Source organism: Phocoena sinus, chromosome 10 (assembly GCF_008692025.1).
Source record: "Phocoena sinus isolate mPhoSin1 chromosome 10, mPhoSin1.pri, whole genome shotgun sequence".
NCBI lineage: Eukaryota > Metazoa > Chordata > Mammalia > Artiodactyla > Phocoenidae > Phocoena > Phocoena sinus.
In genome coordinates, this window is record NC_045772.1 from 98,513,549 (window position 1) to 98,585,453 (window position 71,905).

At 46.3% G+C, this 71,905-nt stretch overlaps 2 protein-coding genes across 2 annotated transcripts in view; both read left to right on the plus strand.

Annotated features, from left to right (window-relative positions):
- Window positions 1–15,495: 15,495 nt before the first annotated feature.
- FGF6 (fibroblast growth factor 6) lies at window positions 15,496–26,339 on the plus strand. The gene is made up of 3 exons (XM_032646609.1): window positions 15,496–15,885; window positions 16,845–16,948; window positions 26,091–26,339. Exons 1-3 carry the CDS (start codon window positions 15,540–15,542, stop codon window positions 26,265–26,267), a joined length of 627 nt encoding a protein of 208 aa, XP_032502500.1. The 5' UTR covers window positions 15,496–15,539; the 3' UTR covers window positions 26,268–26,339.
- A 42,936-nt stretch (window positions 26,340–69,275) lies between these two features.
- The window catches only part of FGF23 (fibroblast growth factor 23), a 7,791-nt gene continuing 5,161 nt past the window's right edge, over window positions 69,276–71,905 (plus strand). The window contains exon 1 of the mRNA XM_032646989.1: window positions 69,276–69,471. Within this exon, the coding sequence (XP_032502880.1) occupies window positions 69,276–69,471 (196 nt within the window). The remainder of the gene's footprint in view (window positions 69,472–71,905) is intronic.

The window sequence follows — 71,905 nt, forward strand, 5'->3', positions numbered from 1 at the left end:
AAATCATAATAAGGCCACAGACACCCCAAAACACACCACCAGACGTGAACCTGCCCACTAGAGAGACAAGATCCAGCCTCATCCAGCACAACACAGGCACTAGTCCCCTCCACCAGGAAGCCTACACAACCCACTGAAACAACCTTAGCCACTGGAGACAGACATCAAAAACAACGGGAACTACGAAAGTGCAGCCTGCAAAAAGGAGACCCCAAACACAGTAAGATAAGCAAAATGAGAAGACAGAAAAACACACAGCAGATGAAGGAGCAAGATAAAAACCCACCAGACCTAACAAATGAAGAGGAAATAGGCAATCTACCTGAAAAAGAATTCAGAATAATGATAGTAAGGATGATCCGAAATCTTGGAAGTAGAATGGACAAAATGCAAGAAACAGTTAACAAGGACCTACAAGAACTAAAGATGAAACAAGCAACGATGAACAATGCAATAAATGAAATTAAAATCACTCTAGATAGGATCAATAGCAGAATAACTGAGGCAGAAGAACGGATAAGTGACCTGGAAGATAAAGTAGTGGAAATAACTACTGCAGAGCAGAATAAAGAAAAAAGAATGAAAAGAACTGAGGACAGTCTCAGAGACCTCTGGGACAACATGAAACGCACCAACATTCGAATTATAGGGGTTCCAGAAGAAGAAGAAAGAAAGAAAGGGACTGAGAAAATATTTGAAGAGATTATAGTTGAAAACTTCCCTAATATGGGAAAGGAAATAGTTAATCAAGTCCAGGAAGCACAGAGGGTCCCATACAGGATAAATACAAGGAGAAACACGCCAAGACACATATTAATCAAACTGTCAAAAATTAAATACAAAGAAAGCATATTAAAAGCAGCAAGGGAAAAACAACAAATAACACACAAGGGAATCCCCATAAGGTTAACAGCTGATCTCTCAGCAGAAACCCTACAAGCCAGAAGGGAGTGGCAGGACATACTGAAAGTGCTGAAGGAGAATAGCCTGCAACCAAGACTACTCTACCCAGCAAGGATCTCATTCACATTTGATGGAGAAATTAAAACCTTTACAGACAAGCAAAAGCTGAGAGAGTTCAGCACCACCAAACCAGCTTTACAACAAATGCTAAAGGAACTTCTCTAGACACGAAACACAAGAGAAGGAAATGACCTATAGTAGCGAACCCAAAACAATATATAAAATGGAAATAGGAACATACATATCGATAATTACCTTAAATGTAAATGGACTAAATGCTCCCACCAAAAGACACAGATTGGCTGAATGGATACAAAAACAAGACCCTTATATATGCTGTCTACAAGAGACCCACTTCAGAACTAGAGACACATACAGACTGAAAGTAAGGGGATGGAAAAAGATATTCCATGCAAATGGAAACCAAAAGAAAGCTGGAGTAGCAATTCTCATATCAGACAAAATAGACTTTAAAATAAGGACTATTAAAAGGGACAAAGAAGGACACTACATAATGATCAAGGGATCGATCCAAGAAGAAGATATAACAATTGTAAATATTTATGCACCCAACATAGGAGCACCTCAATACATAAGGCAAATACTAACAACCATAAAAGGGGAGATCGACAGTAACACATTCATAGTAGGGGACTTTAACACCCCACTTTCACCCATGGACAGATCATCCAAAATGAAAATAAATAAGGAAACACAAGCTTTAAATGATACATTAAACAAGATGGACTTAATTGATATTTATAGGACACTCCATCCAAAAACAACAGAATACACATTTTTCTCAAGTGCTCATGGAACATTCTCCAGGATAGATCATATCTTGGGTCACAAATCAAGCCTTGGTAAATTTAAGAAAACTGAAATTGTATCAAGTATCTTTTCCGACCACAACGCCATGAGACTAGATATCAATTACAGGAAAAGATCTTTAAAAAATACAAACACATGGAAGCTAAACAATACACTACTTAATAATGAAGTGATCACTGAAGAAATCAAAGAGGAAATAAAAAAATACCTAGAAACAAATGACAATGGAGACACAACGACCCAAAACCTATGGGATGCAGCAAAAGCAGTTCTAAGGGGGAAGTTTATAGCAATACAAGCCCACCTTAAGAAGCAGGAAACATCTCGAATAAACAACCTAACCTTGCACCTCAAGCAATTAGAGAAAGAAGAACAAAAAAACCCCAAAGCTAGCAGAAGGAAAGAAATCATAAAAATCAGATCAGAAATAAATGAAAAAGAAATGAAGGAAACAATAGCAAAGATCAATAAAACTAAAAGCTGGTTCTTTGAGAAGATAAACAAAATAGATAAACCACTAGCCAGACTCATCAAGAAAAAAAGGGAGAAGACTCAAATCAATAGAATTAGAAATGAAAAAGGAGAAGTAACAACTGACACTGCAGAAATAAAAAAAATCATGAGAGATTACTACAAGCAACTCTATGCCAATAAAATGGACAATCTGGAAGAAATGGACAAATTCTTAGAAATGCACAACCTGCCAAGACTGAATCAGGAAGAAATAGAAAATATGAACAGACCAATCACAAGCACTGAAATTGAAACTGTGATTAAAAACCTTCCAACAAACAAAAGCCCAGGACCAGATGGCTTCACAGGTGAATTCTATCAAACGTTTAGAGAAGAGCTAACACCTATCCTTCTCAAACTCTTCCAAAATATAGCAGAGGGAGGAACACTCCCAAATTCCTTCTACGAAGCCACCATCACCTTGATACCAAAACCAGACAAGGATGTCACAAAGAAAGAAAACTACAGGCCAATATCACTGATGAACATAGATGCAAAAATCCTCAACAAAATACTAGCAAACAGAATCCAACAGCACATTAAAAGGATCATACACCATGATCAAGTGGGGTTTATTCCAGGAATGCAAGGATTCTTCAATATACGCAAATCTATCAATGTGATAAACCATATTAACAAATTGAAGGAGAAAAACCATATGATCATCTCAATAGATGCAGAGAAAGCTTTCGACAAAATTCAACACCCATTTATGATAAAAACCCTCCAGAAAGTAGGCATAGAGGGAACTTTCCTAAACATAATAAAAGCCATATATGACAAGCCCACAGCAAACATCATCCTCAATGGTGAAAAACTGAAAGCATTTCCACTAAGATCAGGAACAAGACAAGGTTGCCCACTCTCACCACTCTTATTCAACATAGTTTTGGAAGTTTTAGCCACAGCAATCAGAGAAGAAAAGGAAATAAAAGGAATCCAAATCGGAAAAGAAGAAGTAAAGCTGTCACTGTTTGCAGATGACATGATACTATACATAGAGAATCCTAAAGATGCTACCAGAAAACTACTAGAGCTAATCAATGAATTTGGTAAAGTAGCAGGATACAAAATTAATGCACAGAAATCTCTGGCATTCCTATATACTAATGATGAAAAATCTGAAAGTGAAATCAAGAAAACACTCCCATTTACCATTGCAACAAAAAGAATAAAACATCTAGGAATAAACCTACCTAAGGATACGAAAGACCTGTATGCAGAAAATTATAAGACACTGATGAAAGAAATTAAAGATGATACAAACAGATGGAGAGATATACCATGTTCTTGGATGGGAAGAATCAACATTGTGAAAATGACTCTACTACCCAAAGCAATCTACAGATTCAATGCAATCCCTATCAAACTACCACTGGCATTTTTCACAGAACTAGAACAAAAAATTTCGCAATTTGTATGGAAACACAAAAGACCCCGAATAGCCAAAGCAATCTTGAGAACGAAAAAAGGAGCTGGAGGAATAAGGCTCCCTGACTTCAGACTATATTACAAAGCAACAGTAATCAAGACAGTATGGTACTGGCACAAAAACAGAAAGATAGATCAGTGGTACAGGATAGAAAGCCCAGAGATAAACCCATGCACATATGGACACCTTATCTTTGATAAAGGAGGCAGGAATGTACAGTGGAGAAAGGACAGCCTCTTCAATAAATGGTGCTGGGAAAACTGGACAGGTACATGTAAAAGTATGAGATTAGATCACTCCCTAACACCATACACAAAAATAAGCTCAAAATGGATTAAAGACCTAAATGTAAGGCCAGAAACTATCAAACTCTTAGAAGAAAACATAGGAAGAACACTCTATGACATAAATCACAGCAAGATCCTTTCTGACCCACCTCCTAGAGTAATGGAAATAAAAACAAAAATAAACAAATGGGACCTAATGAAACTTCAAAGCTTTTGCACAGCAAAGGAAACCATAACCAAGACCAAAAGACAACCCTCAGAATGGGAGAAAACATTTGCAAATGAAGCAACTGACAAAGGATTAATCTCCAAAATTTACAAGCAGCTCATGCAGCTCAATAACAAAAAAACAAACAACCCCATCCAAAAATGGGCAGAAGACCTAAATAGACATTTCTCCAAAGAAGATATACAGAATGCCAACAAACACATGAAAGAATGCTCAACATCATTAATCATTAGAGAAATGCAAATCAAAACTACAATGAGATATCATCTCACACCAGTCAGAATGGCCATCATCAAAAAATCTAGAAACAATAAATGCTGGAGAGGGTGTGGAGAAAAGGGGACACTCTTGCACTGCTGGTGGGAATGTGAATTGGTTCAGCCACTGTGGAGAACAGTATGGAGGTTCCTTAAAAAACTACAGATAGAATTACCATATGACCCAGCAATCCCACTACTTGGCATATACCCTGAGAAAACCAAAATTCAAAAAGAGTCATGTACCAAAATGTTCATTGCAGCTCTATTTACAATAGCCAGGACATGGAAACAACCTAAGCGCCCATCATCGGATGAATGGATAAAGAAGATGTGGCACATATACACAATGGAATATTACTCAGCCTTAAAAAGAAATGAAATTGAGCTATTTGTAATGAGATGGATAGACCTAGAGTCTGTCATACAGAGTGAAGTAAGTCAGAAAGAAAAAGACAAATACCGTATGCTAACACATATATATGGAATTTAAGGGAAAAAAATGTCATGAAGAACCTAGGGGTAAGATAGGAATAAAGACGCAGACCTACTGGAGAACGGACTTGAGGGTATGGGGAGGGGGAGGGGTGAGTTTTGATAGGGCGAGAGAGAGTCATGGACATATACACACTAACAAACGTAGTAAGGTAGATAGCTGGGGGGAAGCAGCCGCAAGGCACAGGGATATTAGCTCGGTGCTTTGTGACAGCTTGGAAGGGTGGGATGGGGAGAGTGGGAGGGAGGGAGACGCAAGAGGGAAGACATATGGGAACATATGTATATGTATAGCTGATTCACTTTGTTATAAAGCAGAAACTAACACACCATTGTAAAGCAATTATACCCCAATAAAGATGTTTAAAAAAAAAATAAAAAATAAAAAATAAAAAAAAATTACATTGTCCATTTCTGAAAAAAAAAACAGTTGAAATTTTATAGCGATTACACTGAATCTATCACTTAGGGAAGAATTGCCATTTTAATAACACTGAGTGTTATGATCCATGGTCGTGGAATGTCTATCCATTTATTTAGATCTTTAATTTCTTCCAGCAGTGTTTTGCCTTTTCAGTGTACAAGTCTTGAATGTCATTCGTTAAATGTATTCCTCAGTACTGTATTCTTTTTGGTGGTGTTGTTGTGAACGGAATTATTTTCTTAGTTTCATTTGCAGGCTGTTCATTGTTAGTACATAGAAATACAATTGATTATAATACATAAACTTATGGAACTCGCTTATTAGTTTTAATACTGTTTTGTGTGGTTTTTTTTAACTTCTTTAGATTTTCTACCTACAACATAATGATACAATGTCATCGGCAAATACAAATACAGTTTTACTAGCTCCTTTTCAATCTCAGCACCTGTTACTTTTTCTTGCCAGGTTGCACTGGTTAGAACCTCCAACGGCAATTTTTTTTTTTTTTTTTTTTGCAGTACATGGGCCTCTCACTGTTGTGGCCTCTTCTGTTGCGGAGCACAGGCTCCGGACGCGCAGGCTCAGCGGCCACGGCTCACGGGCCCAGCCGCTCCGCGGCATGTGGGATCTTCCCGGACCGGGGCACAAACCCCTGTCCCCTGCATCGGCAGGCGGACTCTCAACCACTGCGCCACCAGGGAAGCCCCTGCAATGGCAATATTGAATGGAAGTGAGAGAGAAAACATGTTTGCCTTGTTCCTGATATTAGGGTGAAAGCATTCAGTCTTTCACCATTAAGTGTAAGGTTAGCACAGGTTTTTCATAGATACCCTTTATCAAGCTGAGGAAGTTCCAATTTATCCTTGGTAGTTCTGAGAACTCAAAAGCTGAGGTCATTGATTTGAGATCTTTCTTCTTTTCTAATATAGGCACTTAGTGCTATAAATTTTCCTCTAAATACTATTTTAATGGAATGCCACACATTTTGGCAAGTTGTATTACCATTTTCATTCAGTTCAAAACACTTTTAAATTTCCCTTTAGATTTCTTCTTTTACCCATGGATTGTTTAGAATTGTGTTATTTCGTTTTTAAAACATTTGGGGATTTTCCAGATATTTTCTGTTACTGATTTCTAATTTCATTGTTGTCAGAGGACATACTTTATATGACTTGGATCCTACCATCACTTGTTTTCTGGCCCATACCCTAATCTATCTTGATAAATGTACTATGTGCCCTTGAAAATAACAGTATTCTGCTGTTTTGGGATGGAGAGTTTTATAAATGTCAACTAGGTCAGGTTGGTTGATAGGGCTGTTCACGTCTTCTCCATCCTTACTTATTTTCAGTCCCCTTGTTCTGTGAATTGTTGCAAGACAGTATTGAAATATTTGAATGTAATTGTGGATTTGTCTATTTCTTGCTGCAGTTAAATCAGTTTTTGCTTCATGTTTCCTGAAATTCTAATGTCAGGTGCATAATAATTTATGGCTCTTATGTCCTCTTAATTAATTGCCTTTTTTCCATTTTGAAATGATCTTCTTTATTTTTATGCTATTTTTTGATATGAAATCTACTATGACTGACATTAACATAGACATTCCAGCTTTATTTTGATTTATTTTTAATGTATTTGTATATTTATAGTGGGTTTTTCCTAGGCAGCATCCTTTGAGTCATGCTTTTTTTATCCAATGTGACAATCTCTACCCACTAACTGATGTACTTAAACTTTTTGCATTTAATGTGATCATTGATACAGTTATGTTTAAATCTAACATATTGCTATTTGTTTTCTTTGCTCTTTCATTTTTTCTTCTGCCTTCTTTTGAGTTAACTGAGTATTTTTTAGGATTCCATTTTAACTCATTTGTTAGCTTATTAGCTGTAACTCTTTGTTATTTTTTTTTAGGGTGTATAGGGTACATTTTTGACTTACACCCTACCTTCAAGTGATATTATCCTACATCACGTACAGCATAAGAACCTTACTGCATTTCTCTCCTCCTGGACTTTCTACTATAGTTGCCATACATTTTATGCAATGTACATTCTACATATATAATAAACTCAAAGATAAAGATAGTTGATGGATTAAACACAAATAATAACGATAATCCATCAACTATCTTTTAAAGAGATTTAAATAACATATTTAAAAATCTTGTGTTTTTGCCAACATATTCACCATTCTGGCGCTCTTCATTCCTTTATGTAGACCCATACTTTCACCTAGTACCATTTTTCTTCTCCCAGGAGGACTTCCTTTAACATTTCTTGCAGTATGGGTCTGCTAGCTATAAGTTCTTTCAGCTTTTGTTAGCTGAAAATGATGTTATTTTTCCTTTTCAAAAAAAAAGATGTTTTGCTGACAATAGAGTTCTAGATTGACAGTGTTTTCAGTATTTTAAAGATATTGGTCCACTGTCTTCTCATTTGTCATATTTCCTATGGGGGGAAAAAAAACCTGCTGTCATCCTTCCCTTTGTTTCCTGTATATAATATGTGTTTTTTCTTTGGCTGCTTTTAAGATTTTCTGTTTGTCACTGGTTTTCAGTAATTTGATTATGATTGCCTTATAGTTTCTTTATATTTCTTGTGCTTGGGGTTTATTGAGCGTCTTGAAACTGGGACTTTAGAGTTTCCCTCAAATTCAGAAAAATCTCAGCCATTATTTCCTCAAATATTTTTTGTCCCTTCCCGTTCATCAGAGACTCCAACTCCACATATATTAGGATGCCTGAATGATGTTCTGTACAGTTTAAAAATTACCTTTTCTCTCTATGATTCATTTTGCATAGTTTCTATTATTATGGCTTTGATTTTACTAACCTTTTCTTCTGCAATGTCTAATCTGTCATTGATCCCATCCAGTGCAGTTTTCATCTTAGGCATTGTGGTTTTCATCTCTAGAAGTTCAGTTGGGGTCTTTTTTATATCGTCTGTGTCTCTATTTAACATTGTTTATTTTTTCCTTTAGCATTTGGAATTATAATAAATATTATAAAATAGAACTATATAAAATAGAATTATAATAACTATTTCAGTGTGCTTATCTGATAATGCTAGCATCTGTGTCAGTTCTGCATTAGTTTCTACTTTAAAATTTTTTCTCCTTACTATGACTCTCATACTGCCCTGCTCCTTTGTATGACTGGTAATTTTTTATTGTACGCCAGACATTTGAACTTTGTCCTGTTGGGGTCGGATATTCTTGTATTTTTATGAATATTCTTGAGTTTTTCCGGGAGTGAATTTAAGTTACTTGGAAACAGATTGATCCTTTGGGATTTTTCTTTTAATATTTGTTTGGTATTAGAGCAGCATTTGGTCTGAGGATAACCATCTCCCACTATTAAGGTGAGACCCTTGTGAGTACTCAAACCCATGTCCTGTGAATTATTGTATATTTCCCTCTGTCTGGTGGGAACAGGCGCTGTCTCCAGTCCTATGTGAACTCCAGCTACTGTGCTGTCTAATTCTTTGGGGGGAGTCTTTCCCCAGCCTCGGGTGGCTTATACGTGCACTAATCAGAGCTCTGCTGATCACACAAGGGGGCTGTCCTCTGCATGTCTCTGAGTTCTCCATGCATTCCCTCTTCTCTGGAATTCTGCCCTGAAAACTCTCTTTGCCTCGGTCCCCTCAGTCAGCTTCCCCTCCTCAATTCACGGTGTCTACCAGGCTCCACCTAGGTTTCTCCTCCCTGTGCCATGCCCGAAAACTCTCTTAAGAGAGTAAGTGGGGCAAGTGTAGGATTCACCTTGCCAACTTCTAATTTCTCAGGAATCACTGTTTTTTCTTGCCTGATGTCTAATATCTGGAAGACTGTTGTTTGACTAATCTTTTCCAGTTTTTAAATTGTTTGGATCAGGAGGGTAAATCCAGCTCCTGTTATTGCCTCTTGGCCCGAGTAGAAGTCTTGACAATGTTGGGGAGAGTCCAGAGTCTTACCCTAGATCCCATTTATCTCCACTGCTAAGGTGTGGCTCTTCTGTGCTCTCTACTGAGAAAATCTAGTGCTCTCCACTCTGACTGGTCTGAACACAAACAGCCCAGTGTGAGTGTTGGAAATCATTCCGCTTACAGCTGTCTGGCAGGGCTTTTCCTGGTTTCATGGAGTTTCACCCTATACTTGTGTGGCTTAGTATTCATCAGTAGACTTAAGGGAGGGTGCATACGAATTTCTGGAGCTCTTTCTCTACATACTTTCTCTTCTTTGGTACGTGGTCCTGCAAATTCTGCCTGCCTCATCCTCCCCAAACTCTGGTCTCTGTATCCTCAGCTCAGGGGCCTTTAGGCTCTGCTTAGGTTCTTTCCTGCTCTGTGACCTAGAAGGTGCCTCCAAGCAGAAAGAAAAGGTGATCCTAGGGCCCATCTCATTTGTTTCCTTCCTTTCAGAGGTCACGGTCCTGGGCTGCCTGTCACCAGTATCTAAAAATTTGTTTCATCTATTTTTCCAACTTTCGCTTATGGGAGCACAAGGCCAGTACAAGTTTCTCCATCACAGTGGAAGCCGATGTCACCAGTGTAACTGTTTTTTTATGACAGAAGGCAAATCGTAATATCAAAAGTGGTTTTTCAAATTAATATGCCCCACCAAAATTCTGATCACACCTCCACAGAGGGCTTGGAACTTGTTTGAGAATCACTCATCTAGTGAAATCCACAGATTCAAAGCCTTTAATTCAATACCATTTATTCAAATATTTCATGAACCTTATTATGTGGCAGGTACTGTGCTAGGTTCTGAACATACAGAGACGAATAAGGCTCCATTGCTGCAGCCAAGACTTCACTATCAGAACGATTACCTAGTCAGATTATTATGGTATAAGCTGGTAGAGGTCGTGATAGAGAAACATGCAAAACATTAATGAAGGGGGGATGGGGGGAGGGGAGACAGAGGTACCAAGTCCAGCTTAGGGACAGGTGGAAAGTTGTCAGGGATTGCTTCCGGAGGTGACATTTCAGCTGAGTCTTTAAAGATGCGAAGCAATTTGCCAGGCAAAGAGAAGACAGCTTGAGCAAAGACACGGAAGCAGAAGCAGCACAAAGTGTGCCCAAGAGCCAGGGGCCATTCCAGCAAAAATTCCCAAAGAGGGAGAGGCAGAGGATGGAGCAAGAGAGGCCAGCAGAGGTCAGGACATGCAGGGCCTGTCCTGCCACACTGGGGAGCCTGCCACCGAGGGCTGAGTCTTTTACATAACTCTGTACGGTGGCTGGCAGGATGCACCCCTGCCTCAGCCCGCAGTAGGTATTATTCGATGATGATCATGAAAAGCAAATCTGAGAAACCTCAAAACTCGGAGCCAAGCCAAGATCCCTTACGTTCCCAGGTTCCAGAAAGTTATCTGACTCCTCTGCCCCTTTGCAAATTCAGCTGAGCTGTTTGGCCCTGGTGGTCAACCAACCCTGAGGTTCTGCCTCCTTGGCAGTTGGCTCACACTCTAGGCTTGTATATGAGGCTGGAGAATAGTCAGGGGGGGAGGGGAGAGGGTGGGGGGAGGGAGAGCGGGTGAGACCCAGAGAGAAGAAAGAGAGAGAGAGGGAGACTGGGAGACACAGTAGGATGGATTTCAGACTGAAGGGGGTCGATCAGGAAGCACTTGAACCCACGGTGGTGATTTCTGGGGTGGAGAGGATGACATGGCCCCTCCCAGCAGACTCTGCAAATCCTTGGACAACCAGGCCACAAGGTTGAGCATCCAGCCTCACCCCTCCCCAGCAGAGGACGGCTGGGAGAGGAGCAAGGTCTCTAGTCTGAACTTATGCATCTAGACCACGGGTGGGCTGGCCCCAGCAGAAGTCTATTTGCCTGAGCTTTGAGGGGCCTCCTGAGAAAGAACGCATCCTGGAGGAAAAGGGAGCCCAACCTATGGGCTTGACCCATAACGAAGACTGGTCCTCTGCAGGCAAGGAGTCTGAATATAAAATCCCAAAGAGGAAATCCCCAGGGCACAAGTAGTTCTGGTCAGACGTTCCTCTGACAAGCATCACTATAGGAAGGGACAGAGATACTCGTCCTGGTTTTGAAACAGAACATAAAGCAGCACTGGCTCCTTGAGGGCTTGGGGTCCTCAGCTTTGGAAGGAAAAGAAATACCCATCAGCGGCCCAGCAGGAGGTAGAAGGCTGGTGGATGGGGCTCCTGGCAGATGCCCTGTGGTTGTCCCAGACAGTGCTCACCCACATGCGTGAGGCGTGCTCTGGACTTCTAGAAATAACTTGGGGCCACTTATAGTGGGGTGAAGCTCCACCTAAGCTGGTAGGGGTCAGAACTAGGGAAACTTGGATTAGACTTCTAATGGGGTCCCACTTACGTGAGTGAGACCTGGGGAGAGCTGAGTTCCATTAGGAAAGTGAAAAGTAGGGACCAGCTAGCAAGGTAAGACCTGACCGCTCCCACAGAAGTCCAACCTGGGGACCTTTGTTCTGGAAACTTTTTCTCTTGAATCTTCCCGCTTGTAGCAAGTGTCACGGGCCCTAAATGTCAGCTTTGGACAGGGTTCTTCCTAGTCTCTCCCCTCCGCCCGTGGCCATCTCAGACCCATCAAGATCCCTGATCAGACGCTACCTCTGAACACCAGGTGTGGGTGCATGGGTGTTTGAGCAAGAGAGAGGGAGAGAGCAAGTGAGGCGGCAGCCCCATCGCCCAGGCAGCTCTGAAAGACCAAGGTTAAAGACAGGAAGATGCTAAACACAGCTATTTTCTTGTCTACCTGATAATTTTCTGTAATTTCCGAACTACTTTCTGTCATTCCAAAAAGGCAAATGTTGGGACTTCCCTGGAGGTCCAGTGGTTAAGACTCCACGCCTCCACGGCAGGGGGCGCGGGTTCGATCCCTGGTTGGGGAACTAAGATCCTGCATGCGTGTGGTGCGGCCAAAAAGTAATAATAAAATAAAAAAGAAAGAAAGAAAGAAAAAGGTAAATGTTACTTCTTCTAAATTAAATGTACAAATAAGCAGCACTTTCCACAAGTTTCTGTGCTTTCCCTGTGGTCACTCCTGAGGTGTTTGAAGTTCTTTATGTAATAACCAGGAGGCGTAGAAGGCATCCTGCCTGGTTGTGACAGAAGCCGTTCGGCTGGGCAGGTCAAACTTGACCAATGTCTACCGCGTGGTACCCCACTTGGGGACAAGGACATGTTGTGGAAGGAGACGGACATTAGCATTTTTCCCCGCTCACCTCCACCAACTCTCAGCTCATCCAGAGAGAGTGACTGACAGCCCCAAAGGCTGCTGGACAGCTATGTGAAAGAGGGGTCCACAGAGAGGCCTCCTCCACCTGTTACTCTTTTCTCTATCACTTCACATCCATAGGGGTCCCTAAGCCCCGGGAGAAGGGTCAGGTGCAAATCTGGTAAACCAAGAAGCCCTAGCAGTTGTCAACTTAATTAGTCTTCAGGAAAAATCTATGGCTATATGAGCACAGTGGAGTTGCTATGGAGACAGACCCAGGAGGCGCATTTAGAACGGGGCCTCATCACATCACCTGATAAAAATAAGACCCAGGATTTTTAATAGAACGAATTACTTAAGTTTTATATTTAACAGGGGACAATACCAAGGCTATTACTGGTTTTCAGAATATTTTAGGAATCCGAGCTGCCTGCTTCTGCATATGTTGGCAGCCATCACGGTATATGCTCGGGTGGCCAGCATTTAGGAACTAGAAGGCCACGTGTCTCTCCCATCCTTGAGGTGAGAGATGGTCCTTCTCACTTTGGGCTTGTCCTCCTTTAACTGGGTGAGTGATTTTCAATGTGTTTCTGAGAAAAGACTGTAGTGTGCTCTGCATTAGCCCTTTTGCATGTTTTGTTGCTAATATATAATAACCCTATGTAGTAATGGTCTCGTTTTGCAGGTGAACAAACGAGGCTCAGAGAGGTTCAAAATTTTTCCAAGGTCACACAGCTAACAAGTGATGGAGTTGGCATTCAGATCCAGGCGTCCCCCATTCTGAAGCCCTTTGTTTTATAAGATGCCAACCACGATCTCTGCCCGAAGAATCTAAATGAATCTAAAGAGAGTCACTATTTTTGTTGATATTTGACACGGACCTTGTCATGGTTTAATCTCTCCTCCAAAGTGGTCCCACGGTGGATGGGTTCCAAGAAGAAATCCGCAGAGATTCTGACCCCCTGCTGTTGAGCACCTCTCCAATCATCCAAGGCAAGTGTTCATTTCAGACTAACTTCTCACCATCCAACAGGCTGCCGGGCTGCCTCTTCCTTAAGTCAGAACACCAGCATCATGAACACAAGATCCCAAAGTGAACACGGGTAAGGGAGTGTCTCCACTGCTCTTGCATGCAAGAAAATGTAAACGTATGAAATCTAGCTGGAAATCCAGCATGACGGTTCTTTTTTTGACAGTTTTGCCTTTGGATTATTCAAGACCCTCCTACTTTGCAGAGAGATGCTTTCTTTTTAATTATGTTTTGGTTTTTTTTTTTACTAGTTTTCTAACGAAGGCCTACCTATGCCCATAGGGTGCCAGTCTTTCCTTGTTGTGGGAAAGATGGTGCTGGTGATGATAAAGCTGGGTGTGAGGTAATGCAGGTGACAGGGAGGGGAAAGGTGGTAGGGGGGCTAGGGGCCCAATGGTTGAGGGCTATGCTAAGCAGAGGTTCGTATATTCCCTCCCCAACTCCCCACATTTTAGCAGCTGAAGGTAATGAGAGAAATCCCCTGGGCTTCAAGGGATCTGGGCAAAACTGACATGCAAGGCTTGGTGGAAATCCTAAGCAAGACATCAATCCAATGGACCAGGCAGAGGGGCAGAAGGCAGGTAGACTCCACAGACTGGAGGCCGGGACCCAGGCCAGGGCAGGAGCTTGGAATCAGAGGGGAGGGAGTGGGGTCTCAGGGCAGGCCCTGAGCAGTGTACCTCATCCTAGGAGCTTCCCCAGGCTGCCCACAGCCTCCAGCACGGATGCTAGGCGAAGCATCTGTGCTATTGAAATAATTCCGTGAGTACCCTCGGCATGTAATGAGCTCAGTAGGCTCCGTGCAAATCTAACTTCTCCATCAGTCCATCACGCAGAGGTTAAAAGCACAGGCTTGGGACTCAGGCCGACTTTATACGTTCTGGCTTTGCCACTTACTAGCTCTGGTTACTCAGCACCTAAGCTCAGTCACTTAAGCTCTCCCCACCTCAGCTTCCTCATCTGTAAAATGGGAATGAATGACATCAGTCAGATGCCAAGGGTGAGCCCAGATAGGGAAATGGCCAGTGGCCATGGCAAGGGCCAGACGCAACTTCCACCCTGTTGGCTGGGTGAATTCCATGACCGGGACGGAGAGCAGAAGACCGACCCTAGCCTTGCCTCCCTCCGCGATCCTCAGGACCCTTGGATACCGCACCCCCATCTCTGTCCTCTCTTGCTAAAGGGGTTCAGCCTTTCAGCATCCCCCCAGGCTCTATGGCCCTCAACCGTGAGCTCTTTCCATGAATAGGGTAATGCGTGTGCCCCGGTCATTGCCTGCCACCGAGACTGCCCCATCCCTGTCTTTACCCTTTGCCCTCTAAATAAGGAAGCCAGCGCTGCCAGGCCAAGAACTTCTGCCCAATTTGGGTCTTGGGTGGCCTCTGGCCTCCCTCTTCCCCGGGGCGCCTGGCCAACTCCTCCCTCCCCTCAGAGATGCTCACTGCTCACTTCATTCCTGCTTCATAGTTGGAATGACAGTGGCTCCCAGCATCCCTGGGTGCCGGGGGTCTGGGGAGGCCGCCAGGCCCAGCAGCAGGTTAGGGTTACAGCCCTGGATAAGCGAGCCAGGCCAGCTGACGTCAGGGTGATGAAGGGCGGCGGGGCAGGCCAGGCTGCTGAACTATAAAGATGGGTCAAATCAAGCAGAATCAACTGGGGTCGGAGTGAGCGGGCCAGCTAGACCGCGTCCCCACGCCATGGTCCGCACCGGCCGCGGCTCAGCCTGGGTCCCTCTGCTCCCGACCCGAGTGCCCAGAGCAGGCTTTCGTTTCATGTCAGCAGCCTTCAACTGCCTTCCAAAAATAAGCCCCTGCCGCCATGCCGAGGGGAGAAAAACAAGAAGGGCGGTATTTTTAGGGCCATTAATTCTGACCACGTGCCTGAGAGGCAAGGTGGATGGCCCTGGGACAGAGGCAGCTCATCACTATGTCCCGGGGAGCAGGACGTCTGCAGGGCACGCTACGGGCTCTCATCTTCCTCGGCGTCCTCGTGGGCATGGTGGTGCCCTCTCCTGCGGGCTCCCGCGCCAACGGCACGCTGCTGGCTTCGAGGGGCTGGGGCACCCTGCTGTCCAGGTCTCGGGCTGGGCTGGCTGGAGAGATTGCCGGCGTGAACTGGGAAAGCGGCTATTTGGTGGGGATCAAGCGGCAGCGGAGGCTCTACTGCAACGTGGGCATCGGCTTCCACCTCCAGGTGCCCCCCGATGGCCGGATCAGTGGCACCCACGAGGAGAACCCCTACAGTGAGTGCCAGTTGCAACCAGTTGGGAAGCTGGGGGCTGGGGCTCAAGCAGGGATAAAGGATGGAGGGGCCTCGCTCTGGTGCCTGGAGTCCTGTTATGAAGGGGGAAGCGTTATTCTTATGGATGCCCATAAGCTTAGCCACCGCCCCTGACTCACTTTGACCCTGCCTCGGTGCAGGCTTAAGTGTGCTGAGGTCCAAGCATCCTGGTGTCTTCTGCCATCACCCCACAGAGCCCCTGAGGCACTATTCCTTCAGCATTACGGGCCCAGCCATGGCCTTGTAGGACCACAGGGAACCCCCAACCTGGGGGAGCCATGACACAAGGGTTGGCGGAACCGGTGAGGATGCTTGGACCAAATTAGACACGTGCTGCTTTTTATTTAGCTTTTCTCTTCGAGAGGAAAGGCAAGTTGTTTGCAAAATTTCCAGCTGAAGCACATCCTTTTTTTATTTCAACTTGCCCCCTCTCTCCTACAAGTTGATGGGTTGCTGCCTAGATGGGCTCTCCCCAGGAGGGGATAGGGCTGCAGGATCCAGTGTTTGCAAGATGTTTTTTGTTTGCAAGATTAGATGGGCTATTTGAATTAGATGGGCTAATCAGAATTCACTTCCTTTTGAATTAGATGGGCTAATCAGAATTCACTTCCTTTACCCACGTCAAGGATGTGGTGTGATTAAGCCCAGATTCAAAGCTGACTTTAGGTAGGTGCCTAAGTGGCCACTGTGGACTCTAACTCTGACGTCAGAACTTTCCCCTGCAGAACTGGATTTGTAGCAGGACTGGCCGAGCCTGGCAGCCGATCTCCTAAAGTGAGATCAAGGGTGGAGGTGATGGAGGGTCTGACTTTCTAGAAGCAGGGGGATGGGCCTAGATGCCCTTGGAGGGTCACCTTTAGGTTGGCGTCCTGCTCTGATTTGCACGAGCCTGGGGTAATGCAGCTCCCGTTTCTTTGTCAGGCCTGCTGGAGATTTCCACAGTGGAGCGAGGCGTGGTGAGTCTCTTTGGGGTGAAAAGCGCCCTCTTCGTTGCCATGAACAGTAAAGGAAGATTATACACCACGGTGAGTTCATCAGGCCAGGGGAAGCTTCAGGCTGCACGAGGCCTGAGGATTACACAATTGAAGAAAATAATGCAAAATCTTGAAGAGGGGCGTCAATATTTATCTAGAATGGGTCGGGGGGTTGCTGTGGAAGGAGCTGGTGCGAGTGAAGGGCTCATACCTTCTTAGCTGCACGGTGAGTCAGCCTGTGCGCTGGACCATGTCTTCCCTGATCTCACCCACCGCCCCTGACTCACTTTGACCCTGCCTCGGTGCAGGCTTAAATGTGCTGAGGTCACTTAAGACAGAAACCGTAGCTCAGAGGGCTTCTGGGTCCGAGGGAAACCCACGTTCTGTCATAAAGCTGTTTGTCCAGGCTTACGGTCAGGCCCTGAGCAGGAGAGGCCCAGAAAAGCAGGCCTGTCTTTCAGCCTGGGCACGCCGTTCCCGTGGCTCACCCTCCGAGGCCCCCAGCCTGGAGCACAGCAGGAGGGAAAGACACGAAGCTCTTTTCCTCGCCTTCATCAGTGCGTGGACATTTTACTTTAAGGTTTTAAGTCCTCTGGTCTCTGATCCCAAGAGCTGGAGAAGCATCCTCCCCTAGGGGATATAAGACTCTCTTGGCTGGCCCCAGATCCCATTCCCTGCCTTCTCCCATCACAGGGCATCCCTGGCGGGGTGTGTGTGTGTGTGTGTGTGTGTGTGTGTGTGTGTGTGTGTGCGTCAATGCTAGCACTTTGGTTAACCTCACCAACTTCCATATTTACCGAAATCTCTGATCTCTCTGAGCCCCTCGTTCCTGGGTCTCTCAGCCCATAATTTGGCATATTGCAAAATATGGGCTGGGAAAGCGTCCCTACGAAGGCAAAGAAACTGGGTGTTCTTTCGGCAGAAATAAGGTTAGAAAGGAAGACCTCTGAGCCGCGGTCAAGGAACAGCAGAGTGGCTATTTATGGGGAGGGTTTGGAGGGCTGTTCTACCTTTGCGTGGGGACAGACAGGATCTGAATGTGAACAGGGGCATCTGGGATCGGTGCTGGGGTCCGGGGAGGCTGTCCCAACAGACCAGGGCTGTGAAATACCCAAACGGGGTGCTCGGGTGACCTCGGCCTGTGATCTGCAGTGCTAACACCTCTCCATTTGGGCTCGTTTATGTGGAGACAAGACGTGCATTAGAATCAGTGGGCCTCTGAAGGCAAGCGCTGGAGGGTAGGCAGGCTGGAGCTGGAACTAGGGTCCTGGTCTGTACCGCCAAATGCTCTCCTCCTGCTGGCCTGCAGGCATCACCTGCCGAGCCCGGAGGCAGGTTTGCACACAGCCCGGATCCACCTGAGACCCGGGAGAGCCAGGGTCCCATCTGCAAAGTGAGGATAAAGGTCAGATGCACCTCTGGGGGTGCTGGGGGATAGTGTGCTCAGAAAGCATCCCCAGGGCGCCTGACAAACAGTAGGTGCTCAATACAGGGGAGTCATTTATATTGTCTAAACACTGCCATGGGCTCTGCAGCCCTCTTTCCTAGAGGCGGGTCTTGTGGGAGGACCATTTGCATCCACGTCACCTTGGTAACTTGTTAAATGTCCAGATTTCTGGGAGCCTTCCTCAGAGATGCTTAGTCAGTAGGGCTGGAATGGGGGCCTGCAAATCGGTTTGTTTTTATTTTTTAAGTTTCCCAGGTATTTCTGAGGTGCAGGCAGGCTAGGGACCACCAGGCTACCTGGCCTTCCGAGGGCAAGGAATCCTCCCTGCCCCAGGCTTACACTAGTGCTGAGGGCTGCTGGGAGATGAAGCAGCCATGAGATTGGGATTCTCAGACGCCCTTTTCACCGCTCTCTGCGTGTGTGATGGAGAGGACGAAGCAGCTGGAACCGAGGAGGCCCTGGTGGAGTCAGTGCCCGCTCTGTGCGGTGGGTCGCCCCAAAGAGCCCCTTCCCTGCAGCCGGCGTAGTGCCTGGAATCCCACTCGTTGCAGAGCCAGGAACAGAGGCTGTGGGCTCTAGGGTTCTACGCAAGGTGAATCTTTTGGAAGGAAGCACAAATTACATCAACCCTTATCTCTGCCACCTTCATTAACAAGCTATTTAGTATTTTTTTCTCCTTATTCTGAAAGAAATTGAACTGTGAGCTGGGGAAAGGGTGCAAAGAGAAGGTCAGTGCATCCACCTCCCACTTGAAACCTGGGGTCCCCGTAGGAGAAGCTGGGGAGACTGGGAACAGGGGACGTCACAGCAAGAGTGCTGCAGGTGGATAGAACGTTCAAGGAGCACGAGGAAGGGGGCGACTCTGAAGTGTGGGCGGACCCCTGATGTCGGTGACGCCCCTGACCCCTCACTCCTGGGCAGATGACTTCAAAGGGGGTCCGCAGGGCTCACTAAAGGGGAGGAGTCCCGGAAAACGGGGGCTTCCATAGGAGAAGCCCCGCCCACGGTCTACACCCCAATCTCCCCCCCCCACACACACACACACCCGGGAGCATCTGGCCCAAAGGCACCTTCTTGGAGGCGGAGATTGCCCTCCCTGGCGCCCCGAGTCCAGGCACCACTCCCTGCTACGCCCCCCAGGGGCCATTATCACAGTCTAAAATCCAAAGCCAGCTGATCCAAAGAGCTGGAAAAACTCCCACTGGGTGATGATTTCATTCGCACTATTTCCCTGTAAGCCCCAAGAGCTGCCTCCCCTCCCTGGGGCTCAGCTGCTATGTCCCCTCAGTGGGGTTTCTCCTCGGGGGAGGGGAACCATGCTGGGGGGAAGGAGGGGGCAGCAGGGGCAAGGTAGGAAAATAAGAGCCAGGAAAACCCACCTAGGTGCCTCCCGCAGGTCTCATCCCTTGGAAAGAGGGGTGCAGGGCCTGTGGCAGTGTTTCGACAGTGTAAGTAGCTCCCCTGTATTGAGCACCTCCTGTTTGTCAGACGCCCTGGGGATGCTTTCTGAGCACACTATCCCCCAGCACCCCTGGGAGGTGCATCTGACCTTTATCCTCACTTCGCAGATGTGACCGTGGGTCTCCGGGGTCTCAGGTGAATCAGGGCTGTGTGCAAACCTGCTTCCAGGTTTAGCAGGTGATGCCCGTAGGCCGGCAGCAGAAGCGCACCTGGTGTGCAGACTAGGAGCCGGGTTCCAGCTCCTGCCCGCCCACCCTCCAGCTACTGTCTTACTTCGGGCAAAGTCTGTGACCCTCTCTGAGACCAGATCTCTCTCTGCTCTCTCTGATGTGGACCGAGGCAGGAATCAGTGAGTTCCAGTCTCCTTGATCTTTTTAAAATTTAAAAGATAAAAATCAAAGATCTCCACCTGGCAGTGGTTCTGTAAGAATCCCTGTGCTTTAGAATCAGTTATGCTTCTGAGCGATTTTGGTTTTACTAATTATAACTGTGTCTCCATCCTTTTCATCAATAGTACTGTGACAACTGGCAAAGCACAGCATTTGTTTCATCCACAGAGGCCGTTGACTGTTACCTAGGACGTTGCAATTGGGGAGGGGAGAACCAAGTCTTTGCCTTCCCTCGCTCAGTTAGCTGCACCCTCCCCTAGAGGAGAACGCATTCCTGAGGGGATGAGGCAAAGGGTCCCTGGTGTTAGACTATGTGGAAGGGCTGGGAGATGGGACCCCTGAGCAGGGAGGGGCTGGTGCTACAGCGAGGGGCCCGGGGGACCCTGCAGACAGTCTCACAAACAGCTTTGTCTGCAGCCCGCCTGCTACCCAGAGCGATACAGGAATGAGAAGCCATGACAGGCCTGGTGGAGACATCTTCAAACACTTCCAAATTGCCGGTGCAATTGTGTGTTAGGAACGGGGATTAGAACAGACAGATGTCTTCAGAGCCGGAACATGTTATTTCTCCATTTCAGCTAAGGACCAAAAAAGTAGCAGTCAGGGACTGCAGGAGGAAAGGGTCTTAGGACAAGGAGTTTTCTGGTTTTTTCTCACCACCCACCTCCTTATCCTTCCGCACCCCTCCCCAGCTCCCATGCACACACGCAGCCAGGAGTAACGGGGGCAAGTGACCCAGGGCAGGCCTAGAAGGAAGAACTTTAAAGATAAAAAGACACTTTCATTAGTCCGGGTGACCTACTGACCAAAGACAAGATGGGATGGATGTCTGGTCCACCGCAGACTCTAAGGGGCATTTCCGCCAGAGGTAACTCACGCCAAGAGACACCCCTGTATGTACCCCCCTGCAAAACGCCCTTCTCCACTGCGAGAGCTAAATGCTTTAGAGTTTGGGTCCTCATAAGTCTGATTAGACCTGTGTGGAATTTAAGATATTGTCATGCTGGAGCTTGGGACCCGGCAGCCCCAGGCAATGTGATCTGGGGGAATTATTTTCATTTGTTCAAGTAGTCATATACGGTAGCTGCTTTTATTAACATGTCGTTCACTTGGCTTTTCTCAGCAGAGCTCAGGAGCCAACGTTCCTGAGTCATGAGACTCAGCGCAGGGCCACGAATGGAGAGATGAATCGAGGGGCTGGTCCTGATGCCAGCTCGAGCATCCGTGTGGGCAGTGGAGCATCGGGCTGCAGGGAGCAGTTCAGGGCCGTGGTCTCGGCCTCGCCCCCAGCTGCGTGGCCACCTGAACACCAAGGATGGGGTCGAGAGGGGTGCGGGGAGGAGCGGGCAAGGGCGAGGTAGAGAGGCTTCCAAAGCAAACTTCACCCATTTCTCCTTTCTCACTTCAGATGGACACAGAATTCGGGGGAAGGCTAGGGACGTGAGGTAGGCTAGGGGAAAGAAACAGAGGTCAGAAACTTTTTGAAAATTTGGGGTTGGGGGTTGAATAATCAAAATCTGATGATCAGAGAACAAAGCACAGTGCATATTGCAACCACTGTCTTGCACATTTAAACGAATGTGTTTTAGGAGACTCAGACCTTAGCAAAGGCTGGATTCTTCAACTGGACACATTCTAGATCAGAGGATCGGGGCAAATGCCCTGAGTTTCTGGCCCCAATCGCTCAATTCCTCCCCCTCCCCCACCCCCACTCCCCCCAGGTCCTTCACCCCAAGATCTGCATTCCTCTCTAGAGTTTGCAAACCACGCGCGAAACCTCTCCCTTGACCACCATCCAGATCAGAAATGAAGTCTCCTGGAAACTGGTGGGCAGGGTGCTCTCCAGGGTCATAAACAGTTAGAACAGAGGGGAGGGAAGCAGGGGATGGACAGGGGGAAGGACAGGACCCGGGGGAGAGAACGGACCAGTCTCTGATGCAAAGGTTCTCTCACTCCATCTTCTGGCCCATCTTCTATCCTGAATTCCCTTCCCATTTTCAGTAGTCTACTAACATGACGAGGTAATACATGGACGTGGTTTAAGGGGGAAAACGTGCAGAAGAATATACCACGGAAATGAAGTCTCCCTCTCACTGTTGTCTTGAAGCCAGCCAGACGCTCCCCAGAGCAGCCACCGTTGCCAGGCCCTGTGTACCTACCGTCCCAGGAAGTCCCAATGTCCCTGTGTATGTTCTCACACTGGCCTCAGTTTTTAAAACCACACGAACTGGGGCAGACTGTCCACACATTGTGAATCTTGCTTCTTCACTGAACAATATGCCTTGGAGACCGTTTCAAATCCGTGCACAAGGAGGTTCCATTTTTTATGGCTGAGAGTATTCCATTGGGTGGCCCTCCCATCACTGAGCTAACCACTGCCCTCCTGGTAGACACTTAGGTTGTTTTTGGTCTCTCACTATTACAAATGATGCCACGGTACGTGACTTTTGTACGTGAGTGGGAGTGAACCAGTAAGATAAATTCCTAGAAGTGGAATTACTATCCAAAGCTGTAGTTATTATTTTATTCTAATAAATATTGTAAAATTTCTCTCTATAGAGGTTATAACAATATACACACCAACAGACAACAAATGAGAATTCCTAGTCCCCTTGCCCTCATCAATGAAAGCCCATTGTCAAACAGTGTTCTTTTTGCAACCTGACAATTAAAAATGTGATCACACAGTTATGGTTGATGTGTCTCTGTTAGGCACATGTTCTTATGTTTAAATGCTATTTGTATTTCCTTTTCTGTGAACTGTCTGTTCATAAACGTCCAGTTTTCAGTGAGTTCAGGGATCTGGATACAGTAGCAAAATTCAATCTATTGCAAAATATATTACAAAATATAATGCATTGTAAATATTTTTTAATCCGGTTTGCTATTTATATTTTTATTTTGTTTAAGGTGATTATTTTTTTCCAAGCAGAAGTCTAATTTATTCATCTTGGTTTTTAAAATGCCTTCTAATTTTTTGTGTCCTACTTAGAAAGACCTTTCTGACTTATGTTAAGGTTCTCTTCTCTTTCTCTCTCTTATTTATTTATTTACTTACTTACTTTTTGCTGTGCCCACGCATCTTGTGGTGTCTCAGTCTCCCCACCAGAGATTGAACCCGGGCCTCGGCAATGAAAGCCTGGAATCCTAACCACTAGGCCGCCAGGGAGCTCCCCTTAAGGTTCTCTTTCTAACATTTAAATCTTTGTTCCTTTTGGAATTGATTTTAGGGTTAGGAATAACATCACACATCAAACTTCATTATTGTTACTATTATTATGATATTAAAGATAGCATCCAGTTCTTCCAGCACCGCGTTTTCGCCAGTGATTGGAAATGCCACTTGTATTTTATGTTCATTTCAGATCCACCTTTATTTTATGTTCCTGTTTGGATTTACTCCTGGACTGCATTTTGTTAGTTGATCCACACCAGACTATTAATCCATGTAGCATTACTTCTACTCAACTTTTACCATTGATCCCAACTTTATTTTTCCCTTGTGCTGTTGCTCCAGAGTTTTGCCCATCGACAACCTTAGGTCCTGTGGCTGCCCCGACCCCCCATGTCCAGAGAGGCCCCAGGGGTGCAGGGCCGGAGCCCAGTCAGCTCGGTGCCCTCCTCCCCCCGGCTCACCTCCTACTGCCACTCAGGCAATAAATGCAGGACTTAGAAGCTAAAGTGTCCTGCAGCCCACAGCAAGTTTTACAGGAATGATGATCCCGGGTAAGACAAAGTCTTTTAGTGCTTTTAATTTAAACTAACTCATGAATCAATTAGAGAAGCATCACCATGGCAATACAAATTGTTTTTTATTTTACTGTGTGCCAGGCATTATACCAAGGGCTCTCCATGCATTATTTCAATGAGTGCTCCCTCCTGTGCTAGGACGGAATTATTCTCGCTGTTCCCATTCTGCAGATGAGGAAGCTGAGGCTTAGGAGGTAAAATCATTTGCCAAGTTCACACAGCTATGTAAGAGGTGAATCGTCACATATGCTCTTTGCCCATTTTGATGAGTTTTTTTTTTTCCTACTTTGGGACAATCCTTTCTTCATTCTACAAGTGTTTTTGAGCACCCATAACAAGGGAGATGAAAACTTGTGAAAACAGAACTTCCTGGCATGGTCTTCAGAAGCCAGTTGATATGGCTGGTGGAAGCTCGCAGGGTCATCTCCAGCAAATTAACATCACAGGAAGGTGCTCTGTACACAGTGACCCAGGGGCGTGAGAGGGAAAGGGGGGATGCGTTCATTCAGCTGGGGCAGAAGGGACCAGCGACTGGTACTACCCGACGTGTTTCCTAAACAACGCCGCCTGTCCCTTGCCAGCTCTCGCCGCATCAAAGAGAAGCCACCCCTGCAGGGGCATCCATGGGTGGCTGTGCCGTTCCAATTAGACCATCATTCGTTCAGCATCACATGCTCAACAGGACACAGTCCTCGTCTCAGGGAGCCGGGAGTCCCCTGGGATGGTACACTGTTTTCCGTGCTGCCGGACTGGTCCACTCGGAGCCCTGAGGAGCTGGGTCATCCTCCTCCGTTCATAACAGGAAGAGGCTCTCGTCCACCCTACGGCTGACAAGGCCAGGTGCTCATAGTATAATTCCTTTTAAGAAGGTCAGGCGATACCCCTAGCACAGCCGCTTAGCCACGGAGTGGGTTTTTTATAGCCGATGGCCTCAGTCGGCAGGAAGGAGTCGGGTGTTATGCTCAGCTCTGTTTCGGTTTCATTCTACATTTCTTTAATGACTAGATCCCAGGCCTCCTGGCTCCCAGGGAGCGACCCCCATCGGAAGCCCAGAAACCCCTCCAGTCAGGGGCAGTGACCCGAGTGGGCTTGGGAGGAAGTGGCTCTCTTTTCTAGGAATAAAGGAAGACTTGGGTGATTTATTGGGGCTGAACTTGTTGATGTGTGACAGGAAGCCTGGCCCTCATTTTCTGAACAGGTGGTCCTCACGCAACACGCTCTGGAGGGGGTGATTCACCACCGGCCCCCGACTCCTTGGCACTGCTGGTCACAGAGGGAACCAGTTTCCTTCCCCCATAAAAGTTGCTGCTTCTCGCCATCTCTGTCCCTGCCCTTCCCTGGCGACCTGTGGACGGCTAGGAGGCACTGGGCGTATTGTTCAGTGAAGAAGCAAGATTCAAGTTGTGTGCATAGTTTGCTCCAGTTCGTGTGGTTTTAAAAACTGAGGCCAGTGCCCCCCATCCTGGGCTCAAAGTCAAAACCGAGAATGGGCCCCTTTAAGGGGCAGCAAATTGGACCTTAAACTGGGAGAGACAGGGTGAGGGAACACAAGTGGAGAGACAGTTACCATATTAAACAGATGTGCTGGGAAGGACTTAGGAAGCCATCCATCTCGCCCTCCACTCACCGGGCCCGCCCCCCCCACCAAATGCTCCGCAACCATATGGTGTGCAGAAAAGGGAATCAGGCTGGGAGGGGAGGCGCCTGCCCCGAGGTCACACAACTAGAGCCACCAGGAAAACCCCAGCTCTCTATCCTGCTGCACTAGGTCCTCTCGCAGTGGACTTGAGAAAACAGCTTCTTTTATCCTTCCCTGGTCCTTTCTCTGAATAAACCATCATCCCTGTTCTTGGGAGAAAGTGTCCGGGACTGGCAGTCAGGAGAACCCTCAGCCCCCCTGTGACACAGGCTGTCCACCCCCATCCTCGGGCCTGGGCTTCCTCATCGTGAAGGAGGGGAGGGGAGGGGAGGGGGGACCACGAGAGCTAAGGCTCCCCTGTTCTCAGCTTCCATGTTACTGCTCACCCAGGATGGCCCAGAGCTCCTGGAGGCTGTCTGACATGGGAAAGCGAGGGACCCGCCGCAGACGTGCCTGCTGGGCCTCATTCATCACTGATGCTCTGCCGTTTGTCCATTTCTTTCACAGCCCAGCTTCCAAGAGGAGTGCAAATTCAGAGAGACCCTCCTGCCCAACAATTACAACGCCTATGAGTCAGACCTGTACCGAGGCACCTACATCGCACTGAGCAAACACGGACGGGTGAAGCGGGGCAGCAAGGTGTCCCCGATCATGACCGTCACTCACTTCCTCCCCAGGATATAAGGACCCTGAAGGAAGGCTCACAGGTGGAAAGCAATGTCTTTTCTGTTGGAATTTTGCACAAGTGAACAATTCCCCCCTCCCCCCATGCCCCCTATTCGGGCTCCTTTTATGCTTGGGGGGACCTGAGTCGGTTCCCTTGGCCACCGGACCCCATGACACGTGACCCACCCAAGCGAGGGGTTGCAGCTGGCATCCTAGAATGGCAATGGATCCCATGCTCTGACCTCATCTGAGGAAAGACGGTCCAGAGACACTTGGGGGGTGGGACCTTGGACACTGGAAAAGGCAGGGAGGAAGCCTGTGTGTGTGCTGATGCATATCTATACATCTTGGCATATATCATCAGAACCAAGGCATCTCGGAACAGCAGGCTTCTTCCTCCCGGGGTCATCGCTTCAGGAATCTGCCTGCAGGAATGTCACCTGTCAACCCAGCAGGATTGACACGTGCTCCCATTCTGCCTCTTTCCAATCACCTCTCCATTCAGAGGCCACTGACTGCACGGGTTGCATGGAGGTGGGGGCAGCGGCTGTCCTCTGAGTGCAGGGAGGGCAGGGTGACAGGCAGTAAGATTTAGCTGCTGACCAGAAAGCGTGGGCAGGTACTCCGGGCATCCCGCGTGTGAGGGCTCTGGGACACATTGTCAGGGAGGCTGGGGGAGAAGGGATCCCCCTCTTGGAGGAAAGGGTAGAGCAGCGTCTCTGGCAGCGGTGGGGGAGACCTGCTCGAAGCAGCGGGAGAGACTGAGTGTTCTAGAGAGAGCCTTTCTGCCTGGAAGTCAGTGCTGCGCGTAGCTCGAGAACAAGCTGGGGCCAGGCTGCCTGCCCGTAATTTTTCCTCACCTTGAACCAGGTCTTATTTTAACCTCAGATGACAGGGATCCTAATAATGGCAACCTCTTTGGCGAGGGGTGAGGGGGTACAAAATAGGCCACGAAGGAAGTAGAGAGGCTTTGGCCTACAGATGCTAGTTCCTCTCCAGCAACGTCCAGGAAACTCACCCAAGTTCTCATCTGATACTCTCACTTCCTTCTCGGGCGTCCTCTGCCACACGCGCTGGTGCCTGGGTGCAGGGGATCGGGCATCGTGACCTCCGGAGTTTGCCCCCTCTGACCCCCCTACAGTAGGAGAGGAGTGATAATCCCGTGAAACAGGGCAGCCAAGCTGAAGCAGCTCCTTGCCGTACGATGCCTCCTTGCCTCCTGTCCTTTGAGAGTATTTAAGGAAGAGGCGCCCCAAGCGACTATAAATGTTGTCCTCCTGGAGCCTTCAGATTCCTGAACCATTGGAACGTTCCTAAACCTGAAACCAGAGAGACCCATATCAGAGCACAGATATTTTCAGTGTCTGTGGCTTTGCAGAATGAGCTGACATCCTCTGCGACGCTCGGGGGCCCCAGCCTGCGAGACAAGCCCTCATCTGCTGCAAATACCTTCTCCTTTGACATACCTGTCCGTTTGCAGAGGTGGCCATCTATAGATTGACCTGAGATGAGCTGAGGATAGAGGTTGGCGATCTGAGGAAGAGACACCCTACTGGCTGCCTTCTCTGCCTGGCACGTATCAGGGCAGGTACATGCTGGGGGAGGAAGGAAAGGCTGCACCAAGGCGGGCGAAGATGGAGTGGACAGTAAGAGCTCAGGACGAGAGTGGTCGAACCTCGGATAGAAACTGGACCGAGTTGAGGTCTTGGTCAAGCAGAAGGGGGAGAAAATTGGTCCATCTTGACTGTTCAGAATATTTCAAGTGTAGGTCTGCTTGGAGGCAGGGGACAAAGCTGATTGTTTTTCAGGAGGTCTCGTCCTGAGTAACTGGTCTTTTTTAACAGGTTACCTCGGAAACAGATGCACTCAGGACCTGAGCTGCATGTCAGTTCCAGATGAGACGTGGTGGGCGTGTAGGAGGGCTGGGTGGATGGATGGACCGCGATCTGGAGAGGAGAAGAAAGTCGCAGGTCCCAAACCATTCATTCTCTTCTTCCCAGGTCTTGAGCTCCCTTGCAGGAGAGACTCTTCTAAAGAGAGTCGAGAGCCTTCGGATGGTTAGATCTTTCCTGCAACTCCCTAAAGGCTTATAAAAGTGCCCAAATCCTGACCAGGAGTTTCCCCAAATGTCCACTCCCGTCTCTCGTGTTAGGAGTGAGAATGAGAAACTGAAATCCCAAAGCCAGCCAGGCTTGACGCCCGTCGCTCTAGCACACGGGTTGTCTAAGGTTGGCATCGCTATGGGCAGCTGGACGTCTGTTCTCACTGGTACCAGGGCCCGTGCTGTACCAGTGGTTCCATACTTTGAAGATCACCTCTGGAGGTAGGGATGCATCACTGACTGTTTCAAATCCTTCCCATCCAAAGGAATTCTCCCAAGGGCTTTCTCTTTGACCTGTGAGTGACTTAGACTTACGAAAAGTCAATCCCCCATCCGCAGAAGTGGGTTACGGGGCAGGAAACAGAGTGAGATCAGCACAGGTGTGCAGAATCCTCTCCTAGCTGATCCCCATCTGAGTTCTGAACTCACCTGTCAGCCCCATCGGGCCCAAAAGGCTGCAGAAGAGGTGGCAGAAGCAGGAGAACAGGGGTGTCCCCACCTTCCCGCTGAGGATGTACTAAGAATGACTTGGGTCCTCCCTCCCTCCCCCAGATCCTGAGCTTTGACCCTGGTTCATAGAGTTTTGTAGATAACTGGCCTCTCTTCCTTCCTGAACCTTCTCTAGCAGCTCCATGCAAAGGTGGGGCTCCAGGAGCCTAGAGGCTGCCTTATTCCCTCTTCAAGAGCAAACGATGAAGAAGAGAACAACGCACGTGCACCCCTTGGAGATGGCTTCCCAGCTGGGACGAGGTTAGCTCAGAACAAACTGGGGGCCCAGGACCACAAAGAATCGGCACCCTCCTCGCGGGGCCATGGATAGAGCTCAGAGGAAACCAGAAAATGCCCTGCTAGGTCCTGCTGTTGACTACAGTGACCATTTGCTGCCTTCTAAGCCCTTCCCTCCCCGCTTCCCAGATGGGTTTGCACCTCCCTGGGAAAGCAGCTTATAGCTTTGTGATGGATACCCTGCGGTTCTCCTTCACAGCCTCCTCTCCGCCCCCATGTCCCCTGCACCTCCTGAACACATAGCCCAAGCCCCTGGTCAGAGCCGTTCTATGGCTTAAGAAAAAGGGGATTTTCTCCTTCCTCCATCCAGGCTGTAAACCTCTCTCCTTTAGACGCACTGCTCTCTCCCCAGGCCTGGAATTCTCTCCCAGCCCCGTCCGACCCGGAACAGCTGGGATTCTCCCGCCCAGGCTGGCTCTGGTCCTCTCTTGTCCAGGATCTCGGATCTTTTATATTCTGATCCTACAAGAGTCCTGGGGGAGGAAGGAAACACAAAAGGCCGTGAGCTGTCGGTCTCCTTCACCCCGGGGTTGGACGTCCATTGCCTCGGCCCACTTTGCACCACAGCCACTAGTACAAACCAAATGCGTCTGGCCTCCCAGATACCGGGATGTCCTCTCTGCCCTCCCTTTCCTTTTTTGCCCCTTTTCAGTGGACACAAGCTAGAAAACTCCTACATATTTCTATCCCAATGCTTTCCCCCAAGGGCTCTGTGTCTGTTGCCACAGAGAAGGTATTCTCTGCCACCCGCCACTCATGCACCTGTGAAGTGGGTCTCTAATACTTGCCGCCCACCTCTCCTCCCAGCAAGAACCCAGCCACTCGTTCTGCTACCTCCCAGGAAAACTCCAATTGTAGGAACGTTTGGGTCCGGGCCGGAAGGATGGATAGAAACACTTCAACCTGCACTTGCCCCTCAGCTGGTGTTTGCTCTTCCCAGGACAGGAGGGAGGGGTAATTATGCCCAGAACATCCCAAATCTAGTCCATCCTGCGGATAGCTAACACAGACCCACGTTTGGATACCTCATGAACTACCAAAATCCCACCATCCGGACAGCTGCATCTTCGCGCGGGTTTCCCTTTCTGAAAATCCATCAGTACCTCAGACTGGGTCCCAGGGCAGAGCTGTCCTCAAGCTTGGGTCTAGTGGCTAGGAAAACTCAGACTTTGTTCAGTCATGTGTTTGTAAGATGTGAGGCTTCTATTTTTTTAATATGTATGTGCTATGCACAAACCATATCCTGTTCCAGCAAAAAAGGAAAAGCTCTTTTTATACGTTCCTCTAAACTGTTTGACTTCACCCCTCCTATTAAAACCGACGACGAATCTCTGGGTTGTGGTCGCTTCTCATCTGGATTCTTGTTCACCCCTCAAGGAGGCAGGCAGGTTGGAAACAGAAAGCATGATTGCACGGTGCTGTGGATTTTTAAGGCCAAAAGTCACATGGGTCACTTCAGCCAGTGCCGTATTTTACAAAAGGGGAGTTTGGCCCAGAAGAGAGGAGGGCGATCCCGTCGACCATAGTGGGGCAGGAGACCTGTTCCACCTTGTCAGAGCCGGTTAGGCACATTTCTGTGACTATCACGTTATTCACTCATCCACTTATTCACCCGTCAAGGAATAGTTCTGGAGCAGCCGTCTCTGTGCTGCATTGCGCTAGGTTTGGGGGTATGTGAGTGAACAAGGCAGAGACAGTCCTCTGTCCCCTCACGAACTTGCATTAAAAAATAAAAATCAAGGGCTTCCCTGGTGGCACAGTGGTTGAGAGTCCCCCTGCCGATGCAGGGGACGTGGGTTCGTGCCCCGGTCTGGGAAGATCCCACATGCCGCGGAGCGGCTGGGCCCGTGAGCCATGGCCGCTGAGCCTGCGCGTCCGGAGCCTGTGCTCCGCAACGGGAGAGGCCACAGCGGTGAGAGGTCCGCGTACCGCAAAAAATAATAATAATAAATAAATAAATAAAAATCACCCATGAGTGTGTTAAAGTGTAGATTCCCAAGCCACACTCACAGAGTCCAGGCGTGGGTGGGCTCAGAAATCTACCCTTGTGACACACACCCCAGGCCACCCTGACGTTGCAAAGCCCTGGTCTAGTAGGATGACTGGACCTGTAGGAAAAAAAAAAAATCTTTTCATAGGTTAAAAGAAGAAGGCCAGGGAGTTTAAGTGTCTTAGCCAGGATCACCCAGCCAGATGAGACCCCCTTCCCTCTTCCTGAGTCCCCCTTCCCCCACCCCATGTCATCAGCCTGGGAACCTCCCCACAGTGTGCTCCCGCACCCACCCACCACCCCCCGTCTTCTACCTCGTCACGCAGCCTCTGGGGGAGATTGCAGTGTGCCTTCCGCTGAGTGATGCCGGGTTCTGAATAAACCTATACGCTCTTGGAAGAGCTGCCTGGTCCCATGGCCTCTGCACCTCACTCCCGTGTTTAGTCATGCAATTAACATCTCCGAGATCCTACTACGTGCCAGAGACCACACTGGGCCCTGCAATATCGCTATGACGAGTTATCTGTGGGCTCATGTACTAGCAAGGAAGAGAGACATTAAAGAAATAATTCAGCAAATAGTGATAAGTGGCATGAAAGAGAAAGTCCAGGGGTAGCACAGGGGCACAGAACAGGGTCCTGACCTCATCTGGGTGGATAAGGCAATCCACCCCAGGGAGAGCTGAGCTGTGAGGGGCAGCAGCCAGGTTTCGGGTGGGAGCCAGCAGTCAGGGGAGGAGGGGTGCTCTGGGAGACGGAGGCTGCAGCAGGTGTTTGAAGGTGCAGGTGGGGCTGAGCGGGGACGATGTAGCCCCTCTGAGGCTCTGGACCAGGGAGAGCCCTGGAGGTGCAGAGTGAGGAGAGCTGGGCAAGACGGGCCTCGAGACAGGTCTTCAGGAGCCGCGGTACGGAGCACCCGCTGCCTAGGATGAGGTGTTTGAATAACTTTTAATTTTGCATCACATAATTCACCTTTTCAGGTACACAGTCCAATGATTCTTAAGGAAATTCACCAAGGTGTGTGACCATCACCGTGAACCAGTGTGAAACCTTTTTATGACTCCAGTAAGATCCTTCCTGCACATTGACTCTGAATCCCCACCTCCCCGCTTCCACCCAGGCGACCACCAATCTGTTTTCTGTCTCCACAGTTTTGCCTTTTCTATTTCATGCAAGGGAACCATAAAATATGGGGTTTCTTGAATTTGGCTTCTTTCACTTTAATCTGAAAATGAGAACTCCTTGCTGAGTTTCAGAAGTGACAGGACCGGACAGGGGTCTTAGAAAGGTCCCTGGAGCCCCGTCTTTGCAGAATGACTCCGGGGAGAACAGTTGGGAGGCGGCTGGAGTCCCAGGCTGGAGGAGACAGTGGCTGCACAGAGTGGTGACAGGCGACGGAAAAGGGCTGTCATTTCTCAGTCCTGACTCCCCGGGGGCTCTCTGGAGTCGCGATACCGACCCGGGGTCCTGGCCTTCCCCAATCAGTAGAAATTGACCAGAGGCCGGACAAGAAATTCAGGCAAGGCTTTATTGGGGTCCCTGCTGCAGCAGAGGGGGGCCAAAAGAAGCAACAGTTTCCCTTGCTCACTCGCTCTCTGAAGGGGGCAGAGCTTGTTCCTTATATGGGGTGAGGGCAGAGGTGTGTCCAGGGGTCCGACTGGAGCGGCGGCTTAGGTGTGTTGCCCACCTCTTTGTGGCGTTGAGTGCAGAGGGCATGCCCAGTACCCTGCTTTCGCTCCCGGCTCTTCAGAAGTAGCAGTTGGGGTTTTTTTTTGGTCTTTTTGTATCTTTTGGTCCAGAATTTGCCTCAACGGCACACGCACGCAGTTATTTTTAGTCCCGCAGGGTTTCTTTGTACAGTAAAAGCCCCTACACGCGAGTGAGTTCCGTTCTGAGAGCGCGTACCTAAGTCCAATGTGCTGGTAAGTCCAACAGAGTTAGCCTCGGTACCCAACTAACACAATCGGCTGTATAGAGCCGTACCGTAATAGGTCTATAACACTTTTCACACAGATAATACATACAAAACAAACACACAGAAAATAAGAAAACATGTTTAATCTTACGGTACAGTCCCTTGAAAAGTACAGTAGCACCAGCACAACAGCTGGCACACAGGGGCTGGCACCGAGTGAACAGGCAGGAAGGGTTACTGACTGGAGGAGGGAGAGGAGGTGGGAGATGGTAGAGCTGAAGGGTCGCCAGCAACAGGAGACGGAGGAAGCTGCAGTGTCACTCACGCCTGCCGTTGACGGAACACACATTCGTATCTATGAAAGTTCGCAACTTGAAGGTCCATGTATAAGGGACTTACTGTATTTGGCTGTGGCTCCAGAAGACGTTTGTCTAGCTGCGAGCCGAGCAACACAGGGTGCCAGGTCCCAGGCCTGTCTCAGGCTGAAGCTGATTCTTCTGAAATGCGGGAACCAGCCCTCACCATCTTCTGAAACGAGTCTCTAGAGATATCCTTCTCTCTGTCTGACACTCGAATCCCTCCATGGACCCACCAGGAGGCTCCCTTGCGGGAGTCTGTGTCGGTCACTGGGGCCCCGACGCCAGCAGGATGACACAGGCAAGAGGACCTCATTCAGTATCATGTGCTTGACCCGGACGGCTGCTACGCCTCCTTCCCTCGGGTGTGAAGAGAAAGAGCTGGAATGCCAAGACGACACACTGAGAAGAGGTGTCGAACTGCTTAGGATGTGAAAACAATATCCCAGGGATATTCCGGACTCGGTCCACACTCAGTCAGACTCCCCTACCGTATTTCTGTCTATACTACAGAAATAACGCTTAGGGTGGAAACCCCGAGACCTGCAAAATCCTCGGTTGACAAAGGTGTTTGTGAAGGAAGAAATACATGTTTTTTAAAAAGATTTTTAACACAAAACTTTGGACACTCCTCCCAAAGAGTTTCATGCTCAGTTTTAAAAAAAAATCAGCCCAAATACTTCATTTCTTGAACGTTCCTCCTCTGTTGCCCTGAAAGAGAGAAGGGAGGCTGTCGACTTTGGGAGGCTGCAGAGCCACTCGCCGGTGGCTGCCGTGTGGATTGCAAATAGCGACAGTTAATCGCTACTTCCTCTTACGGGGAACATGAGAGACCTCCCACCGGTTCTGGTGGGACGCCCTCCACCCAGCCGGCCAACGCATGTCCCCACGAGGCAAGGCTACTCGGGGTTTCCAGGGACCACGGGGACAGCCTCTCCCTCCCTCTTGGAGCAGCTCCCAGCCCGTCTGGGACTGCCCGGCTGCCTTCACAAGATGCCACAGACTCGGGGGCTCGAACAACAGACATTACTATCTCACTGCTCTGGAGACTGGAAGTCCAGGATCAAGCCCAGCAGGGTCCATTTCTGGCGGGACCTCTCTTCCTGGCCTGCGGACAGCTGTCTTCTCATCGTGTTGTCACGCGGCCTTGCCTCTGGGCGCACACGTGGAGAAAGGAAGAGAGAGCATTGGTGTCTCTTCCTCTGCTTATAAGGACACCAGCCTTACAGGATTAAGGTCAAGCCCTTATGACCTCATTTAACCTTAATCACCTCCCTAAAGGCCCCATCTCAAAATATAGTCACAGTGGGAGTTGGGTCTTCAATGTACGAATTTGTAGGGGACACAAACACTCAGTCCATACAGTGTCCACTGACGCCTGGGGATGTCTGACCCCAGACGTGCTGTCATCCTAACAGAATTCCAGAAGGAGATGGTCAGTCATTCCATCTGCTGGACCCCAAGGGGTCTGTTCTAATCACAACTAGCCCTAATCCGGAGACCCAATTTTTTGGAGCGGGTAAGATAGGCAGTGCCCTCTAAGGGAATGGTTGTCGGCTGGGGATGACTTGGACCTCTGGTAACTTCTGAAGACACTTTTGATCATCGCAAGTTGTGGTGCAGAGTGTGTAGTGATACTGCTTCTAGCGCGTAGAGACCAGGGTTGCTGCAAGACATCCTACAATGCATAGCACAGCCCCGGACCACAGAGAACGTTCCAGCCCTAAACGCCAATAGTGCTGGGGTTACGAAAGCCTGCTGCCAGGTATGGTCCGCCTCTTACTTGGCCTGAAATTCTCTCTCTTTTTTTTTTTTCGGCCACATCACACGGCTTGAGGGATCTTTGTTGCCCTAACAGGGATGGAGCCCACACCCTCAGCAGTGAAAGCGTGGAGTCCGAACCACTGGACCGCCAGGGAATTCCCTCACTTGGCCTGAAATTCTTCACTGACTCTCACTGGAGACCCAGAAAGGCTTTTTTCCGGCAGAAGGACTGTGAGAGGAGCATCAGACGGCATTATCAACCTTCACACCTCCTTCCCATCTCCAGGAAGTGCTGTGCAGAGGGGATCAGGCAGTGGGTGATGGAGAGTTGTCCAGAGGGGAGGGTTGGCAGATGTGCCCTGAGGAATTCACACCTGGGTGTCACGGAAGCATTTCTGGGTCTAAGGTAAAGCGTGAGGGGCAGGTGACTAGGCCCCAAGGGAAATGACGTGAAGACACCCCACAGGTCCCCTCCTCTTCCCTCTCACAGTACCTTACTCAGCTCAGGCCCCCCCCTCCACCCGCCCCGCATCCCAGCCAGCGGGACTCTTCTTACAACTTTGCCCATAAATTGTTCTTGCCTATATAATTGAAGCGTCTTCATTCAGTTTTCAAAGAATACTGTTTATTTTCATTTGCTCAAGATTATAAAATTAGCATGTTAAATTAACATGATAAAAGTAACATGTTCGCAGTAGAAAATTTAGAAACCGCAGGAAATGAAAACAATCACCTCGTCGCTCATAATCGCACTCCCCCAAAGGCCACGGCTGTTAGGATTTTGTTGTGTTTCCCTTCAGCCACTCGGGTATAAGACAGAGCTAGCACAAGCACGGCTGATGGGATGCTACGGAAAAGCCGTTTTATCTTCGTCTCAAAGCCATAGGGTCATTTCAAGTTGCAAAAGCACCTTTTTCTTTAAAGGTTTTCGGGGGGGTTTTGTTTGTTTGTTTTCAAGTTGCAAAACACAGCTGCAATTCAGAAACTAGAACGTCAGGTAACACGGAATAATCCGCGCTTTGCTCTTCCTTCAGAAATGAGGGCTCCCCTCCCAGCTCCAGCGTGTCGGGCGCATGTCTTCTCTCCTCCTCCGGCACCTCCTCCCTGACTTCTGGTGCAGAAGGGAAGCCGGGAGGAAGGGTAGGTCAGCGGAAAGGCTCTCAGCTGAGTGACCCTGTTGTAAGCTCTCTGGGTCTAGTAAGTGCCTAAAACTGAGTCTCTCTCAGACTCTCAATCTGTCTGTCTGTCTGTCCCTCCCTCTCTCATTAGGGGCTGCTTTAGATTTTTCAGAGACCCTCCGTCTCTGGAGACCTCTTGCCTCTAACCTCCAGGACCCAAGGAGTTCATCTTTTTTTTTGAGGGGACCCCTTTGCCTCCTCTTCTCCCAGCCCCCTTGAAAGCCAGCAGTCCATCCACAGCCCCCTTCTGCCGCGTCCCATTACCTCTCTAAGCATCTGTATGGGACCCTGCGTCCCCCTGCCCCTCCTGTGTGGCCCACAGCCAGACCCTGGGAAACACACAGACAACCCTGGCCCCTCCGAGCTCTGGGGGTGAAGGGGGAGCCCAGAGCAGCCCACCTGCCCATCGCTCTTACCGCTGGAACAGTTTGGTGGCCCCTCTGTCCTGCCTGGGAGACTTTCCAGGCAGGAATCGCACAGCTGCCCTCAACCTCAGGCACAAACATCCAGCCGTCTGTGGGATCTCACCTAAATCTCTCCTTTGACTTGTTAAGGCACTCCAGGCCCACCTAAAAAGCCCCCTAAAAAGGTTCCCCCTAAAACCCACTTCTCAAAATCCTCTTACTTCCCGACCCTCAGTACGGAGGAATCCCATGAATTCGTGAGCCGTGGCCACCAATGTTCTCTGGCCTTTTCCATTCTTCTCCATCCGACCTGCCCGCCCAGGTTACTGCGGGGCCTCTGATCTCCAACAGTGCCAGGAAGATAACACATCTGGACATTTTTATGGTCTTCTGTTCATTGTTAATTGGAAAAACCCAGCCAAGCAACAATAACAAAGCAACGAAAAATAAATAACACATAATTCTTGATTAAAAACATTTTAAATCCGTACACAGCAATTAGGAGGGTGGAGGGAGAAAGGTAACAACATTTGGAGAGTAATAAGAAATAACATTAATTATATTTTTAACCCTCTTTATGGATCTAAATGTACTTTTTCCTTGATAGAATGTGTTATGCTCTTCTTGATTGGTTAATAAAATTGTGTTTGCAAAACTAAGGATGTAAATATTTTGTAAAGAAGGCAAAGAATACTCAACGGAAAAAGCTATTTCCCCATGTTTTCCAAATTTTTGAAAAACTCCTAAAGTTTTCAAAAACTTCCCAAAAATTTTTTGGTAACTTTCATCCAATTTTTCTCCCACACTTCACATTGTCATTTACCCTTCCGGCTGAGCCCTTTTCATTTCTTTTTTGCGTTTGTTCCTCTGCCCTGCAGGGTCTCCCAGGTGAAGTCAGGGCCATCCATCGTCAGACCCTTTGGTACGCCCCCTTGTGGTCACTTCCTTAATAACGACGGTTAAGAGCCAGTGAACACCGATGGTGAGTTGGGACTTGGATGCTACTTTTAGAAATGAATAGACTGTAGTCCTTGCTTAGAAAGAACTCACAGTCCTGAGTGGAGGAGTCACCTGCCCAGCTGACGCTGCTTTCAATCGGAATACGTTTGAGGTTGCAGAGGAAAAGGTGACTCGTGGAATAAAGGCCACTGGGGCTGGGACTGCAGGATGGCAGACACGTGGAGAGGCGGAAGGGCTGTGCTCACCTCACAGGCTGAGGTCAGGATATAATGACACACGGGAGGTTCTGCTTAGTAGGGGGTTAAAGTGTAGACTTGGGGGGCGGACAGGTGGAGGTGAGGTCAGGGCTTAGATGTGTCATTCAGAAGCTGCTCCATCTTAAGCGGGTTATTTAAGCCTCAATTTCCTCTTCCATAAAAATGGTGAACGTGAAAATTGGGCATAACGCTAGTGCCTATCTCACAGCACCCTTGCAAAGGTTAGATGGAATAATACACGTAAAGTGCTTTGCACGGGACTCGGTGTACGGACGCGTTCAGTAGGTGGCAGCTGCCGAGGGCAAGCAGTTCAGGGTGTCCTAGAGGGTGGAGGGCGTGGACAGGTGTGGAGGGTAACGTAAGCTGGAGGCACACCTTGAAGGCCAAGCTCAGAAGCCTTCAATTATCCATAGACAGAGGGGAACCACCACAGGGCTTCAAAGAAAGTGGCCTGATGAGATCCTGCCTCAAGAGGATTCTGTGATGAGGGTAAAACAGTGAAAGCAAGGAAGCTACTCGTTCATTTATTACTCAAATGTTTATTTACAGCCTCCCAGCTTTAAGTAAACGCGCTTGCGCTTGTGAAGGTCACTGAACTGCAGAGAGAGTGGCCTCTGCTGCCGGGAGCCTTCGTTCCGATGGGGACGAGACGGCCACGAAATCCCCACACGATATACCGTTATCAGACGTCAGGGGGAGGGCGACAGGGGCACACACGCGGGACTAGGACGGAGAATAACCCGGGGAAGTGAGTCACTTCAGCTCCTGCGCCTACCAGGCAGAATCAGTGTGCAGAGACAAAAGACGTGATGTGTTAGGAGTGTGGGTTTAGCCGATACACACTACTGTATAGAGAATAGAGAATGGAAACCTGTTAACGGACTTCCCCGGTGGTCCAGTGGTTAGGACTCTGCGCTTCCACTGCTGGGGACGAGGGTTCAATTCCTGATCAGGGAACTAAGATCCTACAAGCTGTGGGAAGTGGCCAAAAATAAAAAATTTTTTTAAAACCCAACATGTTAAACATCTCATAACATGCTTTCATTATATTCAAATATCCCAGTGCTGTTTTCTAAGGAATAATACTCCCAAAATTTTACGGGTTATTTCTTCAACTTTTTTTTGTTTGGTGGAAATAAACTGACGTTCCTCCAAAAAGAAAAATAGATAAACAACGAGGACCTACTGTATAGCACAGGGAACTATATTCAATGCCTTGTAATAACCTATAACAAAAAAGAATATGAAAAGGAATATATATGTGTATGTATAACTGAATCACTTCGCTCTACACCTGAAACTAACACAACATTGTAAAGCAGCTATACTTTAATTAAAAAATAAAAAGGAGAGAGAGAGAGAGATGCCATGCAGAGCTTGTGAAGCACGGATCCCTGGAGAGGTGAGAACGATGTGCTGGCTCTTCTTTCCTGGCTCATCCTGGGCTCTTAGTGAATCTTTGAAGCCTTTGCCCCCAGGTACCCTTGCGGTTGACTGATCTGATCCACCCTCAGGCTTTCCTGCGGATGGAGAGAATCAGCCAGCTTTAAAATGCCATGGAAGCGAACCTCCTGTTTATGACCCTCAGCCTGGAATCCAACTCTGTTTTACACAAAGCAAAAGGGGTTTTTCCCATCACATACACCAAATTCTCTGACCTGGTTGTGAGTCCAGGAAACACTGTTTTTTGTTTGGTTTGTAACTTTTCAAGGCAACTCACCATTTTGGAAAACCATCTCTTGACTGTGCCACCCTTGGTACTGATTTCATCTGTTTAATGAAACCTTGGTCGCTCCCACATTCACAGCGGTTCCCTCTTTATGTACGTACACCAACATACTTATTTAACCCTTATTCCAAATGCTAAAAAGGCACATAACTTTTAGTTGAAAATTTCCTTGCTACTCTTAAATCCAAATGTATCCGTTATACGTAGGTAGGAGCATCTCAGCACTCCAGTATATCTGTTAATGTAGCAGCGCCTGAGTATTTAGATATCACGTTAGTATTTTAAGTTACTTTCTTTTTATTTCTCCTACAGTTGTGGCAGTATGTTGGTTTTTATTTATTTTTTTTTTAGGGCAAGAAAAGGAACATGATTATAGATAGAATTCTTATTTTTAAATAATATTACATACAGATTATTATCAATAAATTTGAAAACTTGGAGTAAATGGATATTTTCAAAGAAAACATGAAATAATTGACTCAACAGAAGACATAAAACACAAAGAGATCAATAACCACTGGAGAAAATAGAAATGTAATTTAAAAATTCTGTCTCTGAAAAGGCATCAAGAAGATTCAGATGATTTTACAAGTGATTTCTAGAAAAATGTTAAGGAAAAAAAGTGATTTCTGTTTTAGACAAACAATTCCAGATCGAGTACAGAAAGGTGAAAAGTTTTCCTACTTCATTTTACAAATTAAATATGACCATGTTGGGACTTCCCTCGTGGTCCAGTGGTTAAGAATCCACCTTCCCATGCAGGGGACGTGGGTTCGATCCCTGGTCAGGGAACTAAGATCCCACATGCTGCAGGGCACCTAAGCCCACGTGCTGCAACTACTGAGCACATGGGCCACAACTAGAGGGCCTGCGCACCTCAACTAACAAGCCCGCGCGCCACAGCAGAGGAACGCACATGCTGCTACGAAGATCCCGTGTGCTGCAACTAAGATCCGACACAGCCAAAAATAAAATGAATAAATAAATATTTTAAAAAATATATATATATAACCATGGTACCAAAACTGGACAAAAATTACAAGTTGACTAAGACAGTTATTGACAGTATGATTCAGAAATGCAGATGAAAAAATCCTAAACCAAATATTAGCAAACCAAATACAGCACTATATTAAATATATATATCTGTATGTTGATTTTTTTTGAATGGTGTGTGTAAGTTATATTAATTAGGATTTTGCATTACGATCGTAAAGACGGTGTTCTAAACTATCTGTTGTTAGAAGAGCCGTCTTGTGTGATAGGGTAGAGAACTGCTGTGTTAGTTCATTTAACTAGAGAAGGGACAGGTAAACCTCTCAGAAACCCCAGCGACAATGACTGGGGCAGATGAGAGCTATTGCTGAAACGATTCACCCCTGCCTCCCTGGCCTGGTGGCTTCCTTGTAAGGTTTGTCTCAGCAAGTCCGTCTGGTCTGAATTTAGCTGGGCCCAGGCTCTTTACAGCAAGGACAAGGGAGGACATCCTTATAGTTGCTCATGAAAATTCATACCCTGTATCCAGACGCCCGCACTCAACCACTACACTCCCAGGCTGAGACTGGGGGCAGGGAAAGCCCCCCAATTACAGGGAGTGAACAAGATTCTCCTGATGGTTCCTACTGGGGATAGCACACAGGTTGTCACAGCCTTTGACCTCAGCTGAGTTGTCTGGGCCGAATTTAAGTCCCTCGGGGAACAGGCCAAATTAGTCCACAGCGAGGGAGCATTTGGTGTCTTGGTTAATTCTTTCTCTGGAAGCAGGAACCTGGACTATTTATCAATCTATTAACTTCTTCATCAGCCATAAAGGATGTGCTGGCTGTTCACACAGGTCCAGCTCTGAGCTGGGCTGTATTTATACAGCATCCTTCTGAGAAGTGTTCCATGCTCCTTGAGAACATTAGCTCATCACGGCAGGGGTGGAGGGAGGAAAGAGGGACCAGGATGCTGGTGTTTCCCTCGACCTTTAAGGCAGAGGGATGCGCCCCCCCCCCCCCCACACACACACCAGAGGCTGGGAGACGTGGGCTCCCTGAGCCTCTGTCCAGGGTGACTTTGACTGAGTCACCTAAGCCTCCCCGGCACTGGCACTGAACTCCTGGCCCCCACCCAGGAAACACAGCCTGAGCGTCACAGAGGGTTCACATCCACAGCTACCCGGACCCCCGCCGGCTGCAGCTCCCTCCAGAGCTCTTTTAAGGACACTGCAGGACCTCAAACTGAATTCTTTTTTAAAAATTGTGGTCAAATATTTATAACATGAAACTTACCATGTTAAGCATGTTAAGGTGCATATAACGGTTCAGCGGCATGAAGTACGATTGCATTGCCGTGCAACCATCACCACCATCCAGCTCCAGAACCTTTCCATCTTCTCAAACTGAAACTCCGCATCCATTAAACAATAACCTCCCATTCCCCCACTTCTCCCGGCCCCTGGGAACCTCTAGTCTGCTTTGTGTCTCCAGGCATTTGACTATTCTAGGTACCGCATGTAGATGGAGTCATACAACATTCATCCTTTGTGTCTGGCTTATTTCACTTTGTCTTCAAGATTCATCCATATTGTAGCATCAGCCTGAATTCTTTTTTTCTTTTTCTTTAACATCCTTATTGGAGTATAATTGCTTTACAATGGTGTGTTAGTTGTTGCTTTATAACAAAGTGAATCAGCTATACGTATACATATATCCCCATATCTCCTCCCTCTTGCTTCTCCCTCCCACCCTCCCTATCCCACCCCTCTAGGTGGTCACAAAGCACCGATCTGATCTCCCTGTGCTATGCGGCTGCTTCCCACTAGCTATTTTACATTTGGTAGTGTATATATGCCCATGCCACTCTCTCACTTCATCCCAGCTTACCCTTCCCCCTCCCCGTGTCCTCAAGTCCATTCTCTACGTCTGCGTCTTTATTCCTGTCCTGCCCCTAGGTTCTTCAGAAGCTTTAAAAATTTTTTTTAGATTCCATATATATGTGTTAGCATACGGTATTTGTTTTTCTCTTTCTGACTTACTTCACTCTGTGTGACAGACTCTAGGTCCATCCACCTCACTACAAATAACTCAATTTCGTTTTTTTTATGGCCGAGTAATATTCCGTTGTATACATGTGCCACATCTTCTTTATCCATTCATCTGTTGATGGACACTTAGGTTGCTTCCATGTCCTGGCTATTGTAAATAGAGCTGCAATGAACATTTTGGTACATGACTCTTTTTGAATTATGGTTTTCTCAGGGTATATGCCCAGTAGTGGGATTGCTGGGTCATATGGTAGTTCTATTTTTAGTTTTTTAAGGAACCTCCATACTGTTCTCCATAGTGGCTGTATCAATTTACATTCCCACCAACAGTGCAAGAGGGCTCCCTTTTCTCCACACGCTCTCCAGCATTTATTGTTTGTAGATTTTTTGGTGATGACCATTCTGACTGGTGTGAGGTGATACCTCATTGTAGTTTGGATTTGCATTTCTCTAACGATTAGTGATGTTGAGCATCCTCTCATGTGTTTGTTGGCAATCTGTTTATATTCTTTGGAGAAATGTCTATTTAGGTCTTCTGCCCATTTTTGGATTGGGTTGTTTGTTTTTTCGATATTGAGCTGCATGAGCTGCTTGTAAATTTTAGAGATTAATCCTTTGTCAGTTGCTTCATTTGAAAATATTTTCTCCCATTCTGAGGGTTGTCTTTTCATCTTGTTTATGGTTTCCTTTGCTGTGCAAAAACTTTTAAGTTTCATTAGGTCCCATTTGTTTATTTTTGTTTTTATTTCCATTTCTCTAGGAGGTGGGTCAAAAAGGATCTTGCTGTGATTTATGTCAGAGTGTTCTGCCTATGTTTTCCAATAAGGATTTCATAGTGTTTGGCCTTACATTTAGGTCTTTAATCCATTTGGAGTTTAAGTTTGTGCATGGTGTTATGGAGTATTCTGATTTCATTCTTTTACATGTAGCTGTCCAGTTTTCCCAGCACCACTTATTGAAGAGGCTGTCTTTTCTCCATTGTATACTCTTGCCTCCTTTATTAAAGATAAGGTGACCATGTATGCATGGGTTTATCTCTGGGCTTTCTATCCTGTTCCATTGATCTATATTTCTGTTTCTGTGCTGGTACCATACTGTCCTCATTACTGTAGCTTTGTAGTATAGTCTGAAGTCCAGGAACCTGATTCCTATAGCTCCGTTTTTCTTTCTCAAGATTGCTTTGGCTATTCGGGGTCTTTTGTGTCTCCATACAAATTGTGAAATATTTTGTTCTAGTTCTGTGAAAAATGCCATTGGTAGTTTGATAGGGATTGCATTGAAACTGTAGGTTGCTTTGGGTAGTATAGTCATTTTCACAATGTTGATTATTCCAATCCAAGAACATGGTATATCTCTCCATCTGTTGGTATCATCTTTAATTTCTTTCATCAGTGTCTTATAGTTTTCTGCATACAGGTCTTTTGCCTCCTTAGGTTGGTTTATTCCTAGGTATTTTATTCGTTTTGTTGCCGTGGTAAATGGGAATGTTTCCTTAATTTCTCTTTCAGATTTTTCATCATTAGTGTATAGGAATGCAAGAGATTTCTGTGCATTAATTTTGTGTCCTGCCACTTGACCTAATTCATTGATTAGCTCTAGTAGTTTTCTGGTAGCATCTTTAGGATTCTCTATGTATAGTATCATGTCATCTGCAAACAGTGACAGTTTTACTTCTTCTTTTCTGATTTGGATTCCTTTTATTTCTTTTTCATCTCTGATTGCTGTGGCTAAAACTTCCATAACTATGTTGAATAAGAGCGGTGAGAGTGGGCAACCTCGTCTTGTTCCTGATCTTAGTGGAAATGGCTTCCGTTTTCCACTATTGAGAATGATGTTGGCTGTGGGTTTGTCATATACAGCCTTTATTATGTTGAGGTAAGTTCCCTCTATGCCTACTTTCTGGAGAGTTTTTATCATAAATGGAGAGTTTTTATCTTTTTGTCAAAAGCTTTTTCTGCATCTTTTGAGATGATCATATGGTTTTTCTCCTTCAATTTGTTAATATGGTGTATCACATTGATTTGCATATATTGAAGAATCCTTGCATTCCTAGCATAAACCCCACTTGATTGTGATGTATGATCCTTTTAATATGCTGTTTGATTCTGTTTGCTAGTATTTGTGTTGAGGATTTTTGCACCTATGTTCATCAGTGATATTGGCCTGTAGTTTTCTTTTTTTGTAACATCTTTATCTGGTTTTGGTATCAGGGTGATGATGGCCTCATAGAATGAGTTAGGGAGTGTTCCTCCCTCTGCTATATTTTGGAAGAGTTTGAGAAGGATAAGTGTTAGCTCTTCTCTAAATGTTTGATGGAATTTGCCTGTGAAGCCCTCTGGTCCTGTGCTTTTGTTTGTTGGTAGATTTTTATTTTTTAATCAACGTTTCAATTTCAGTGCTTGTGATTGGTCTGTTTATATTTTCTATTTCTTTCTGGTTCAGTCTCAGAAGGTTTTGCTTTTCTAAGAATTTGTCCATTTCTTCCAGGTGGTCCATTTTACTGGCATATAGTTGCTTGCAGTAATCTCTCATGATCTTTTGTATTTCTACAGTGTCAGTTGTTACTTCTTTTTCATTTCTAATTCTGTTGATTTGGAGGGAGTCTCCTCCCTTCTTTTCTTGATGAGTCTGGCTAATGGTTTATCAATTTTGTTTAACTTCTCAAAGAACCAGCTTTTAGTTTTATTAATCTTTGTTATCTTTTCCTTCATTTCTTTTTCATTTATTTCTTTTCTTTAGGTTTTTTTTTTTTTTTTTTTTTTGGCTGCATTGGGTTTTCATTGCTGCTTTCTCTAGTTGCGGTGAGTAGGGGATACTCTTTGTTGTGGTCAGAGGGTTTCTTGTTGCAGTGGCTTCTCTTGCTGCGGAGCACAGGCTCTAGGCAAGCGGGCTGCAGTAGTTGTGGCAGGTGGGCTCAGTAGTTGTGACTCATGGGCCCTAGAACGTAGACTCAATAGTTGTGGCACACGGGCTTAGTTGCTCCATGGCAAATGGGATCTTCCTGGACCAGGGCTCGAACATGTGTCCCCTGAATTGGCAGGCGGATTCTTAACCACTGCGCCACCAGGGAAGTCCTTCATTTTTCTGATCTGATCTTTATGATTTCTTTCCTTCTGCTAACTTTGGGGTTTTTTTTGTTCTTTCTCTAATTGCTTCAGGTGTAAGGTTAAGTTGTTTATTTGAGATTCTTCTTGTTTCTTGAGGTAAGGTTGTATTGCTATAAACTTCCCTCTTAGAACTGCTTTTGATGCATCCCATAGGTTTTAGGCCATCATGTTTTCATTTTCATTTGTTTCTAGGTATTTTTTGATTTCCTCTTTGATTTCTTCAGTGATCTCTTGGTTATTTAGTAGCATATTGTTTAGCCTCCATGTGTTTGTATTTTTTACAGTTTTTTTCCTGTAATTTATATCCAGTCTCGTAGTGTTGTCATGGGAAAAGATACTTGATACAATTTCAATTTTCTTAAATTTACCAAGACTTGATTTGTGACCCAAGATATGATGTAGCCTGGAGAGTGTTCCATGAGCACTTGAGAAGAAAGTGTATTCTGTTGTTTTTGGATGGAATGTCCTATAAATAACAATTAAGTCCATCTTGTTTAACGTATCATTTGAAGCTTGTGTTTACTTATTTATTTTCATTTTAGTTGATCCGTCCATTGGTGAAAGTAGGGTGTTAAAGTCCCCTACTGTTATTGTGTTACTGTCGATTTCCCCTTTTATGGCTGTTAGCATTTGCCTTATGTATTGAGCTGCTCCTATGTTAGGTGCATAAATATTTACAATTGTTATATCTTCTTCTTGCATTGATCCCTTGATCGTTATGTAGTGTCCTTGTTTGTCTCTTGTAATAGTCTTCATTTTAAAGTCTATTTTGTCTGATATGAGAATTGCGGAGCTCCCTGCAGTCGGCCATGTCAGACTCGGAGCAGAGCTTAGACTCCCTGATGGAGCAGAAGCTAATCCGCATGAGGAGATTTGAAAGTGATTTTACCCTCTAACTCAGTAATTCAACTTATAGGAATCTACACAGAGGAAATAATCAGAAATGTGAATAGAATTTATGTGCAAGAATATTCATCAAAATGTTATCTGTAGTGATGAAACAACCTGAATGTCCAACAGCATGTAATAGTTAAACAAATTCTGATAAAGCTGCTGGCTGCTTAGAGTGGTTTTCTCTTGAGGTGAGAATATCAGGAATGTTCATAAATATGAATGTTTTACAGCGAGCATGTGTAAGTTTGGTGATATGGAAAAAAAGATGATAAATAATAAAAAAATAATTATGACTTTGAAAAACTTTAATGGTGTGGGAAGATACAGCACTGAGTTAAAAAATGATGGTACCATACTAAATATGTCATATAATATCATTTACATATGTGAGGGGGTGGGATTTCAGGAAAGAAACATTCCAAAATGTTAACATTTGACATTATCTCTGGGGTATGAGATTATTGATGATTTCGCTCTCTATTTTTTTCCTGAATTTTCCAAGGCTCTAGAATGAGCATTTTCCTCTTTTGTAATCATGGGAGAAATGAAAGTTATTATGCAAATAGATTGGTGCAAGAAGAGGAGAAAATGAAGCAGAACCAAACATCACTGCTTATCAGGCAAGCAGGGGAAGGGAGAAGCCTGTGGCTGACCTACGGCAGGCACTGTTGGCTGCCTTGCTATGGAGCCCAGTTTGGCTTGGGTCAGCAATGTGCCCAGCTCCAGGCAAAACACTCACTTGCTCAGCCTCTCTGTAGCCAGAAGTGGCCATGTGATGTGCTTCTGGCCAGTGAGACATAAGCAGAATTCTATCCAGGACTGTGGGGAGCAGCTCCTTCTCTGTTTCCATTTGATCCCTGCCTTGAAAATGTATATGATGCCTGGAGCTGGAGTAGCCATCTTTCAACTCCAGGGTAAAGGCTGAAGAATCACAATGATGTCAGCCCTGATGTTGAGCCACTGAACCATCACCAGCAGGCACCTACCAATGCTTTCTTATTACGTGAGAAAAATACCCTTCTCTGTGTTTGAGCACTTGTGAGTTGGGTTTTCTGTTAATTGTAATGGAATACCTAATAATTTGGAATAAATGACCAAGATTTGTCATTAAGTGGTTTAAAAAAAAACAGAACACAAAATTATTTGTAGAGTTGTTTTGGTTGTCTATTTCTACATAGCAAACCACTCTTAAACAACAGTCAATCACTGGCTATTCCTCACAATTCTGTAATTCGAGAATGTGAGTAGGGATTAGCTGGGGGGTTCTTCTGTTCCACATCACCAGAAGGGGTCAGGTACTTGGTTGCATTTAGCTGGTGGCTGTGCTGGACCAGAAGGTCCAAGAAGGTTTCACTCACATGCCTGGCACTGTGGCTTCTCTCTCTCTTGCTGGGTGGCTTAGACTTCCTCACAGCATGGTAGTCTCATGGCATTCAGAATCTTTATAAGACAGCTGGCTTTCAAGAGGGAGCATTCCAAGCATGCCGGAGCAGAAGCCACATACCTCTTGAGGCCAAACCTTGGAAGTTATACAATATCACTTCAGCCATAATGTACTGATCAAAATAAGTCATGGGGCAACTCAGGTTCAAGGGGAGAGGATATAAGCTTTGCCTCTCAATACAAGGAATGGTGAAGAATTTGAGCCATATTTAATCCACCACAAGAGTGTTATCACAATTTTTAAAATATGGTTATATATATTGAAAAAAAAAAACCCCAGAAGGTAGAATAACCCTGGTACAAGACATTTAAACAAATATCAGAAGAGGAAGGAGAGCTAATCTAACAAAGACCCATATAGACTTTTCAGTGCTATCTTCAGCCTCATCCCTAAACCCAGAGCAAACAGAGTGGCTCAGATGTGAATAAATAAAAAGAAATGACATGGACATTATGCAGACATTCTACAGAAGTTGAGTGAAAGAAAGAGAAAGGAAGGAAGGAAAGAAAAAGAGAGGAAAGAAAAGAAAAAAACAAAGTCAAAGGAAAGAAAGAATCATGCAAAAGACAACTAAGCCAGTTTGGAAGAAAACAAAACCCAAGGAAAAGAAGGAAATCCTTCATAAGTGTTACACACTAAGAGACAACCTAAAAAGAACTTGTATTCAATAAAAACAAGGACTCAAAGATGAGATGAGAAAACAATATAATAAGACAGAAGAAGAAGAAGAAGAAGAAGAAGAAGAAGAAGAAGCAGAAGAAGGAGGAGGAGGAGGAGGAGGAGGAGGAAAAGGAGGAGGAGAAGAAGGAGAAGGAGAAGGAGAAGGAGGAGAAGGAGAAGGAGAAGGAGGAGGAGGAGGAGAAGAAGGAGAAGGAGAAGGAGAAGCAGCAGCAGCAGTTGGGGGCAAGGGAGATTGTAGAGCAAGGAAACAAATAGAGAAGCAAAGCAAGATCCTTATAGAATTAATAATAGGAAACAGAATAGATATGCTGCATATGAGAATATTTGTTAATGGAAAGGCTGAGCCAGTGCCTGTGAATACAGAAGATAAAGACAAGAGCTAAAAGCAATTAGAGAGAAAAGAACAGATATGAAGGACGGTGAAGACAACTCAACATAAGATATTTGGTACCTCTGAGGTAGAGAAGCCAAGAAATGAAATAGAATACTAGAGATATAATAAAAGAATTTTCCCTGAAACACAAGAAGAATCCAATCTGCAGATTGAAATAAGCACTCTGGTTCCATGAGAAACTGAAGCTTTGACACCAAGAAATATCCTGTGAACTTATTAAACCTTAAGAATTCTTCATACATCCTGAAGATGATATAAAATGTTAAATCAATTAATATAACTCAAGTATTTAAAATGGTTAAACATGTAACATATGATATTGTACATCAACTATAGTTTTTTGAAAAACTGAAAACAAATGGTTAAACAGTGCCTGACAGTTCTTTCAAGTATAAAATCTAGGCATAAAAAGCAATTCATCTACAAGGAAGAAAAGTCAAGCTGACCTCAGACTTCCAAGAGCATTATTTAACTGATAAATAATGGAGCAATATTTACAAAGTTTTGAGGAAAAGAAAATGGTACCCAAAATTATAATCATCAAGAAGTCATTTAGTATAAAAGCCAAAAAAAGCCCCAGAAATTATCAAACCTGAAAGAACTTAGGAAGACATCACCCAGCAACTCTACCTGGGATGGGGGGGAAGCTACTTTAATAACATTTTACATATTAAAATATGAATCCAAATAAAAATTCAGAAAAGGAGAAACAGTTGAAAGAGTACAGGTGATAAACACTAATACCATTAGATACTGACTGAAGACTAAACAATCGTAGAACAAATTTTGACAATGTAAAATTAATAATATAATTAACAAAATTAGGGAGTTGTGAGGAGAGCGCAGACACATGAGAGATACTGATTATCTTATTTTTCATAGCATTACCCAATCGAAACCGCCGAATTTAAATCAGTAAACAAAAAATAGGTAGGTGATGATTCTAACCTCTTAATGTTTTTCATAATATTTTCATAATCTATTTTCTTAAATGTGGAAGAATTTTATCAAAACAATATCTCTTGTGCAAATGACATATTTAACTGAAGTTCACCAATTCCCTCACCACTTTCAGTTCCATTAAATCCAAGTAATAACGAATTAAAACATTTTTGTGTGAAAAGTAGAACATGTAGTATGATCCCATTTTTTAAATATAATTCTGTTAACATTTCTACCCATTCTTCTGTCTATAAAGATACACATGGAGATTACTACCATAATGTTCATTCAAGGGTGGATACCCATGGGCGGCAGGTTTTTTTTAAACTTTGTTCTTTTAGCTTTATTCTTTGTTCATTTTTTACTTTATTTTCTTAAATTATTTATGACTAACTTATTTTCATAAAACAAAAAAAAAGTGTTCAAGAAAGGAAGATCAGAAGAAAATACACTGAATTGTTATCAAATAATTATTCACGTTCAGAGAGAGTATGGGTATTTTTTTTTACCTTTTTTTTTTTTTTACCTATTTTTTATTTTTACCTCTCTACTTTTCTATAGTTTCCAAAGCTGCTTACCTTTCGGATCTCGGTTTAGCCTTCCTCATTTCCTCCTGGTTATTCACTGACTCCTATGCCTGGACTGGACCCATTGCCATACCTTCTCCTGGGTCTGTGTTCCACCCCTACTGCAACATTTATCACACTTCAATGCGACTTATAAAATCGTCTTTCTTCGCTGCTAGACAGTAACCACTTTGAGAGCAGAGGTCATGTCTATCTTTTTATTCTGATAAACTATCACATAACAAAGCTACTCAATAAATATTTATTTGATAAATGTACATGCTGAAGTTATATCACACAGCAAATATTATAGCAGCACACAGCAATTGCTTTCTATCTTCTAAATTCAATCCTCTGGTTTTGCCAGACTTATCAAGCTGTAAGGTACATGGACAATGGAAGGAGAAAATCTTTTTTTTTTTTTTTTTTTTTTTTTTTTTTGCGGTACGCGGGCCTCTCACTGTTGTAGCCTCTCCCGTTGCGGAGCACAGGCTCCGGACGCGCAGGCCCAGCGGCCGTGGCTCACAGGCCCAGCCGCTCCGCGGCACGCGGGATCCTCCCGGACCGGGGCACGAACCCGCGTGCCCTGCATCGGCAGGCGGACTCTCAACCACTGCGCCACCAGGGAAGCCCTTTTTTTTTTTTAAGAATTAATTTTTTTAGAGCAGCTTTAGGTGCACAGCAAAATTGAGAAGAAGGTACAGAGATTTCCCGTACACTCTTTGACCCCAACATGCACAGGCTTTCTCATGATCAATATGCCCCACCAGAGTGATACATTTGTTACGAATGATGAACCTACATTGACACATCATCATCACCCACAGTCCACAGATTACATTAGAGTTCACTCTCGGTGTTGTTATACAGTCTCTTGTTTTGTACAAATGTATCAAATGACATATATTCATCATTATAGTATCATACAGAGTATTTTCACTGCGTTGCCCTAAAAATCCTCTGTGCTTTGCCTATTCATCCCTCCCGCCCCTAATCTCTGGAAACCACTGACCCTTTTACTATCTCCATAGCTTTGCCTTTTCCAGAATGTCATACAGTTGGAATCACACAGTATGTAGCCTTTTCAGATTGGCCTCTTTCACTTAGTAATATACATAGAAAGTTCCTCCATTTCTTTTCATGGCTTGATAGCTTATTTATTGTTAGCGCTAAATAATATCCCACTATCTGGATATACCACAGTTTATTTGTCGATTCATCTACTGAAAGACATCTTGGTTCCTTCCCAGTTTGGGCAATTATAAAGTTGCTATAAACATCCATTTTCAGGTTTTTGTGTAGACGTTTTTGGATAAGTACCAAGGAGTGTGATTGCTGTATCATATGGTAAGACTATGTCAGTCTTGTAAGAAACGGACGAACTGTCTTCCAAAGTGGGGCTACATCCTCACCAGCATTTGGCACTGTCAGTGTTCTGAATTTTGGCCAATATAGTAGATGTGTAGTGACATCTTATTATTGTTTTAATTTGCATTTCCCTGGTGACATATGATGTGGAACATCTTTCTGATTGCTATCAGCCATCTGTATAGCATCTTTGGGTGAGGTTCAGGTCTTATGCCCAATTTTTAATCAAGTTGTTTGTTTTCTTATTGATGAGTCTTAAGAGTTATTTGTGTATTTTGGATAACAGTCCTTTATCAGATGTGTCTATTGCAAATATTTTCTCCCAGTCTGTGGCTGGTTTTCTCATTGTCTTGACTTTGTATTTCTCAGAGCAGAAGTTTTAACTTTAATGAAGTCCAGCTCACCAATTATTTCTTTCATGACTGATGCCTCTGGTCATGTATCTAAAAAGTTATCACCAAACCCAAGGTCATCTAGGTTTTCTCCTATATTATATTCTAGGAGTTTTATAATTTTAAAGAGAAAATCATTTTTAAATTCAAAATGTAGCCCTTGATTTCCCATTTCCCTGATTGGAGAAGACAGTCAGTCACACATTAGCCCTGTAAGTCCTCCCAAAGTGAAAGCCTTATGATTGGAACAAATGGCAAAGCTGGCAGTGATATTCTTTTAAATTTTTTCTTTTTGTGGTCCGATAGACACATCATTTTGCTCTTGAGTTTCTTAATTAATCAGCTTGGACCATCACCGTATGGCCCTTCCTATTAATGTCTCTCCAAACTTTAAAGAAGTGTCCACACTCTCTACTTTCATCCCCTCATTTCTTGTTTTGCCCTCAGTCCACACAATCTGGTCTCCAATCCTACCCTGTTGAAGCAATTCTTTGCAAAATCATGAATGAAAAATTGCAAAGTCTGGTCCCTGAGCTTGTATGTCCCCTCTGCAGCATTTGGCATGGTTCTTCATGCCCTCTTTCTGGAAATCTTTCTTCCTCGGACTTTCCCAAGACCCCACTCTCCTTTTGTTCCTCTCCTCATTCCTGGTCATTAAGAACACACACTGATCTTGACAGGGAGCTGAAGAGTTCCTCTTTATTCCAGCCCTGGGAATGGAATCTCGGATGTGAGTCAATAACAAAATGGGCTTCTTCCTCTGAGGGGTATACCCTGGGGTCCTGACGCTAGCAGCTGGAGCTCTTTAGTAGAAGGAATAAATAAACTGTAGCTGGAAGCGGCATGGGGTACATCACATCGTGCTCTTCTCTGCCACTAAGATCTCTTTTCTTCCTTCCTTTCTCTCTCTACCTCCTTAGACACCTGGCGGGCAACAGGACAGGGCTGGAGGGAGGAGAGACCAGATCAGCTCTGCTCCAGCCTCTCAGAAAGGGGTCTTCAGTTCTTCCCTTTATTTAAATGTTTTCATTTATTTCCTTCTTCGGGGATTGGAGAGGTAAGACCCCAGGTATCAAGGGCAGAATGGAAGCTTAGAGGAAAGAGGCCAAGAAGAAGCTGCCTTTGTGTCAGTCAAGATCTCAAGTTAAAGTTAGTGATGCCCTTGGAGCTCACACACTGCCTAGGACCACTCACTGGTGTAGAAGTTCTGGCTCCTAATAAAGACGGTGCATTGGCCTGTGGTGTTTTCTGCACATCTTCAATCAGGAACCCACTGCAATCAAAGGTAGTTAAGCCAGGAGTCAGGAACTCAAGCTTCTCAGCCAAAACTCTCTGAGTAACATTTCTTGATCTCAGTTGTCAGCTTGTTAAATGTCGTCATCCCGTGGATACCCAGGGCCCCCCTTTGCCAGTCCACGTGCTCTCCCTTGGTGGCCCAACCTTAAGATTGTTTCCATTACCACCTGCATAAAAACAACTCCCATGTCTCTACCACCACGCCTGATCTCTCTTCCCCAGAGCCACACACCTCCCAAGGCCCCCAAACCCACCACCCCCGAACTCATCATCTCTCCTACCAAACCTACTCCTTTCTGGTGTTCTCTAAACTGGGGTTGATTTTTTTTTTTTCAAATAAATCTGATTCTTGTATGCACAGCGTACAGGTGTGAAAGCCCTCCAATCCTGGGCCCAGGCAAACAAATGCATGAGGAGCAAAATCCTGTGTGACCCCCTCAGTGCTGTCCTCCACCCCCATCTCCCTCTTGAATTGACTCCATTCCACCCCCGGCCTCCAGTGGTCCCAGTTCACCTTAATCCTCCCACCCCCCGCAGGATTGCAGTTTCCTGTTGACAGAATCACCCATCAGGCTCTGCCTGCCTGCATGACTAAGTCCCCCTTCCGAGTCTCCCTCAGCCACATCTTCTGATGCTGTCCATGGGGCTCTGGGCCTGGCGTAATGTGGGCACACACCTGCGTTACCCATCTTCTCCTTCAGAGACGGTGGAGGGGGCATCAACGCCTTGGCATCTCATCCCGACAGCCTTGCCAGCACTGCCCTGCACAGTTCCAGGGACAGACAGATGCCACCCCATCTCCAGCCAACCCCCAGGGGCCCTGACTCAGCTCAGCTGAAGACGCCCAACTCAGAAACACAAGGGTCATCCTTGACTTGACCCCCCCGTGTACAATCAATCATTTCTTCTTGTGAATCTTCTTTCTAAAGATTTCTCATAACCCTATTTTTTTTCTAGCCCCAAATGAGCCCTGTTTTAGTCCAGTCTATTACTATTTGTCATCTAGAATATAGTTGATGCTTGAACAATGTGGAAGTTAGGGGCACCGACCCCTTGTACGGTCTAAAATCTATGTATAATTTTGACTCCCCCAAACTTAACTGCTGATAGCCCCCTGATGCCCAGAAGTCTTACTGACAACAAAACAGTCAATTAACACATATTCTGTATACATATTATGTGCTGTATTCTTGCAATAAAGTAAGCTAGAGAAAAAGAAAATGTTATTAAGAAAGTCATAAGGAAGAGAAAAGACATTTACAGTACTGTAATGTATTTATTGGCACCATGAGTTTACAAGATGAACTGCCCGTCTGTACCTACCTCAGTGTTGTCTTATATGATACAAAACACTGTAGATACAAAACACTAACGTTACTAACACTGGATATCAAAAATGAAAAGATAATGTGAAAAAGAAAGTCCCATTTTACAGGTAAAACAATGCACGCACAGATAACGAAGATGCAGCAATAGGATTGCTTTAGAGTCTCCTAGTGTAATCAATACCATTACAGAGTTATAAAACAGTAAGAAAACTAAGACATTATTAATTTCATATTAAATATCACTCGACTTATGCCTCTGTAGGAATGGACTAGTATCTACAAATATGAAAAGATATTTTATGCATTCATGGCAAGACTTTTTCTTAATTTTTTCAATATTTCTAGACTATGCAGTTCATCTTCAAGTTTTTTCAAATTGTCACAAATCTCCAAAAATATTTCCAATATACTTATTGAAAACAATCCACGTATAAGTGGACCCACGCAGTTCAAACCCATATTGTTCAAGGGTCAACTGTATTGTGAAGTTTTTCTAACTGGCCTCCCTACATATAGTCTTACCCCTCCTCAGATTTATTCACCACACCGCTACCAGTGATCATCTTTAAACCCACGTTTATTTATTTATTTATTTGGCCAGACCACGTGGCTTGTGGGATCTTAGATCCCTGACCAGGGATGAAACCCGGGTCCTCGGCAGTGAAGGTACAGGGTCCTAACCACTGGACGGCCAGGGAAGTCCCCTTAAAACACAGCTGTAATCCTGTTAATTCCCTGCTCAAAATTTCCAGGGCATCCCCCTAGGCTGAGACTATAATCTAAATTCCTTAATATGTCATCCAGGTGGACGTGTAACCCGTCTCTGCCCACCTTCTCTTCTCATTTCTCACCGCTTCTCACCTCCTTTCATACTGTGGTTAGATTGAAATTCTCACAGCTCTCCAAAGATGCTATGTCCCTCCACAGCCCTGCATTTCCACGTGTGATGTCGCCTTTTACAATCTCTCCTACAGCATGCCTTGCCCACGTGGCTAGCGCTTCCTCCTTCAAAACTCCACTCCGCTGTTGAGTCTTCTGGAAGGCCAGCCTGACGTCCCCTGGCCAGTTTCGAGGCTCTTCCTGCTGCTTCCCAGAGCTCTCCAAACACACCTCCCTTGTGGCCCAAGTCACACTCAGGGGAGTTTTCTCTTTAGCAGGCACAGGAAGGCAAGAATAGTGGCTTCATCCACTTACCTCTGAACCTACCACAACAGCTGGTGTATATTAGGCACTCAGTATATAGTCACCGAATAATTGGATAAAGATTCAGTCCACCTCACCTTGAAAGCCCTTCATGGGGGTGGGAATGGAAATATAATACAATATGCACACACTTATTAGAAACCGTTGGGGACCAGAGGAGCTATAAGGAATGGGAGGGAATGTTGAGGACCTACTATGAATCAAGCACTTTGCATATGAGGTAGACAGTATATCCCCATTTTACAGACATCTTCACTAAGCTCTAAGACCACGTAACTTGTCCCAGATGGCAGGCAGTAAGAGGACAGAAGCTGGAAACCCTGGATGTATTAATCAAGGAGTCGGAACACCCATGCTCTATAGCCCATCCAAAGAACCCTGGTAGGTACCACCTCACCTCAGGATTCCCCAGTTGAGGAAATGGGTACAACTCATTGGCTGTGAGACATTGGGTCAGTCAATCACCATTTTTAGGTCTCAATTTTCTTCTCACCTACAAAATGAGGGTAATAACCCATGTCACCTCCAATGCAGAGCTGAGAGCTGAGGTGAAGTTTTCTTTTTTTTTTTGAATTTTTTTTTTTTTTATAAAGCAGGTTCTTATTAGTTGTCCATTTTATACATGTTAGTGTATACATGTCAATCCCAATCTCCCAGTTCATCCCACCACCACCCACCTCTGCCGCTTTCCCCTCTTGGTGTCCATACATTTGTTCTCTATATCTGTGTCTCAATTTCTGCCCTACAAACCAGTCCATCTGTACTATTTTTCTAGGTTCCACATATATGCGTTAATATGCGATATTTGATTTTCTCTTCCTGACTTACTTCACTGTGTATGACAGTCTCTAGATTCATCCACATCTTGACAAATGACCCAATTTCATTCCTTTTTATGGCTGAGTAATATTCCATTGTATATATGTACCACAACTTCTTTATCCATTCCTCTGTCGATGGGCATTTAGGTTGCTTCCATGACCTGGCTTTTGTAAATAGTGCTGCAATGAACATTGGGGTGCATGTGTCTTTTTGAATTATGGTTTTCTCTGGGTATATGCCCAGTAGTGGGACTGCTGGATCATATGGTAATTCTATTTTTAGTTTTTTAAGGAACCTCCATTCTGTTCTCCATAGTGGCTGTATCAATTTACATTCCCACCAACAGTGCAAGAGGGTTCCCGTTTCTCCACACCCTCTCCAGCATTTGTTGTTTGTAGATTTTCTGATGAGGCCCATTCTAACTGGTGTGGTTTTCAGGGATCTTAGTTCCCTGACCAGGGATGGAACCTGGGCCCTCTAACTAACATTGTAGTTTTGATTTGCATTTCTCTAATAATTAGTAATGCTGAGCAGCTTTTCATGTGCTTCTTGGCCATCTGTTTGTCTCCTTTGGAGAAATGTCTGTTTAGGTCTTCTGCCCGTTTCTGCATTGGGTTGTTTCTTTTTTTAATGTTGAGCTGCATGAGCTGTTCATGTATTTTGGATATTAATCCTTTGTCCGTTGATTCATTTGCAAATATTTTCTCCCACTCTAAGGGTTGTGTTTTTGTCTTCTTTGTAGTTTCCTTTGCTTTGCAAAAGCTTTTAAGTTTCAGTAGGTCTCATTTGTTTATTTTTGTTTTTATTTCCATTATTCTAGGAGGTGGATCAAAAAAGATCTTGCTGTGATTTATGTCAAAGAGTGTTCTTCCTATGTTTTCATCCAAGAGTTTTATAGTGTCCTGTCTTACATTTAGGTCTCTAATCCATTTTGAGTTTATTTTTGTGTATGGTGTTAGGGAGTGTTCTAATTTCATTCTTTTACATGTAGCTGTCCAGTTTTCCCAGCACCACTTACTGAAGAGGCTGTCTTTTCTCCATTGTATATCCTTGCCTACTTTGTCATAGATTAGTTGACCATAGGTGTGTGGATTTATATCTGGGCTTTCTATCCTGTTCCATTGATCTATATCTCTTTTTTTGTGCCAGTACCATACTGTCTTGATTACTGTAGCTTTGTAGTATAGTCTGAAGTCTGAGAGTCTGACTCCTCTAGTTTCATTTTTTTCCCTCAAGACTGCTTTGGCTATTCGGGGTCTTTTGTGTCTCCATACAAATTTTAAGATTTTTTTGTTCTAGTTCTGTAAAAAATGTCATTGGTAATTTGATAGGGATTGCACTGAATCTGTAGGTTGCTTTGGGTAGTATAGTCATTTTCACAATGTTGATTCCTCCAATCTAAGAACATGGTATATCTCTCCATCTGTTGGTATCATCTTTAATTTCTTTCATCAGTGTCTTATAGTTTTCTGCATACAGGTCTTTTGTCTCCCTAAGTAGGTTTATTCCTAGGTATTGTATTCTTTTTGTTGCAGTGGTAAATGGGAGTGTTCCCATAATTTCTCTTTCATATTTTTCATCATTAGTGTATAGGAATGCAAGAGATTTCTGTGCATTAATTTTGTATCCTGCAACTTTACCAAATTCATTGATTAGCTCTAGTAGTTTTCTGGTGGCATCTTGAGTACTCCCTATGTATAATATCATGTCATCTGCCAAGGGTGACAGTTTTACTTCTTTTCCAATTTGTAATTCTTTTTCTTCTCTGATTGCTGTGGCTAGGGCTTCCATAACTATGTTGAATAATGGTGGTGAGAGTGGACACCCTTGTCTTGTTCCTGATCTTAGAGGAAATGCTTTCAGTTTTTCACCATTGAGAATGATATTTGCTGTAGGTTTGTCATATATGGCCTTTATTATGTTGAGGTAGGTTCTCTCTATGCCCACTTTCTGGAGAGTTTTTATCATAAATGGGTGTTGAGGGCTTCCCTGGTGGCGCAGTGGTTAAGAATCCGCCTGCCAATGCAGGGGACATGGGTTTGAGCCCTGGTCCGGGGACATCCCACATGCTGTGGAGCAACTAAGCCCGTGTGCCGCAACTACTAAGCCTGCACACTAGACCCCACGAGCCACAACTACTGAGCCTGCGTGCCACAACTAGAGTCTGTGCTCCGCAACAAGTGAAGACACTGCAATGAGAAGCCCGTGAACTGCAACAAAGAGTAGCCCCCTCTCGCCGCAACTAGAGAAAGCCCACATGCAGCAATGAAGACCCAACGCAGGCAAAAATAAATAAAAATAAAATAAATTAATTTAAAAAAAAATGGGTGTTGAATTTTGTCAAAAGCTTTTTCTGCATCTATTGAGATGATCATATGGTTTTTATTCTTCAACTTGTTAATATGGTGTATTATGAGATCAAGTGGTCTCGCCTTGAAAGGCACCATGGGCGTGACAGGTGCCTGACAGCTGCCATAAAGTCAGGGTGAATGGATGAATTCCTCAAAAATACGAGAGCATGCCAAAGGAATAGACCACGTGCTACTCAACACATCTGTGCAGGGAGGGCTGGAGTGATGATTGGTTGACGCCCTCGGGTCTGGGGGAGGCTGGTGGGGACGGCTTCCTTTACGAGGTGAGCGGGCTCCTTTCTGAAGGGAGGGAGCTCTGTGTTTTGAGGAAGAGAAGGAAGAGGAAATAGCTCAGGCAAACCTCAGTGCTGGTTGAGAGCATGGGAATATGAAACTGGGTTCGACAGAACAGATGTGGCTTCCTGGAGTGGGAATCAGAAATCACTGGAGGTAAAGAATAATCTGCCTGGAGCTGCTTCCAAAGCAGAGCCACACCCTTCGACCATGTGTCCCCACACCCTCAGGAGAAGCCTGGGCAGGAGCCGTGGTCCCACCGACAGGTAGCCGAGTGAGGGGCACCGAGATGGGATGCTCTCGCTGACATGGTTGGTGATGCCACTAGCTGTGGGGTAGGCTGGGACTTGAGCCCAGGTTTTTGTTTTGTGTTTGTTTTCATTCCAAGTTCAGTGTCCTGCCATCACGTCAAGCTCAGGGAAGAACTCATCGCTTCATTCAGTAAATACTTAATAATCTCCTAACACTGCCAGGTATCGGAAATAACTCTGAAATGACGATGGCTCTGAAGGTCACCTGTGAGGGATTCTGAGAGCAGATGAGAGCCACGTGGGAATCGTCTGAAGCTGCAATAGGAGGCTGGGGAAAAGGAACCCTAACAACAAGAAACATTTACCGTCTACCAAGCAGGGCTATGTGACCCCTTCCCGTGAAATTAAGTACCACATATGTCATCGTATTAAATCGGGTTGCCTACCTAATGAGCAGCTACAATTATGAGCTTTCTTTTTAACTTTTTATTTTATATTGGAGCCTAGTTGATGGACAATGTTGCATTCGTTTCAGGTGTACAGCACAGTGATTCAGTTATACATATACGTGTGTCTATTCTTTTTCAAATTCGTTTCCCATTTAGGTTGTTACGTAATATTGAGCAGAGTTCCCTGTGCTATACAGTAGGTATGACCTCCTTCCTGACAGGTGAGGAAACAGAGGCTCAGAGCGGGGAAGTGGCTTGATGGGGTAGAGCTCCGTTTCTGGCCTGAACTGTCCAACCCCAGGACTCTGCTTACTCCGAGCCACACTGCAGACAAGTGACTCACAGAGAGAGAGGGAACAGGGGGTCTGAGCACGGAGCACAGCGGGAGGGGCGAGAAGGCTAGGTTCTCGCCTCTCCCGGCGGACTCCCACCCCCTCCCCATCATGCGGGCCGGAGCATCCTGTCTGCCCCAGCCCTACGCCTCAGCAACCGTGCCGTCCTGCAGCCTGAGGGGATGCCTGCCTCCGGAAGCCCCGGCTTCCTGCTTTCTGCTGAACCCACAACGCGTCAGGCCGGCTTTCCCAGCTGCGGCACGCAGACGACCTGACCTTACAGGCTGGGGCTGAATCACCAGCCCTTCAGCTAGAAATAGCCTTCGCAGAAGTGTGTGGAGGCCACGTGTACACCGGGAGGGGAGGGGGCAGGGCAGTGTGTCCAAGGAGTCCCAGGACCCCGAGATAACACGGGTCCGGATGTGCTGCATCCCAAACACGGTAGGCTGGCCTTGGTCACAGGCTCCAAGGAGGTGAGTGGGCACCAGGATGTCTGCTCTCCGACGTGGGCTGCGTGACGAGGCCCAGGCATCCTGCGAGGGAGGGCTGGGTTCTGATGGGCAGCCCTCGAACGCCAATCAGATCAGGCAGGCTGCGCGCGCACACACACACACACACACACACACACACACACACACACACACACAGAGACACACGTGACTCTGCAGTCCACAGCGCCCACCGTTCTTCCTGAGAACAATCCCAGCTTGACAAGCATCGCTGTCTTCTCTCTGGTTTCGGTCAAAGGAGCAGAGTGGGGTATTAGGAGAAGGCGGTAGCCCGGCAAAGCCCGGCAGGCAGAGCCACGGAGGGTTCTAGACTTTGCTCCTTCTTCCCCACCTAGAAGAGAGCAAACCTCCAAAGTTCACCCTGTAGAGCTTGTTCCCAGCGTACCACGTCCTCCCAGCTCTCCCCTCGTGTTGTTCTCTGCCTACCATGTTCCCATCCCAGCAATTCAGTCCCTGAAAACAGGAATGTTCACAGGACAGGGGGGTGTCATTGGTGGAACTCCGAATTCAAAGCAAGACGGCCGGGGTCTGACTCCCTGTTCTGCCACAGTCGAGGCGTAGAACCTCGCACAAATCCCAGATTGATCCTCAGTTTCTTCATACGTAAAATGGGATTCTTATTCTCCCACGGGGTGGTCGGGGAGATCCGATAGGAGAATGCACGTGAGGATGTTCTGTGAAGAGTATTCCGTTAGGAAAGTTCTTTGTAAATGTCACGGGGGCTTCTGTTATTACACAAGACTTGGGGCATGGGGACCAGTCCTGGCTTCAGTTCAGATCACCATGGGAACGCCAATGAAATGTCTCCTGCTGTGACACTGCCCTGGCCTCTTCCCTGGGGTTACACGTGGGCCCAAGTAGGTGTGAGAAAGCACTTTGTCACTGGGGTTGTTTTATACCTGGGGCAAGGTCCTACCTGGTGACCTTGGAACAGGGCTTCCCAATTGTCTTCACATGGTGGCCGACATAGAAGGTGACATCTGTCGGCACACTGGACGCCCATCCTCCTAGGTCCCCGCCACTGCAGCCAAGAGTCAACGGCCCTGCACACCTGCTACCCCTGGGGACTTACAGGATGCACAGCTCAGGAAAGCTCCACTCCGAATTATAAACTTCTTTAAAAAAAAAAGTGAGATTGGTTGGTGGAGGTGTGGGAGGTACAGATCGATAAACTTCACACTGAGAATCCTTATTCAAAAGCTGTGTCCCCGGTTCCTCCATCCCCACCCCCATGCTTCCCCAGCAGGTCTGACCTAAGTCTCTGACTTTACTCTGAATGGAACCAGCACAGGCCTGTTCTTTTCACCCAAAGTGAACCCTCTGTGAAATCACTCCCACAGCCTGGGACACACAGCGTCGTCTTATCTCCCCCGAGCTGTAGTGGTGGAGGCCAGGAGAGGGTTTCCAGTAAGAAGCGTGTTAGCGGAAAAGAGGCGGGGGAAGACGTAGGGAAGGAAACGGGACTTGAGGCTGCAGCCACTGGTCATTCTCTGTCCTCTGCTGTCAGGCTCTTCTGTGACCTTCCCTTACCCAGGGTCCCCAGCGAAGGCATCTGCAGGGCTTTAGCCCTCTTTCTTCTGCAGCATAAACTTTGTTCTGGCACCAAAGGAGAGACCGCAGAGGCATGGATTCTGTGATATTACAGAAGCCCCTGTATTTCATTGGGGAATGTATAATGAGGGTTTTATTTATATATTTGGGTTTCCTTCTGAGTACCTCTTATAATAGTGACCTATAATATTAAATTATTAAAAAAAACAGTCCTATGTATGATATTAAATATTAGATTAGAGGCATCTGTAGAATCTGTAATTAAAAAACTAAATAATAAAGATCAGAGAGGAAATAGATAAAATAGAGATTTAAAAAACAATAGAAAAAAATCAACAAAACCAAGAACTGGTTCTTTGAAAGGATAAACAAGATTGACAAGCCTCTGGCCAGGCTCACCAAGAAAAGAGACAGAACCCAAATCAACAATATAAGAAATGAAAAAGGAGACGTAACAACCGATACCACAGATGACAAAACACCATAAGGGAATACCGTGAACAATTATATGTCAACAAATTCGACAACCTAGAAGAAATGGACGAGTTTCTAGAAACACACAGCCCACCAAATTGAATCAGGAAGGGATAGATCATTTGAACAGATGGATCACTGGGAGTGAAGTAGAACCTGTAATGTAAAAAACTAAATAATACAGATCAGAGGGGAGATAAATAATAAAATAGAGATTAAAGGCGTCTGCCTTGCTAGAGCTGATCCCTCATCCACTGTGGACATTATAAGCAAGGCAGTGGGAGAGAAACAAGGCCATCAGCAGAGAATGTAAACACTGCCAGTCACTGTCTACAGGTGGGCAACTCCCAGTCGATCAGGTCAAGTGTAGCAGGTGACTAAACAAACAATGCAGGAGGGGGTTGGAGGACAAGACAGTGTGCAACCCTCAGAGAAACCCTCAGACTAAGGCATCCGGGAGGGACTTCAGAAACTGTTTCATTCACCATCCGCCACCTCCCCAGTTTACAGATGGGGAAACAGGTCAGAGGGAGGACATGGTCCCTCAGTTTGCACGCACAGATTTCAAAAGAAACGGGTTCCCTTTGACGGGGAAGCTGATACACATGACGGGGGCGGGTAAGGGATCTGCTCGTGTCTTATCTGAAGGAACGAAAGGTAACTAGTGTACGCAGGCAGGTAGATGCTGTTCTGGCACATTTCATTTCCCTGACCCTGGAATGAATTGTTCCGGGTAGTGATTTTGACACTGAATCAGGCCAATGCCGTGGCTGAGTTTTGTTCTCGTTCTTTTGAATATACTTTCCTTTTCAGAGCAGTTATAAGTTAACAAAAACGAGCAGACAGCAGAGTCCCCATATACCCCCTTTCCCACCCTATACACAGTTTCCTCTGCTACCGGCATCTTGCATTAAGTGGTACGTTTGTCTCAGTCGATGAACCAACAGTGATGCGTGATGATTAACAAAGGTCCAGAGTTTACGTGAGGGTCCACGGTGTGTCGTGAGTTCTGTGGGTTTTGACAAATGCACCATATTGCGTTTCCATCATCAAGGTCTCCTACAGAACAGTTTCACTGCCCTAAAATGGCCCTGCACTCCAGCTCTTGGCTGTGGGTGTCCTCCCAGTGCACAGTTCCCCTCACTGTCTCAGACGGTGGCCAAGTACCGCCAGCCACAGACAACAGGGTGCAGTGCGTGCACGGCACACTCCCAGGGCTGGTCCTGCCACTAAAGCATTTGCTCCCAAGAGATGCTCTTGTCCCAGGAAGACCTCCATCTCCTGCTTCTCCTCACCTCCAGCCACTCCCCCTTCCATGTTCTCACGACAGCTCCCTCTCGGTCACCGTCTAGCAGAGCCCCTCCCGCCAAGTTCATTTCTGTTATATTTGAGATTCCACATATAAGTGATATCATACGATATTTGTCTTTCTCCGTCTGACTTACTTCACTTAGTATGAGAATCTCTAGGTCCATCCACGTTGCTGCTCATGACATTATTTCATTCTTTTGTGTGGCTGAGTAGTATTCCATTGTATATATGTACCTCTTCGTCTTTATCCATTCATTCAAATGTAGACGGACATTTGGGTTGCTTCCATGTCCTGGCTATTGTAAATAGTGCTGCTATGCACATAGGGGGGCATGTATCTTTTTGAATTGTAGTTTTCTCTGGATATATGCCCAGGAGTGGGATTGCAGGATCATATGGCAGCTCTGTTTTTAGTTTCTTGAGGAATCTCCATACTGTCCTCCCTAGTGGCTGTATCAATTTACATTCCCACCAGCAGTGCAAGAGGGTTCGCTTTTCTCCACACCCTCTCCAGCATTTATTATTTGTAGACTTTTTAATGATGGCCATTCTGACCCGGGTGAGGTGATACCTCATTGTAGTTTTGAGTAGTGAAGTTCTTGAAGTGACCTGCTAGCACTCCTCACAGGACTGTCAGAGCATCAGATGGGATACTGGGTGTGTGTATGCATCGTAGGTTGGGAAGAGCCAGACAGAAGCAATCGGTCTTCTGCCCAGAGCATCGTCAGCACCTCGAAGAACAGGACTGTGCTTTTTCATTCTTAGGCTTCCCTAAAGACTTTCTGCAAAGCACTAGCCATAGAATAGACTTTCCATAAACAGTTACGTGTGGGTTGATTGGATGCATTAGAGGAAGAGAGAATAGGATTGGATATTAGGAATGGAGCTTTAATCGTCAGGAGAAGAAGACACAGGGTGGCATTTTCAGGAAGGCTGTAGCTCTTCCCCTATGACCCTTCATCCTGGAGGCTTAGACATCCATCTGCCTGACGCCAGGGATTGGATGGGCAAGATGCCAGGGAAACCACTGCTTAAATGATGGAGCCAGAATCATAAAGAGGTGCGAATAGGGAGCAGAAACCTCCATCTGCAGACGGAGCCTTTAGACAGGGTCCAACAAAGCAAAGAAAACTGTGGTCCATCCTGAGACCACCGCCCCATTCCCTGGTCTTTCTTTTACCAAGATTCCTTGAAATTTTTTTCATCATAGTTTAACAACAGTCAAAACAACATTTTTTTTTGAAAATTGTTGAAAACCTTCACATGGAGAGAATACAACCTTGGGAGAGAATTCTCTGCACCTTCTCAGAGAGGATTCTGAGAAGTCAGGGGATGAGGGGAAGGAACGAGCTTGTGGGAATACAGATTTGTCTAGTCCCCAGGCCATATTCAGAGCCTCTATTCTATGACTGTACAGGCAGGGTCTGGACCGGAAGTCCTGCACAGAGCTCCCGGGGCAAATTCTCCCAACGCCAGGGCAGGTGTCCCCCACCTGCTGCATCCCAGGCAGCCACGTGGGATCCATGGACAGAGATATCCAAAACCCACAAGCCACCGGTCTTGTCCTGAGCTTCCTGTTCCCATCTGGTACCAGGGTTTCACACCTGGTTCCCAAGGTCACAGGCTGCCAGATCCTCCGACCCGTGCAGTGACAGTTGATGCCCTCGAGGGGCCAAGAAAAGGAGCACACTTACCCTGGGCTCTGTCATCCTCGCCCTCGGAAGCTTCTGAGGAGATGACACAACTACAAGGCTCCGAGCACTGTACGGACTTAGCATTCCGTGCTAGGACTCCCCAGAAAAGCCCATGTACGTCTTAGGCTGGAATCCTGGAAGGGGATGGACAGTGAGATGTGGCTTGGTCCCTGTGTATTGACCCCAGTGCACAGGAAGGGTGCAAAACCTGTTCCTTGGTAAGAACTGTAGAGTCGGGCTTAGGGGTTACAATCTCTCGGGGAGCTTTGGAAACAAGTGCAAAGAGTCTCACCTTCATTCAGCAGGGCGAAGGATGGTCCTGGGGGAGTTATGGTTGTTCTCTCGGGCAGCCAGGTTGGGAGCCCCCCGCAGGAAGTCTAGCCAGGAGCTGGAAGGTCTGCCATCCCTGCTACTGGGCAAATCCGTACCTCCAAGCTCAATGGTTCCTTATCTCAGGTGGGAAGAATTACTCTGAGATGCTTGCACCTTCCTTCACTCTCACCAAGTGGGGGATCCTTCCTCTCCCCGAGATCAGCCTACTCCCCTGGGCAGTCCTCTGCCTTCAGATGCACCTGCCAGGCATTCAGGGCTGGTGGGGAGTCTTTGGAAGTGACGTAGGCCGGCACATCAGTTCTGTCTCCTAACAGGACACACGGAAGTGGCCAGGGAGGTTCCACCTCCAACCAGTCTGGGACCAGAGCGCATGACCGCATCCTTCTCTCAAGACACCTGCCCTGCCTCCTGCAGCACCTTGGCAGCTGCTGGGAAACCCCTTCTCTGACCCACCCTGCAAGTCTCCCTCAAGCCCCTTTGCCCCCAAGTCCCCCTTGACCACCGTGTCCACCACTGAGGTCTGTCCGTCCTCTGGATGCTCTGGTATGTCGCACCCGTCCTGGTCACCCGACGCCTCTCACGTGGTGGTGCCTTGTATGGAACAAGGTCTTCTCCGCTCACTTGCATCGTGGGCCCCTTGAGGATAAGTTTGCTCTGCTTTGTATCCTGTGGTGAACACACGTACGAACCATTCTGTGACTGTTACTAAAGAAAGCTGTCTCACACATAGCACTGAAGTGTCCTAAATCTTCTCTCTAACCTGGGGGGACCAGCACCCTGTGTCTTAGAGACACATCCTGGGTCCAGGCAAGGAGCACTGTGCCCCTTTTCTCCTGGACCTGTCTCTCCTGCTCTTGTGGCTTCAGCCCCAACACGGGGACGGCTCAGGACACCCGGATTCAAATCCAACCTCTCCCGGTATGAGCTGCACGTCTTCGGGTGCGTTATTTAAACTGTCTACCTCGGCCTCCTAATCTATACGGAGGAAGTACCTGTACCTCTCCAAAGGGTTATTATGAAAAGCGAATGAGTTACTACAAGTAAAGCACAGCATAAATTCCGTAAGTGCCAGGTGTCTCTGAGATCGTCGGAGGAGCAGTGGAGGGACCCGGAAGACCCTGTCCCGGCTCTCCTGTTTATTTGTTTTGTGACTCTGGACGTGTGAACCCCAAGAGCTCCATTTCTTCGTGTCGAAACTTAAAATATGGATGACACCTCGGGAGTCTACCTCACAGAGTGGCAGCGAGGTTCAGATGAGCTCATACACGTGAAAATGCTTTGTAAACGATAAAAACACGTTATGGGCAGGATAACAAATGCCACTCCTTTGTGCCTGTGTCTGTGTGACCACCCTTCCCGTGGTGCCTTCTGCGTTAGCTGGGAGCGCCTGGGGCGGGGATCACATCGCTCCCCTCTGCCAGCAGCCCCGATCTCTAGCCTGCCGTCCGCACATGGTCTGCACTCAGTAGAGGGGACGTGGGAGGCGCAACAGTCCCCTCGCAGGTATGTTTTTCTAGAAGGCGTGCAGTGGCTTGCCCCCCAGGGGTGGCCCGTGATAGGACTGTCGCCCCACACGAGAGGGCACATCTAGTCCCAGGAGCCAGGCCCCCCACAGACACTAAACGTGGGGACGCCTGGCCTGCGGCTCTGCTCCCGGGACCCTCCCGGGCTCCGGTCCCTGGGCTTAGCCAGCAGACGTCATCTTCATGAGGTTTCTGAATTCACCTCCACGCTATTGGAGAGACCACAATACCAGTGGGGTCGCCCTCGGCAGTTCAAATCAGGGAAACCGAGCGATCAGACCTCGGCATTCCGTAAAGGAGCAGGGACTCTGAGGCCTTTCTCCTTTCTTCCCGTCTCAAAACCCTCCCCAGGTTGCAACTTTGCTTTTGTGCCTCTGACTCGGTCTCCCACATCTTCACGAAGAGGGGGTCTCAGAGGACGCCACTGCCTGGTATTGACCTGGATTCCTTCTGTATCCCTCAAAACACCCACTTAGGGCTGTGCATAGACAAAGCTCTGGGTGCTTAGTTCCGGATTGGAATTAAAAAGACTGAGAAAAACAAAATGAGTGACTTGATGGGAGATTAGTTGCACAGGCATCTGTTGACTGCACGAGTGAAGCTGGATTTTTTCGGAACCACTGGCTGCCTTCGCATTTCCTGGTGGAAGTGGGGCAGGTCAGCAGACAACCCAGTGTTGTAGATAACTTTTGCCCACACATCATTCACTTTTGGGAGCGTTGGCTTGAAATTGAGGGGTGTGTGTGTGTGTGTGTGTGTGTGTGTGTGTGTGTGTGTGTGTGTGTCTGGAACCGACGTGCCTTCCGTGAGCCTCAGAGATCCCTGTATTCTCTTCAAATGGGCTGATTACAACACAGAGGATGTGGACGGTGGAGTTTTTCCTGTTTGATGTCACACTGCTACCCTTTAAAAGTCCGAGGGAAAAAAAGGAGGGAATGCAGCCTAGGAGCCTCAGGCCAGAAACCAGCAAGGAAGAGGAGAAACAGTCCAGGGAGGCCAGGGGCAGAGCCAGGGTCGGGTTTCAGACTCCACACCAGCCAGAGAGCCGCGATGCTGGGGGCCCGCCTGGGCCTCTGGGTCTGCACCCTGGGCTGTGCGGTCCACGCCTATCCCAACACCTCCCCGCTGCTGGGCTCCAGCTGGGGCGGCCTGACCCACCTGTACACGGCCACGGCCAGGAACAGCTACCACCTGCAGATCCACAGGGACGGCCACGTGGATGGCTCACCCCAGCAGACCATCTACAGTAAGTTGGGGCTCCGTCTAGGCTGGGAAGAGGGGGGACTGATCTGTGCCTCCACCTGCAGGGACTTGGGGAGGCCTTGGCTGGACCAGAGGGCTAATCCAGCCTCCTAGCTTCTCGCCCAGGATCCGTGAGTGCATGTGTGTGTGTGCGCGCGTTTAAACCTTGGGAGAAGATTCTGCCACCTCCCCAATTACTGTGTATTGGTTTCTCCCAACCAGAATCATTTCCATCTTAACTAAAGTCCATCTTCCCACAATAGCAGCCACTTTCTCTGTGCCCTGTCCAAAGAGTCAAAAAAACGTACAAAAGACAGGCAAGGAGGCTGGGAGCCAAAGAAGTCAGATCGGTCAGTAGACGCTGAGTTTTGGCTCATGAACTTTGGACTGGGTTAACGGTAGAGGTTGTGAAGATTTCTGTACCAGACCAGGGCTTGGAATAGATAAACCCAGAGGCTCTTTCCAACTCAGAGCTTCTAGTATGCTGGCCTTATAAAAGTTCTCAGGGAAAATGTATTAAAGACTAGACTGTCCAGGAATCCTGTCTTGATGAGTCTGACCCAGTGCATCCATCCATCCGTCCATCCAACAAGCTTACTAGGGGCTTCAGTGGAACCCAGGATGCTATGAGCTGGGGAGTCTTCTCTGTGGAGCTGAAAGGTCCACTTATTAGCAAATTAATCTGGTTGGGAACTCACTGAAAACATGAGACAACCGGAATGTTTTTAAAGATTAGGTTTGTGGAAAGTTGGACCACAGTCCACAATAGTCAATCAATTAGCTGTGTTTCTGATGTCCCCAGAAGGAATAATGGGGTGGGGGGGATGACAGATACTGAAAAAGACAAGGTCTTCTATTTTAGGAAAACCTGTAAAAATTAAGGATCCAGAAAAATGCCAAATGATTCAAAACAGATCCAATCAGAGAAAGGAAAGAGTAAGCACAGTCTCTGTTTAATTAAAGACAATTTCTTATAGGAATAATGACTGGCCCTTTATTGGTGCACTAAATTATTCTGTAATTTTGCTGTGGCCTTGCTATACGCAAGACATTCATTCTGCTAAGAGTCAAAGGACCTTAAACCTGGTAGTGAGAGAGATGCATGTGCAAAGCCAAGAGTTCAGACCTCTTCAGGTGCCCAGTGGATGGTGACAGGGGGTGAAAGAAAGGAGGAAGTTCTCCCCAAATACCATACAGGTTCCAGAACTTAGGGGCACACAGTGGATTCAGGAGTCAACATCCTGGAAGCCAAGTTTGAGTCCCATGGCAAAAATTCTGAAATAAATCTGGATACAGTTGATGCATCCAAAGTATTGCCCGTTTTATTCAATGGATATTTAGCAGAACCTACAACGTGTCTGACGTCGTGAAAAGCTCTGTGGCTTCAAAGGAAGACCAGCCCTTCACGCACCTCCAGGTTTCCAACCTTCGTGTCTCCCAGCTCATGATCAGCTTTGAGGAAACACAGTTTTGCCCTCTCGTGGAAGGCCGCCCTCACTTCAAGATGAGAGATGATTTAAAACGCAGGACGGTAGATTATGGTAAATTATTTTGATTCCCCTACATGGAAAGGGCTGCAGACAATTAGAGAATGCTTATAAAATTTCTCTATAATCACAGAATCCTTTTGATGAAAGGAAGCCCCCGAAGACACGGCCTGGTGGGGGGAGAGGGAGGGCTGTGAGCGGTGCCCGGAGTGGGTAGGGCTCAGCCCCCTGAGTTTGCAGCATGAATCATAGAATTTTCCCTCTTATATCCACCGACCTCAGGCCCCGAGAAGGCACAGAGCGCTAGCTGGAATGAATTAAAATGACTGAGAGGAAGCAAAGTGAATTGAACTGATTTCAGACTTTTTTTTTTTTTACAGAAATGTGATTTTGTTTTGTCATATAAGGAACCTACTAAGCCTTGTGTCTCTGGCAATTAAGGAACCTGGGGAGGGACTGAGTCAGGGGCGGGAGAGAGACACTTCTGCTAGTTTATATAACATTTATACTATTCAGATCAGTTATCATGAGCATTATATATATAGATAGACAGACAGATATACACACTAAGATAAAAAGTTACCCAAAAAGGAAAGAAGAAACACGGATGCCTGTAGCTCCATAGGACAACTAAGTAACAGGCTGGAGAAGGATTTGTAATGACCTCCCCAATGAACGCAAAGCAACGGTTTTACATTGATGGAAAGGTGTGGAGTGTTTCTTCCCCTCCTAATTAATTACAGATTTCCAGTGAAATGTGGTTCACTTGATTACTGTGCTTTACTGAATTCTTGATTAGTAGTTGAGTGCTCAGCCCATCTTTGGTTTGCTGATCGCTGTAAAATTATCTGCCTACAAGATTCTATATCCTCGTGACTTGCAGCTGGTGTCAGGGAGTGTGTCTCCAATGTCTGTCTCCTTCCTACTATAAACAAGGCTACCCTCCCACTC

Bases quoted from the DNA above. Each gene is read 5' to 3' on its own strand.
- FGF6 (XM_032646609.1), top strand. From the start codon at position 15,540: ATGGCCCTGGGACAGAGGCAGCTCATCACTATGTCCCGGGGAGCAGGA. The intron at 15,886-16,844 runs GTGAGTGCCAGT...TTTCTTTGTCAG, and splicing joins CCACGAGGAGAACCCCTACA to GCCTGCTGGAGATTTCCACA. The intron at 16,949-26,090 runs GTGAGTTCATCA...TTTCTTTCACAG, and splicing joins AAGGAAGATTATACACCACG to CCCAGCTTCCAAGAGGAGTG.